The sequence below is a fragment of the Vicugna pacos genome, chromosome 35 (genome assembly GCF_048564905.1).
Source record: "Vicugna pacos chromosome 35, VicPac4, whole genome shotgun sequence".
Lineage (NCBI taxonomy): Eukaryota > Metazoa > Chordata > Mammalia > Artiodactyla > Camelidae > Vicugna > Vicugna pacos.
In genome coordinates, this window is record NC_133021.1 from 10,722,564 (window position 1) to 10,794,361 (window position 71,798).

The 71,798-nt window shown below is 46.5% G+C and overlaps 1 protein-coding gene, 1 long non-coding RNA gene and 1 pseudogene across 2 annotated transcripts; 1 reads left to right on the forward strand and 2 right to left on the reverse strand.

Annotated features, from left to right (window-relative positions):
* Positions 1–24,001: 24,001 nt before the first annotated feature.
* Positions 24,002–27,724, reverse strand: LOC102530748 (insulin-like growth factor 1 receptor). The gene is given in 3 exon segments (XM_072954960.1): positions 24,002–24,084; positions 24,087–24,554; positions 27,628–27,724. Coding segments are annotated over 3 exon segments (648 nt in total).
* Positions 27,725–41,264: 13,540 nt separating this feature from the next.
* On the forward strand, positions 41,265–59,999 carry LOC140691574 (uncharacterized). The gene is made up of 5 exons (XR_012067316.1): positions 41,265–41,295; positions 51,402–51,502; positions 57,033–57,085; positions 59,065–59,154; positions 59,575–59,999. It is a non-coding gene; the product is annotated as an uncharacterized lncRNA (long non-coding RNA).
* An 8,924-nt stretch (positions 60,000–68,923) lies between these two features.
* Positions 68,924–70,201, reverse strand: LOC102526058 (retinoic acid receptor gamma pseudogene; annotated as a pseudogene).
* Positions 70,202–71,798: the final 1,597 nt, after the last annotated feature.

Sequence of the window (71,798 nt, forward strand, 5' to 3'; positions counted from 1 at the left end):
GTGTGCTCAGCTCCTCTCCCCCTCCCATCTCCGGGGGGCCGCCCTCCGCAGGCCTCCATCTGCTCTGCTCTCTCCACTCAGTAACAGGGATCCCCATCAGAGCTCAGGGCAGGCACTGGCTGTTCTAGATTCCTCCTCTGGTCCAGAGTCAGTGTTTCTGACTTCAGTGTCTCCAATGGGAAGATCCGGAAATATCCCGAAATCACTGTGTTTGGACTGCAGCACGTTGTCCCCCTCCCAGAGTCAGTTCCTTTAGTGGCACCACCACTGTCCCTGTTCCCCCAGCCCAAGCTTTGGGTCATCCTGGATTTTCCTCCTTGCTTGATAGCTTTCTTGTCTATAAAGCTCTGCTTTATTACCAGTGCAAACTGTCCAGCACCAAACTTTTCTAAATTGGAACACTAACCAACTTCCTAAATGGTGATCATAAAATAGGTAATTCTCACAACCGCTTCCACTTCCTGTGTAAACAGAAGGGAAGGGGGCAAAAACAAAGGGCCTTCTCCGAGTTGACTCAAAATTGCACTAGGGACCCAGCATTAGGTTGGCTCTGATGAACACAAGGTCTCATCTGACCCTGACAATGGCAGGTCAATTCCTTATTTTACAGATGAGGGGAGTTCAAGGTAGAGGATGAGCAGAGTAACAGAACTGGGCCACGTCTGATTTTCTTGCTCCTTTCTACTACCCTCCAAGCTAAAATGACAGCAACAGATGGTCTGGTGGAACCTAAGACGGTCTTCAGCATCAGGCAAATTAAAAACACACACAAACTCTTGGAGAGAGAGAGAAAGAGAGAGAGAATGTGTGTGTGGCACTGGGGCATGTCTTGAATTATGGAGGATACCCCCGCCCAGACACAGCAATATTGGGGAACCTCATCTAGAGTCAGAGGCCACTCCCATGAGAGTGTCACATGCCTTTTCCCTACATCTTCGTGCCAGAGCTAAGTGGGGACCGGGATGCAGCTTTATCTGAAAGCGCAATTCTGAGTTTCATGCTTCCTTTATGCTAAAAGAAAAAGGACTCCCATGTAGGCATGGTTTGCATAAGTCCTTTTTGGAAATGGGCTATCAAAGCTTGGGCAACAGTTCAGCTATGTAGAACTCCAATCCATTAGCATCAAGCACATGTGGAAATGATTAATGTGCAACTGCTGTGTGTCATCTGGGCCATCAGCAACCATGAAAGCCACAGCAAATGCTGAAATAAATACAGGAAAATCCTTAAACTGTTTAAGCCAACTACACTTTTCCAGAAGGTGAAATTATCATTACTTTCCCCACTAAAATGGAGTAGAAGGATACACAGCTCCAAGGCACTAGTTGGGAGGAACTCTGACTCAGGGTACTACTCGGAGAAGGAGAGGAAGGGAGAAAGCTAAACGGAGCAACTTTGTGTGCAGACTTTCTAAGTGTTTAAAATATATGAGCTATTTCTGGACGATAAGTCCCCAAGTGGGCAAAATCTTCTCCACTTTGCAGGCAAGGGAGATGGTATCAAAGGAGCAAGTCACTTTTCCTTCTTGCCCGCTTCTGGCTCTCAAGAGTCTCAAACTGGCAACAGCACTCACGCTCCACAGCCCCGACGATCAACTTTCCAGAAAGGACCACAGAAAACTTAAAAAACTCAATAGTACTTATCCTTCTAAAACTAGAGACAAAACCCTTTCTCAATCTCTAGACCAATGAAAAACGTTCTGAGGAATGTAGCTAATCCAAACACATGGCCACCTTCTCTCCTTAACTCGCTCACTTAAATCAGGGGGAAAACAACTCAAAGTCAGCTTCTGAATGCAAAATAAGAGTATAAAAAAAGAATGAAAGAAATTCGCCGTTGATGGCGCCTAATAAAAGACAAAGGAATTTCTGTAAGATTGACTCTTCCCTTACAGAGATGTGTGGTGGTACTAAGTGGTCAATCAGCTATTCGACTGCATGTGGGAGCAGGGCTGTGGCTGCGCACCTCGAGGGACTGGACGTGTAGGGGACAGGAGGCCCCGGCCAAGGCGCCCTTTCAGCTGCCTGTCCCAGCGGGGAAGAGACGGATACAAGAGGGAAAGACACTTTCTCGGCATCCAACGCCCCTACGCCTGCTCCCATTCAAACAGTCCCTCCACTGCAGGACGGGTGGAAAACCCGTAGGGAATTTGTCCCACGTGCTTTAAGATTCAGAAGTCTCGCGGTTTCGCAGGGTTCTCGGGAGAGGGGACCCGCATGGAACGCGCGGGAGGTGGCGGGCTCCGCGGCGCTCCCGCCAATCCAGGCTCCCCAGCTGGCCTGCTGGGCCGGGGACCCCAAGTCCGCCGCGCACCGGAACCGGGGCTGGAGCCGGAGCTGGCAGTCCCCCAGAGGGGGCGACAGGGGCCCGCTTTACTCAGCCCTCCCCACCGTGCGGTTCCCATTTCCCAGACAAAGTCACCAAGGCTATGGGGGAGGCACGGGGCTCGCCAGGTCAGGCCGGGAAGGAGATGACCAAGACCTCTCTGGGGCTGCCCCTCCCGCGGGTGAGCGCCGGAGCCCCGCGGGTCTCGCCCCCGACATCCCAGGCCGCCCGCCATCTCGTTCCGTGGCGGCGACAGGTGCGCGGCTCGCGGCGCCCGGCCGCCAACTCCGGGGAAAGTTTCCCCGGCCCCGGCGCGCTGTTCACCATCTCGTTTTGCAGCGCGGGGGCCGTAGCTTTCGGACCTGCCCAGCCACTGAAACCCGAGACGCGGGGTGGGGCCCGCGCGGCTGCCGGCCAGGGATGCGGGCGGGCTCGGGGTCGGGATGGCCCCGGCTCCGCTTACCTGCTGCTCGGCGGGTGGCCCCCGCCTCCGTGCTCCGGTTCCCGCCGCCCGCGCCCCGCTGCCTGCTGCCCCGCCCTGCCCACTCCCCTCCTTCCCCTCCCCTCCTCCCTCCCTTCTCCTCTCCTCCCCCTCCCCAGGCCTGCTGCCCCGCCCTCTCCAGGGGTATCCCTACCCCCTTCCCCCGCCCCCTGGGGCCGCCGATTTGCGGTCGTCTCTAGAGACCCGGCTCCCTACACAGTTTGCAAAGCAAGCTCCTCGCCTTTAGGAGTACTTATTACTCCTCTTACTCGGGTTAGAGGAGAAGCTGTTCGCAGCCCCAGCGCTTGCCAAGTGCCCCGGGCCTGGACTTGGCACCCTCCTCTCTGAGCCCCTTCCCCCTTCCCCCTTCCTTCTGCTATTTCTAGTTGTATGAACAAGAATCGCTTGTTTCTTATCCCTTTTCGAAAATTTGCACAGTCGAAAACCAGCTCAAAAACAATGAATGGTACCCATAACGGAGGGCATCCCGGTGTCTTTTCTGCCTATTTCAAAGTCTTTTCAGTTGTTTTTATTTTCCTGACAACTGTAAAGTGCTTTTTCTAATATAACTGATACCTTTATTTATTAAATGATCAAGCTTGTACTCACTTAAAATAGCAAAATTCAATGAGAGGCAATTGTTTCTCTAGTATTTCTTCTTGGCATGTTTCAAGGTGTTTTTTATGGGGGAAGTGGGGAGCAGGGGTTGTTTTAAAATGCCATTGGCCTTGGAACCCAAAGGCTTGTGGTCAGTCAGCTGGCACCTTCTCTCTTAGGTTGGCAGCTCTGTAGTTTACCCTTCTGGACTGGCTCCCTCAAGCTGCATCCTCTGCCCCCAGGATGGATCTAGAACTCATTTGCCCCCCTTCTCCCTGCACCCCAGCAAACAGTGGCTCAGGGGAGCCTCCCAGCTACTCCCCAACATGCAGCCGCTCCTTAGGAGCAGCCCATCTGAGGAAGACTGGGACACCCTATGCAGAGGATGAAAAATGGCCCCAATGCTGCTTCCATTACACTTTGCTTCTGTGTGTGTTTACTGTGTCCCAGAACTGGAGGATTCCCTGAGAGCCACCCTGAGTCATCTCTGGGCAGCCTGAGATTTCATTTCCTACAGCGATGAAAACACAGAGGTCCTTGGGTGACAGCATTCAGGACACTTAACTCCTCCAAGCACTTTGTTTTCATTCAACACATACTTATTAGGCAGTGAACAAAATGGACAAAAATTTACTCTGACAGAGGTTACTTTCTGGGCAGGAGTGGGCAGGAGATAAAGAAAACATAATGGTATGTTAAATAAGAGCTAAGGAAAAAAACAGAAAGGTGATGGGGGTTTATAATCTTAAATGAAGTGTTAAATTGTAAGCTGTGTTGGACAACATTTGAGCAAAAACATGAAGAAAGTGAGGGAGTTAAACATGTGGGAAGGGAAAATGTCAATGGCTACAGCAAGTGCAAAGGCCCTGGGGCAGGAATAGATCTCTGTGTTGACCCCCAAGCCTTTGTAGAGCACCAGATTATTGGGGATGTTACTTAAGCTGTTGGCACATAAGGCTAAAGATTTATAAATCTCTGCTGTTACTTTTAAGTTTTTGTGTTGTTTTTTAAATTATGTAGTACCCAAATACATGTTCCAAGAAAGAATGGAAGAAATAAGGAAAGAAAGAAAGAATTACAGCCTGAAAAGTTCCTGTTTCTCATTTAACTCATGTTGCAAAGTGAGAATTTAGTCAAATACCTACTCTTTTATAGTTTCTGGGTTTTCCGTCTTGCTTGGTGGACTGAAACCACCCCAAAATTAGAAGTAAACTCTTCTATATTTCCTTTCAATATTTATATTGTTTTGGTCTTTAGACTTGAATTTTAAACCCAACTAGAACTTTTTTTATGTAGATGGCATAAGAACTAGATCTAGCTGTAGCCAATTGTTCCCACACCCTCAGATGGTCCATTCTTTCCTTCACTAATATGAAGTACTTCCCTAATCATATATTAACCATCCCATTTTATTAACCATTTTACTATTTCTACAATACCACACTATTTTAATTACCAAGCTTTATCACTAGTTTCAGCGTCTGGGAGGACAAGCCCTCCCTTATCAAATAGTGGAACCAGCTAATTAAGGAGACTGGGGTTTGACTGAGACTGCATCTCATTTTGAACATTAATTTGCAGGACAATAACATCTTCAAAGTTTTGAGTTCTCCCATCAAAGAATATAGCATACCTTGGTTTAGTTGGGTCTTTTACTTTTTTTTTTTTCCCCAAAGTTCTACAGGTCTTACAGATGGGTTTCATGCACGTCTTGCTAGGTTTATTCCGACATATTTCTGATATTTGTTGGCTACGTTGAATGGCTCTTTCTTTTCTCTAATTACATTTTCTAATCGGTTATTGATGGTATATAAGAAAACTACAAGCTTGGGTAAATACCAATCTCACATCCAGCCACATTTATGAAGACTGATAGCTTCTAAAGGCAATTATCACAGAACTAGGTAGACAATCAGATTGCAAGTAAGTTGTTGGATTTCTAAACCTTCCTCAGACCTGCTCAGCTACATGGCACTCAGTTCTAACACCAAAACTGCCCTTGAATCCAACAAAGAAAAAAGAAACTAAACTCCACCTGATGCCTGCCTGGGACACTGAACCAATGGTCATTCCTTTTCATTGGTCCCTGGTGTGGGCTGCAAGCTTATTTACAGAAGAGAACAGGTGGGAAGTGGCATTTGCCCCCAGTGGCCTTCCCTGGGGAAGGGAAGCTGGGGCCACCTTGTTTTGCAGGGGATGCAGAAGGCTTTGCATTGCACCTTATTTTGAGACAAAAGTAGACAAAACAAAAGTCCAAGTTTGAAAGCAATTAACCAGTTTCTCATATTTTCACTGTTGATGTTTTTTCCACCCTCCTCTGGGGAATAGCTTCCCTGGTTCATGTCTCTTATCTAGTTTTCTCCTGTAAGGAACATGATACGGGTAGTTTCTTGGCAGTGATCCCAATTCAGTATGGGTGGCGGGGGATACCGTTTTTTTTTTTTAATCAGGGGGCCAATTAAGAAGATGAAAGCACGAGGTCACGCCCTCTAATACACAGCACTCTGAATTTGGGGAAGCAGTGTGATGCTGGAGGGATTCTACTAGCTTCCCCTGGATTCATGGCTACACCCAGATAAGGAAAGAGAATTGTGTTTTTTTGTACCTCTTATTAGACAGCTTTTGTAAAAAGTATTTTTAATTAAAAAAGGTCAAGACGTTTCATAACATGACTCCTTCACTAGAAGAGCTAACCCTAAATTTTATCTCTTTGGTTACTCTGACACAATTAAAAAGGAGGGGTGGGGGAGGGGTGGTAGAGCCGGGTGGCATTGCCAAAGCATTCAGTGGTGCAGGTAGTTAGTCAAGCGCCCTGTTAAGCACAGGTGGTAGGCAGAATGCGGGATGGTGAGAGCACAGCCTGGGAAGCCAGCGCAGACACTGCTGGCCATGCGAGCCTCCCCCTCCCCCACCCCCAGGCTGCGGGAGGGCTGGGAACAGTAAGTTTCCTTCCAGGAAGCGGTACTGTGATCATCCCCATTTAGCAGCAAGGGGAAACGGAGGCACAAAGACGTTAACTTGTCAGAGGACCTACAGCTTACAGGCAGGTAAAAGCAGGTGCTTTCAGCCATCACTTTTAACTATAAGCTTCATCTGTGGTTTTGGTTTCTTTTTCCTTTTTTTTTTTTTTAACATATTTTGCAGACTCAGTTTCAAGAGCTACCAAATTTCATCAAGTCAAAGTCTAAACAAACAACTTGTAGGGTCACCCAACATCCTGACTTGTGGGAACTGTACAGGTGGTTTCAGCACCTTTTTAGCTCCCACCAAACCCCACCCCACTCCACCGCACCCCCGCCCGATCCCACAAACCCCTTCGTCCCAAGCAAACCGGGATAGTTGGTCGCCATACTCGTGGCTCACGTTTGACCGTACCGACCAACACAGTGACCCAGACCCAAGTGGCCAGGAAGACCCTAATAGTGCCCTGATCCTCTACTTGTCTGTTGCCACAGCCTCTGCATCCTGAGCTGGCTACTTCTGCTTTTAAGGGGCATCGTCTTACATCCTCCTCCCTACCCTAGAGTCTTCAGTATTTCAGGGGCCCCCAGAACACTGTAGGGTGGTCCCCATGGAAGCCAGAGGTGTTGGACCAGAGGGGAGGGACGCACGGTGCTCCAAGCACCCCGGGCCTGGCCTCTGACCTGCACAGGTGCACGGGCACGCTCCCCACTCCGGTTTCATGGATTCCCAGTCCAGCTGCGTGGTGGTGACCGATAAGATCTGCTTTCCTATTTACTGCTGCTTGAGCCTGACCGTGGAATGCGGACTTGTCTGATCCTGATCATAAACAGTTCCTTCATGGGGGAAAAAAGAGTGGCAACTGGTGGTGCCAATAATTCCAGATGGAGCTAACTTCCTGCTCTGCCCTGTTGAAAAACAACCAGAGGACAGAGAGTCTTTACTGCTTCTGCCCTGTCACTCACTTCAAATAACTTAAGTGGCATACACGTAGGTGCCCACATGTGGCTTGGGCTCAGATTTTGTCCTCAGCCCATCAGGGAGGAAACGGAGGCTAATGCCTGCTGTCTGAGTCCCTGTGGCATCCATTGGGGTGAAGCTACATAGCAAGGGAGGGGGAGTGGGGGACCCAGAGAGGATGGGGTCTCAAAAGGCTGAGGGAGTCCATCTACAATGACCTAAAGGAGCACAACCCTGACCCCAACACTCCTCCCCCCTCTACTTCCCCCTCCCCTCAAACTCTGCTGTTGGCCAATGTGGAAACTCTAAGCACCCCCTGAGAGCCACCAGTTAGAGACCTTGAACCCCAAAAGGTCACCTCAGAAGGAATGGTAGTCACCCACTCCTGCCTTTCACCAGCACATTCGGAATCGATCCCAGCCACCCCCAATCATTGTCACAGCTGGTCCCTGGAGGGTTTGACTTCTTTACAAAGCTCTTTATTTTTAGGTAGACACATTTGGCATATTTGAAGTTTTTTGAATTGTATTGGATGAAGGAAACAGAGAGCGACAAGGGTTCCTGTGTGTGTGGAAAGTTGAAAGTTACCTATCTTAATATTTTCAGACTATAATCTAATGCCAGTTAACTTTCTGAGAAAAAGAACATTCTTTTGAAAACCTTGTATCTCTCTTGTTCTCATTTCTGTTATTTTGGGTATTAGAAATTGGTTCAAATTACCCTTGAATTCCTAAGGAAACTGTACCCCTGATAAATGTGATACTTGTCACACATGAAATATGAATATTGAAGCACGGTGGGTGGCAAGTCTTAGACTCATACAGACCCCGGCCTCTGTCCTGTCAGCTTGTGGTGTACTGGCAAAGTCTGGATTGTTTGATGAAGTACCTGATAATCAGCTGCGATTTGGGAAGGCCCACTGGCTTCCAGAGTGCAGTGCGAGCTTCTTTTATTAAAAATGCTCTGAGCTGCCAGGGGCAGTCTTTTCATTTAATTGGATATGCTTCACATGTAAATCTCTCCAAGACAATTGGCACATAGACAGATGGTGGGGGAACAAGGGCTCTGACAAACTGCTTCAAGATCAAGGCGTTGGGGCTGGCACCAACAGTGACAGTGGGAGACGGAGAAAACCTGCCTCCCTCCAAAAGGCCTCTCTTGATTCCAAGAGAAGATTTCTCCAGCCCCTTTTCTGTAAGTTCCACTCGAGGGCCTGCCAAGTTTAAAGGATAAGATTTGACTCTGGAAAATGAGAGCTTCAAACCTTCATTTGCAGAATTGTTTTGACTAATTTAAAACAGATAAGAGATAATCTGAGTAAACTGATCTATGATTCTAAAGCAGAATGTGGTTTTTTTTTGTTTGTTTTTTTGTGGTTTTTTTTTTTTTTTTTGGTGTTGCTACATTTTTAGCTTTCCTACAGTCATCCCAGGAGGTACCTAGTTTCTCAGTAACTTTTCCTTGATCTCAGTATTTTCCAAAACCTTTTTTGTTTGTTTGCTTTGCTCAGCAACTATAGTCTTATTTATTCTATAGGATTTAGTCAAAGTCAGAGGACATCATTGGCTTCCCAGGAAATCCTGTCCCAAATTTTTCTATTCCTTGAGAAAGTTTTACTCTTTGTGAGTCAAATTTGTTAGACTCTAGACCCAGAGGTTCAGGAACTTCAAAGGGCCAGTCCTCTCTGGAACTGGCTTCTGCTGGAAGGCCTGAGGTCTGGTGAGGTGGGGTTTCAGACATTGATATTTAATCACAGCTCCTCCCCATCTCAGAATTTGATGACCTGAGAAATAACATCACAGAAATCAGATAGATGGGACTCAAAACCTCAGCTGGGTTCCAGGTAAAGCTGAGTTGGAGAATGCACCTCTATCTGCAGCTCACTGCTTACCCTGAAATGAGCCCCCCACCCGTCACAGGCCAATGTGACAGCAGATGACATCCCGTATGGGGCAGGAATTGCTGAGCCCTGAGCGTGGGCCACACTAAAGGAGAGATGAAAAAAAGAGGCCCCCAGTGTCCTGGTCCCTCCTCCTAGCCACATCATCCTTAAGGGCTTGTGATGGTGTATCTGTTTCATGTGTCAACTTGACTGGGCCACAGCCTCCCCAGATATCTGGTTCCATGTTCTTTCTGGCTGTGTCTTTGAGGGTGTTTCTGGCTTAGCATTTGAGTTGGTGGGCTCTGTAAAGCAGAGGTCCTCCCCAGTGTGGGTTGGCCTCCTAGTCCACTAAGGGCCTGAATAGAACAAAAAAGCAGAGGAAGGTTGAATTCTCTCCATCTAAAGGCATGAACTGGGATAGCAGTCCTCTCCTGCCCTCGACCTGGTGCTCCTGGTTCTCAGGCCTTCAGCCTCAGAGTGGAATTTAATCCACCAGTTTTCCTGGATCTCCAGCTTGCAGATGGTGGACCTCTTAGTCTCCATAAGGCAGTACCTTATAATAAATCTATTTCTGTATATATGCAGACACACACACACACACACACACACACACTCACACACTCACACTCTCTCTGTCTAGTGCAGGCCTCCCAATTGTTTCTGGAGAGAGAAATAGAGGCCTAAAGTACAGGGGAAATCTCAGGATGGACAAGTTAGGATGGGGCCTCTGACTCATTGCCACAGTGCCTGGGCAGGGGGCTTGGGGCTGAGAAGTGGTGCCATCAAGTGATCAAAGAGAATCAGGGGAGAGCGAGGGCCTAGCTGGAGCCCATCCCACACTGCACACAGAAACAGCAGGAAAGGATTCAGCATTTGTGGAGCACCTACCAGGTTTCGGGAGCAATGCACGCTGTACGTGACATGGTTTAATCCATACGTACAGCGGTCCCAGGAGATACGTAACTATAACGCCAGTGGAGGTGAACACTGACGCTGCTTCCTATGCCCCAGCAGCATTGCAAATCCTCCATTTTATTCACTCATTTAATCCTCACAACAACCCTCTTAGATGATCAGAATTAGTTCCCATTTTAGAGAGATGAGAAAACCAAGGCACTGAAGCTATGTAGCTTGTTCAATGTCACCCAGCTGCTAAGTGGCAGGGCTGAGATGCAACAGCAAAAGCCTGACCCCAAATGCTGAGGTCTTGACCCCTCTTGGCTGCCACTGGGACATGGCCTGAGCTTTGGAGAGCCCATCGCGTGGTGTGGGTGCCTTAGAAATGAGCAGCCACTACACTGAGAGGGTGACAGAGTCCCAGGATGTGGCCTCTCCCCAGGCCAACAGGAAACCTCTCCTAAACTAGTCCCAGAGGGAGTCTGCTCTCCTCCCCAAGCAAAATTCTACCTAATTGCCTTTGACTAGAAATCTTCATTGCCGTTAAATTATGTAATAGTGCACAGTGTAAGTGTCCCCAGTTCCAGGAAAAGCCCTTCCATCAGCACGCCTCATCCAGAGGCCCAGGATCTTGCCCCCGCCCAGAATGAGGCCTCCCCAACTAGGGCCAGCCTCTTCCCTGGGCTCACCTCACCCCATCTCACCCCTCTTTCCCTACTCCTCCTTTCCCCAACCACCCCCACCCTACCTGCTCTCTCCCCCTTTAAAGTATTCTGATCCTAGTTGTTCAGAGCCTTGCTACTCAAAGTGTGGTCTGAGGGTCAGAAGCATCAGTACCCCTGGGAGTCTTGTTAGGAAAGCACTCTCCAGCATTACCCCAGACCCACCCAGTCAGATTCTACACTTTAGCAAGATATACATGCATATTAGCATTTGAGAAACACTGGACCAAATCACATAGTTTTTTAAAGTTTAAAGTTTGAAATAATTATAGATTCACAAGAATTTGCAAGGATATGTATAGAATGGTCCCTGCATTTTTCACCCAGGCTTCTCCAATGTTAACATCTTCAATATTAAAGCTCAGGTATTGACATTGGTATAACTCAGCATGTGTGTGTGTGTGTGCATGTGTGTGCGTGCACCCATGCACAGCTCTATGCAGTTTTATCACATGTGTAGCTTTGAGTAACCACCACCGTCAAGATAAACTGTATCAACATCACAAGGCTCCCTTGAGCTACTCATTTGTAGCCACACCCACCCTTTTCCCCCATCTCTTAACTCCTGGCAACCGTTCATCTGTTTATGCTGATAGATATAAATTATAATTTATAAATATTGTATAAGTGGAATCAGCCAGTATGTATCCTTTTCAGATTAGCTTTTTTTCACTCAGCATAATTCCCTCAAGATTGATTCAAGTTGTGAATGCCAATAATTCCTTCATTTTTAAGCAATTTGTTAACAGCTTATTGAGGTATAATTCACATGCTATACAATTCACTCATTTAAAGTGTACAATTCAGTGGCTTTTAGTATGATCACAGAGTTATGCATTTATCACCACAATCAATTTTAGAATATTTTCACTACCCTAAAAAGAAACCACACTCCCCTTAGCTGTCACTCCCTAATCCCCATCCCCACTCCCCCAGTACACACATACACACACTCAAGCTCTAGACAACCACTATTCTACTTTCTGTCTTTGTAGACTTACCAATTCTGGACATTTCACATAAGTGGAGTCTTACACTATGTGGTCTTTTGTGACTGGCCTCTCTCACTGAGAATAATTTTTTCAAGGTCCATCCATGTTGTAACATGTATCAGCACTAAATTTCTTTTCATTGCCGATTAACATTCCATTGTATGGATAATACCACATTTTGTTTAACCATTCATCAGTTGATGGATGCTTGGGTGGTTTCCACTTTTTTCTTTTCACTGCTGAGTAGTAATCCATGATCCGGATGAACCACAGTTTATTAAACTATTCATCCACTGAAGGACACATTGAAGGACACATATCTATGGGCTAGTACCAAAAAAAAAAAAAGGAGAAGTTGTGTGAAGATAGATGTAGAAGTTTCCATGGGAAAATAAGTTTTCGTTTCTCTGGGATGAATGTCCAGGAGTGCAAGTGCTTGGAAGTCCACTTTGAGTTTTAAAAGAAACTGTCAAACTATTACCCAGAGTGGTGGCACCATTTTACATTCCCACCAGCAACGCACATGTGACCCAGTTTCTCTTCATCCTCATCGGCTTTTGGTGTTATCAGTATTTCTATTTTAGCCACTCTGATAGAAGTGGGGTGACATCTCGTTGTGGTTTTAATTTGCATTTCTGTGACACCTAATGACGTTGCTCTTATTTGCCATCCATCTGTGCTCTTCAGTGAAACGTTTCTTCGTGTCTTTTGCCCATTTTCTAATTGGGTTGTTTTTCACACAGAGTTTTGAGAGTTCTGTGTACATCCTACCCACAGTGCTTTTGTCAGGTATGTGACTTGCAACTCTTTTCTCCCTGTCTGCAGCTTGTCTTTTTATCCACTCAGCAGGGTCTTTTGCAGAGCAAAAGATTTTCCTTTTACTGAGGTCCAGCTGATCAGTTTTTACTTTGATGGATCACGTGCTTGGTGTCAAGTCTAAGAACTCTTCACCTAGCCATGAGTCCCAAGATTTTTGTCCCTTCTTTTCCTATGAGTTTTTTTTTCCTTTTTTTTTTTTTGTGGGATGGTGGGGGGAGGTAAATAGGTTTATTTATTTATTTATTTTTAAATGGAGGTACTGGGTATTGAACCTGGGACCTCGTGCATGCTAAGCAAGTGCTCTACCACTGAGCTATACCCCCCTCACTCTCAAAACTTTTTGTTTTACTTTTTGCATCTAAGTTCATGATCTACTTTGAATTAATTTTTGTATACAGTGCAGGCTATGGGATGCATCCTTTTTTGCCTGTGGGTGTCTGACTGTTTCAGCCCCATTTGTTGAAAGTCTGTCCCTCCTCCACTGAAATGCTTTTGCATCTTTGTTAACAAGCAACTGGGCACATTCATGTGGTGGATCTCTGGGCTCTCTACGCAGCATGCATTTTAACTGGACACGTGTGCACACACTTTCTCCAGCCCTTCTAGCTCAGCCATGGGTCCACCTCCCCTTCCCTTTTGGATCCCCCACAATGCCTCATGCAAGAGGACTCTGAAGATGCTCTCAGATTAGCAGGGTTGCAGGCCTCCACAAGAAAGGGGATGTGTGAAGTCCCCACGGGCCCGCAGTGGCCCCAGGAACCACAGGAGGTTCCCAAGGAGGTGTGAGGAATGGTTCAGGGGTAGAGACAGCCCGTCCTGAGGCCTGGCCTGGGCAAATCAGGGTTTCTTTGGTTTCAGGTTTTGGGCCTTTCTGGCAGCATCTGGTGAATTCTAGCTGGGAAGTGGTAAAGGTAAAAACCCTCCGGGCCCAGACCCAGGGGCTCAAAGCCCAGCTGGTTCTTTCTGTGGTTCTGAGCCCAGCATGCAGGCCCCTTGGTGACCCCGGGAGGGGAAAAAACCCACACTAGCAGCCCTGGGACATGGCCAGCCTTTGGTCCTTGGGTTGTGACTCCCCTGGCCCCTGGAAGCCCATCTGGCTCAGTGGTAAAGAAAACAGGCCTAAGGGCCACCCCTGGGAAGGGTGGGGAGTGGCTCTGCTGCCCTGAGGGCTGGGAACCCCTTCTGGCGGTGGGATGTCAGGCAGGTCACTTCCCCTCAGTGTTCTCGTTCATGACGAGGGGGGATAGGAGTGCTGATGTCACATGGTGGTCCTGAGAAGTGACAGGTGAGTGCGTGAAGCAAGTGTGTAAGTCTGTAAAAGCAGCTTTTTAAAAGCATAGTGCCTGTCACAGGGTAAGAGCTTAAGACAAGGTTCTTATTCTAAACAACATGCCTTCATTTTTAAGGAGATGGTCAGGAGAAAGCACGTCCTCAGACAAGACATGAGGAGGGGTCTCCTCTGTAGAGCCCACCTCTCCTCCCTGAAACCCGTGGCTCACTTGTAGCAGGCCCCACACGGTGTCACTGAGAGGCTGAGAGCGCAGCCGGCTGTTTATTCACACTTGACCATCAATTTCATGCCTCTGTTCAATGAAGCCAAAGGTGGGATCTTGGGTCTATTCTCAGAGGTTCCCAATCGACCTGAAAACGCAGCAGAACCACTTGAATCATGCATTTGCAGCCACTGTAGCATCAATTTTCTAGCCTGTCTCACAGATGCAGTCAAGGAAACTCTCCACTCTGGAGTTAGAACTTGTTTTTCTTTTTTTTTCAACCAGGAAAAAAGCTCAGAGAGCCCCAGACTCACTGCCAAGCTCCACCGCTGCACACAGCACACCAGAAAGGCCATATCTGGGCTTTCATGGCTTCCTGTGTGTTTGCAGCCAGTTCCTCAAAAAATAGGACTTTTTCTGCTGAATCCCTGATGGCCCTAAACCCTTGTTTTTGTAGTCTTGAGAATGGAGAAGAGCCAGGCTGCCTGGGTTCACCTCCCAGCTCCAACAGTTGCAACCTGTGGGTCAGGACAAGTCACCCAACTTTTCTGTGTCTCAGTTTTCTTATCTATAAGGTGGGAAGGTTGTGATGACTGGGGATTAATACAAGTAAAACCCTCAGAACATCGCAGGCCAGCTGCCAGTGCTCACAGGTATCATTCCTATAACTGGGAAGCTGTCCTAACACTCAGTTTTCTCTTGTGGGCAAGCGGAATCTGACTTTGAAGCTCCACATGGGAAATGGAATGATGTGGAGGATTATTTGGGAGGCTCAAGATTCACCAATAAAGCTGGAGAATCAGGGCAGAAACAGAAGCAGGCTAGGGGTTTCCAGGAAGGGGCAGCAGGATGGCAAACTAGGTGCTCTGAGGGGCCCTTTCCCTGCGGATAAACTAGATAAGACAGAACTTCTGTATGCTGCCGGTTACACAGTAGTAAAGGAAAGCTCGTATACATTGTACCATGCACATAAATGCACCACACATACCGAGGGCTGCAGCCTGGAGGAGTGAATGATTGGCAACCCCTCACCCCATATACGCACACACAAAAGGCAAGGGGGCAATTGCCATTATCAAAACTGTCATTGGCAAGAGGGATGGACCCAAGGGGGATGGATTCTTATTGTAAGCCAGACCTTTGAAAGGTGGTCCTGTGGCCTCTAGCACCTCTGACTCTCACAAAGCACATGCAATTTCTCTTAGGATTTAAAACCTCAGATTTTCCACAAACTAAGATGAACTAAACATTTATTTCCAAGCAAAGATCACCAAAAGACCCCAATATTAGGGGTTGCTCCAAATCAGAGGAAAGCCAAAGAAATAACAATGTTGATATGAATATAAAACACTAAGTCAGCTCTTCCCACTTCAGCCTGTCCTTCAGGTCCTGATTTGGAAGACAGTCCACTAAAAACATGCGTCTCTTCCTGTTCCTGGCCCAGCTAGGAGCACTGTAATGCACGTTCCGACACTGACCACCTGGAGCGCACACAGACCCCCGCAGGTTAAAGACAGCGTCTTCCCAAGGCTGCCCTCCCTTCAGACACGAGCTGCATTTCAGGGATCCCCAGGTCACCTGTGCTGTCAGCTCAGGAATTCTCATGGACCTCACAGTTCTGATAATTTGCTGGAATGACTCACAGAGCTCAGGAAAGCACTAAACTTACAATTTTTAAAAATAAAGGACATATATAGGGTTAGGTCTTGATGGGTCCCAAGTGCAGAGCTTTGATGCTCTGTCCCCAGGGGGTCAGGGCACATCACCCTTCTGGTGCATCAATGTGTTCATCAACCGGGAAACTGCAATGAACCTCTATATCCAGAAGGGTTTTTTTTTTTCCACATTTTGTACATTTTTATTTATTTTTATTTTTGGGAGGAGGTAATTAGGTTTTTATTTATTTATTTTTAATGGAGATACTAGGGACTGAACCCAGGACCTTGTGTGTGCTAAACATGCACTCTTCCACTGAACTATATCCTCCCCACCCTGCCCCCTGTATCCAATGTTATTTCAGATTGTAAAATGTGTATAGCTTGTCACCAGACTTTTAGATGTCAAACAGTGGGGAGGCCCAGAGCTCCCTCTTGATGAACGTCCCTGTCATTTCACTTCTGTGGCCATCAAAGATCTTTAGGGAGCACCACCCAGAGGGCTGTTCCCTTCCTGGTCTAAGTGGCCTGCCATCCCCTGCTGGTGTACACCCTGGTCTGTTTAGTTACAGCTGATATGTAGCATTTCTGAGTTTCATTTTGAAAGCTGACACAGCTTCAGAAGGCTGAGCCCTGGGTTGGTCATTTAACAGCTGGGGGAGCTTAGACACATCTGCATGTTTGCTCATCTACAAACCAGAGTAGTAAAAATCCATCCTTTGCAGAGTTGTTGGGATGATCTGGTGAGAGAGTGTGTGTGAAAGTCCGTCAGTGATGACAGAACACTTACTAAAGGTGGGTTCGTGGCTGGACCCTTGAGGGTAGTTATGGAAACAGCCCTGCTGGATTGTGGTCTTGGGAAATGGTGTGGTGAGGGGAGGGTCTACCACTTATGAGGACCCAGCATCCTCATCCTCAGAAAAAATCACCACTCCTCTGATGGAGGACAGGCACAGACTGTGCCCTGCTGCCTGGAAGCACAGCATCCACCCACCAGGAGTGTGGGGATCCCACTGGCCACCCACGTCCACCCCGTCAGGGCCCAGACACCCACACGAGCCTGGGCAATGTGCCTGCTGCTAGTCATTGGTCACCTAGTGAGGTCCCCTGAGTGCCAGGCACTCTGACAGTGGTAAGCAGAAACCCTGGGGCAACGCTAAGCTTGAGCATCCCCTCTTTTAGAAAGGTCTTTTGTTTTTAGTTCCAAATATTTGTGAGACTCAGAGGTCTTAAATGAGTGTGGCCTGTCGCTTGGTCTGCCCACACCTTACTCTGTTGCCCTTCGGCCAGAAGCCTGATTTTGTTACGAGAGTATAATTTCCCATGATCAAAGTTTAGTGAATGATCAGCTTGTCCTCCTGATGTGTCTAAGGTCGGATTCTAGAACATTTACAGTTTGTTTCCTTTGAACATGTATTCACATCTCCTGCCATAACCATTTCCCATGGCAAATGATGGCGATGCCAGATCGCAGAGTCCCTGGGGCGGGTCATGCTCATTGGCTGGAGGGTGACATTTTTCCCCACAGGTGATCGGTGTCCCCGGGTACCTTCTTGGCCCTCACTGGTGCCCTCTGAGTAGGCAGGCTGGCTATGAGGGACCAGCAAGGACATGAAAATATGAAGACTTTAAAGTCCTTTGCCCCAGAGTCCCCCAGATCAAACCTGCCTTGGCCTGACTTTTGTCAGTGGAAGGTCTAGGAAAAGTCTACAGATTAGTCACAAATGAAGTACAGATTTCTATATTTTTATGTATTCAAATTTTCTTCTAGCTGATTTAATGGAGAAACAGAATAGCTTCCCTGTTTACCAGCAATTTGCATGCAGAGAAGATTTAGCTGTCAGAAATAAAGTGAAGCCTTCACATACAACACCTCCCAGCGACATGTGTGCACACACACGCCACAGATAGGTCGGCTTCCCAGCCTTGGAAGCATGGTGAGGCTTCCAGAAGGGGCGGGGAGGGGCAAAATCAGAGACCAAAAATGCATACAGAATTCTTTTATTTAACTTAAACCATGTAGTACTTTAACTAGTAGAAAAAAGCAGAGTAAGAGAAGCTAAAGTTACCTTAGCTTCAGCCATTCAGAACAGACAAAGTTTCTTTTTTTCCATAATGTAAAGAATCCAGAGTATATCGCAATAACAGGAAAGAATTCTTACAACAGAATATACAAAAAACATTTTGAAAATTTTTTATGTAAACAGAGGATTTTTTTAGGAATAATTTATACACAGATAGTCATTTTATGCAACAAATTGTCCATGTTATTACCTTTTTTAACTTTTTTTTAAAAAAACTTTTTTTAAAACAAGAAAACTCAGAAAATACATTATTTGTGATGCATCCATTCCATCGTGCCTTCTGGTTTGATTTTTTTTTTTTTTTTTTTTTTTTTTTGGTCCCAGAGGTAGACAAACTCTGGCAAACCTCTCACCTCAACCTCACTGGCTTAGAAAACAGACAGGTGAAAAAAAAAAAACAAACAGACAGGTGTTTTTGCCACACATCTGTTCCACCTGTGACGGTGTCTCTGCAATGCCAGACAGCCAAATGAAAAGTTGCAAACAAAACCCAAATTGTTTCTGGACCTTTCTCCCATGTAATGCAAAACATCCAGATGTTTCCAATGATGGAGATTTTGTGGAGTTGTGTAGACCTGGCCAATAATCCATTGGGAGCCAGAAGGAATGGAGTCAAACTTACACAAAAAAAAAAAACTTGCATGTGTATAGTTTTTATTAAAAAGAATTTGTTTTGAATTGAAAAAAAATCGATCATTGGTGTTCTGCCTTAAATAAAAATAAATAGGGTCTCTTCCTGTTATAACAAAGTGTTAATTATATGAGGCATGTAAGCAAACGACCTGCGTGCACCAGAATGATCATCATTTGTGTGATAAGTCTGTAGGCTGTGATCACTGTGCAAACCATCAGCTGGGCAGTGGTGTCCCTCCATCCCAAGGCATTGCGGCTAACAGCACAACTGCCAACCCAGCCAAGCCAGATGCTGATGGCGCCATGGGCACCACGGGCTGCAACACCTCTGCTGTTTCCTTGGCCAATGAGGTTCTTTCAGTCTGTTAAAGTAGCTACAGGCCAAAGGGAAATGACCAGTAACCCAGAGGGTTCTGGAAGACCAAGATACTGAAGACACAGAACTACTTCTTAAATCACCATCATTCCTTTGTTATAAACTAGGGCACAAAGCATGGCGGGGAAGAGGGGGAGCCACGGCTTGGGTCAGGGAAAAATCCTTTTTTGGCATATTGTAAAGCTAGCTAGTAAGCGAGTGTCCTAAAAAAATGGATCACAAACACATTTGCACACACAGAGGAAAAAAAGTGTCTTTAAATTATTTTTGGCAATTATAAACTACAAACATCTTATAAAATTATTCTATGTTCTTACAAAAAATGCAATGAAACATTTAATTAGTGTTTGTAAACCAGATCTTCGTTAACTGAGTACTCGTAATCTACTGGACTTAAGAGCCCTGTTGAAAACGCTAATGAGCGACTAAAATGATGTTTACCAGAAAGATGAGGACACTCACAAACAGGGACACACAGATGCATGAGCAACCCGTTCTCGCATAAACGAAATACAACAAAGCCCTAAAGTCATGCCCCAGAACTGACACCCAACATCTGCGGTGCAGTTTGCGTTCTTGAACAATCTGACTGAACTCGGCAGTCACGGTTTCCACAGTAGGATATTAGGCTGATTGGTTGAAACCAAATGCCCACGGGTGACTGTTGAGCCTTGATGTGGTTTGATACCTTCAGAAGCCATCCAGTTCCAAACACAGCCTACACTTCTTCCAAGCCCTGAACCTTCTGCTCATGACTCCTCTCCGTGTCCTTCATGATCCCTGTTACAGGGGTTTCCCCCTGCCTTGTCATTCCACCATCAAGGGGTGTTCATCTGCTTTTCCTCTAAATGCTTTCCTCCAGCCAGTCATCTAAGCTGGAAGCCAAAAGTGAAACCCTCTGGCCTGTCCCAGGTCTGTATCTTCAGCATCTCTGGCAACAGAGGTTCAATCTAAACAGCATCGTCTCTTGTTCTCGTTTGTACCACTAGCTATGTCAGAGTGGAGTAAGGCAGTTTGATTTTCATCACTGGTTCTCAAAGAGTGGATCTCTGGTCCATATCTCCCAACGCCACTTAGCCCAGGAAATAAAAAGCCAACAAACAAAAGTAACATTAACAAAAGAAACAGGCTGGAAGGAGAGGTCACTGTCCAGCCACGAACACAGTCTTCTCTCTTCCAAGGAGGAAGCTCATTCCAGCTGTGTCAAACATCAGGACATCCCGAACAGGACACCTGGGGTGGTCTGGGTCTCACCCAGCGCAAGTGCCACAGCGTGTCCAGAAGGCAGCAGCGCCTGCTGCCCCGGGGCAGGGCTGTGTGTGGTATGTTTTGATGCTCATGTCAGTTCAGTGATGTGCCTCAGTGGTTCACATCACTTCAAGCAGAGGGAGCTGCTGTCAGAAGAGGGCTGCATGGAGAGCGCCGCACTCAGCTCAAGTAAATTGTGTGGAGCATACAGAGGAGGAAACCAAGAAGAGGTGGGGAAATCAGCACAAACGAGGCCAGGACTGTGGAGAGCTGATGCCTTGGTGGAGACATGGTGGGTGGTCTGGTCCAGTAAAATGACTGCACTGTCACGCAAGCAGAATTCTCTCTTTTATTGAAGTGTTTGTGAAGCACTTGTTGTGATGGGCACTACGCTGTTAGTGTTTTCTTTCTACTCAAAGAAACACCACCTACATAGAACAAAAATGAAGTGACACCAACAACTCAGACAGTTTCAACAAAACCCTTATAACCAGCTGAATGAACTGTAAAAATCCAGTTGTGGGAACCGGGAGGGATGTGCAAAAGCAAGGAGAGGCCACAATTCCTAGGGGTCACCTGCAGTGTGGCAGCGGGAAACCCTGATCAAACTCTTTCTCAGTGCCCTTACAGTCCCAGGGGACATGGGAAGCGAGAGGGGTGCTCTATCAGGAGGCAGGAAGCTCCTGAGCTTAACTGCAGTCCTGGGGCTATGGAGGAGCCCGCCACACTGGGGGAGGATCCCACCGCATTTCCCAGGAAAGATGCCAGTGCCTGTGAGAGCAGCAGCCAGTGGGAGAGGGACGGGGGCTCAGCCCGTCACTGGCCCCCCTCCAGCCCAGGGGTTTGGTTCATCTTTGTCTTCCCCTGGGGAGGAGGTGGGGGTGAGGTTGAGAGCACAGCCTGGAGGGGGAGGAGGGGTCCTTCTCCGTACATTCTACGTAGGACTGGCCGTCGGGTCAGCCTGGGGCTGAGTCACCCGGAGCCAAGCCCCACACCTGCAGGTGACCGCAGGGGCGATGGGCTCCCAGAGATGCTTCCCCACCTGGTGCCCGGGAAGCCTGCACACAAGGTTGGTGGTCGAAGAGGCCAGCAGCCTGGGCCCTCCCCGCCTCTTGGGAAACCAAGTCAGAGAAGGACAGAAGCGATGCAAGGTGAGACGTGGCAGAAGTGGGGATCTGTTGGGAATGAGTTGGGGCAGGGGGAGCTAGTGTCGGTCTGAGCCTGGAATACAGCCTGGCCTCTCCTGCACCACCTGGTGTGTGTGACTGTGGTGTGGACGAGGTCACCAGGATCAATGGCATACTGTCAGGAGCTGAGAGATGTGAGTTATTCTTCTTTATATATATACATATACAAAGTAAGAGTGGGGTAGGTAAATGTTTGGGAAAAAAACAAAAAACAAAAAACTGTCCTGTCTTACTACACACACACACACAACAATCCTTTTCTCAGTATTTAAATTCATAATGGGGCTTCTCTACAGTGACTGAAACTGGTATCACAAAATAAATTAAAAGAACACTCCTACATAAAATACCTTCTTAATTAATTTTTTCTTTTTCTTTTTTTTCTTTTTCCCAAGGGAACAACTATGGGACAGAGGCTAGAGAAAAGAGTGGGACTGAAACTACTGAGAAGCAAAAAACCACTACAAACTTTCTTTTTTATGTTTAATCTCCAGTCACAACTAGCAATCATCATACTGCAGCTTTGTTCTTACTCATAATTTAAACATTTCCATACCAGAAGCAACTCTTGTGCTGTCATCACTCTGTGAGAAGTGCTAAAAACTAAACAAAACAAGACCCCTGGGCCCAAGGACTGGGACTCCTGACCAAAGAAAGGCGTGCCAGCGCCGGGGCTCGCAGCCCCTGGGAGTGAGCTCGGGGCCCCTCGGCCATGGCGGCGCCTGCGCTGTCCCCACCTGGCAGCGGGCTGGCCGGCACCCCGAGGGTGCTCCCCCTGCACCCCACTCCCAGCCAGTGCCAGGGTCCCCGGGGAGTCTGCTTCTAAAGACAGGTAGGTGGGTCTGGAGGGTGGTAGCGGGAGGCAACAGAGGGGCCGCTGCACCCCTGGACTCAGCAGCGTTATCCATGGGATGGAAGGGTTAGACAGCCATTGAAAAAAATAGTAATCCAAATGCCTAGTGTATGCAGTTAAAACTGCTGTTGTACCCAAGAATTAAAAAATAGAGATATGTGTGTCACAACCAAAAACAAAGGCAAGGGAAAGAGGTAAGACTGTTCAACAATGGTGAATATAAACACTGAACAAGGATGTGTGAAAATTTTAACCTTTTTTTTTCTGACCTGAGTTTGTATCATGTCTTGTACTGTAACAGACTCAGATGCTGCGGGAGAGCAGGCTGAGGGGAGCCCGTGGGGCCCCCTCCCTGCCTCCTCCCCCACCAGCCTCGTGCCCACAGAGCCTACGGGGAGGACAGAACTGATGGGGCAGGGGCTGGGGAGGGGGCATGTCTTTATAAAAAGGCATCAAACAGTTCATGGCATATTATGTTATAGAAGTATCAATTACTGGGAAAAGAGGAAGAAAGTCACGCACTGTAGTACAAAGCATAAGAAGTTTCTAGTGAGCAGAGAGGGAAGAAGGGTAGACCTGAAGGTTTTCATAGATTAAATCCACAAAGATAAAGAACAAAAAAAAAGCAGCTGTTTTTTTCTGTACAGACGTATAGACGAATATCTGAACCTTAAAAAAGTTATAAAAGTGACATTAAAGACGATGTGTATGCAAATGTTTCATGGTCTAACATAGAACTGTAAGACCCATGAAGAAGTCCTAGTAACAGAGAAAATGTCAACAAAGCTTAGAATGCTTGAATCCATTTACTGCTTTTCTTTGGACTGTGGTTGTGGTGTTTGAATTTCTTTCCTTGCAAACCTGCATAAACAGTTGGGCTGAGTCCCTGGAAGCCTCTTCCCATCAGTGTCCTTGGGGGCCAGGAGAGGGAGCTGGGGCGAGGACAGGAGACTGGCACGCAGATGACCTTTACTCAAAGCCTGTCTTCCAGGCTCCCAGCAGGGCCTGTTTTCTCCAGATTTCCTGGGGGCTGGAAGGTGGGGGTACGCAAAGGGCCAGGGAAGCTGGTTCAGCTTCTCCCCCATCTTCACTGAGAGAAAGTCTCATTCTGTCCAGTTCCCCCAAATAACAACCTAGTCAAAAGCAATTAGAGCTGTGTGAACATGAGAGTTGGAAGGGACACTGGGGATGGCCAGAAAGAGGGCATCACCGGCGTGGCCCTTAGCTCACCCGGGGCCTCCCGCGGGGATGGTGGGGGAGGGAGTTTGGGGGTTGGGCAGAATTTGGCAGTGTTAACACGGTACCGACCTTGGATGATGGCCCTTTTTAAATTCCCTATGTCCCTAAAAAGTTAAAGATACAGTTACAAAATTCCGTCTCAACATGCTTTTTTATAAAGACCTATGGTGAACAGCAGGTGTGTTCAGGGGCCACGTGGGGCCACCCAATAGAAAAAGGTGTCCTGGCTGGGCTTGCGGCTAGTGTGTTTCCATCACGAAGCAGGAAGAGAGAGAAAGGAGAGAGACGGAGAGAAAGAGAGATGAGAGGGAGGAGGAGGAGAGACAGAGAGAGAGTGTGAGGAGACCCGATTCTCAGGGCGTCGGTTGCTATTAAGTGTTGTCCTTAAGGTCCTTAAAGGCCCGTGTCAGTTAAGGGTTTGGGCAGGGAAATAAAAAGCTGCTTGCATATTGAAAAAAGGAACATCCCAAATGTGTTCACTGCAGAGAAGCCGTCTCCCGTGGGCAGCAGTGGCGGTTCTGAAGATCCACTGAGGTACAGGAGGCTGCGGATAGATTGTTAGCGCTCTCCCCCCACCCGCCGCTGAGCCTGCGCGCATTACTCTTTGCCCGGGACTCGGCTCCAGGAGCAGCAGGTCGAAGACTGGGGCAGAGGCAGGGCCCGCTCGTTCTTGCGGCCCCGTTCATGTGCGCGTAAGGCTGTCTCTCGTCAAAGCTGGCTCGCAGGACCAGCACGCCGGGGCCGGGGCCAGGGCCATTCTCGGCCTTGTGTCCTGAGTGTCTGTCGGGCAGCAGCAGGGAGGACGAGGAGGCCGAGGGGTCCAGGGGGACGCTCTCCATGTTCTCCGGCTCCAGGTCCAGCTCCTCGGGTTCGGGCAGCCTGTTCTCCTCGCTGTAGTAGAAGGACACCTCCTGGAAGCCGGGCTCCATCTCGTCCTTGAAGCTGCTGCTGGTCTCCAGGAAGGAGGGCCTCATCTTGGGGTTGTACTGCCAGCACATGCGCATCAGCTCAAACCTGCGGGGAGACAGGCAGACAGGCCCACGCTGGAAGGGAGGACGCAGCCCAGCAGCCTCGGGGGCCACCACGGCTTCCCGACCCGCGCGGGGGTGCTGGTGCCGAAAACAGTCCTGCTGCCTCTCTGGGCCTCTGGCTGTCTTGACAGTGCAAGCAGCCCTCAGCTTCTCCTAACTTACATCCCATGGCTGCATTCACTTCACCCGGACCCAGGACCCTCCACGATACAGAACCCAAACTCCCACTGCCCGAGAAGACAAGGACACGAGCAGGTTCACAAAAGCAGGTTCACACAGACTGCTTATTACAGGAATTCGATTTGAAAGCATCTCTTGCAGCCACTGATTAAACATTATTTCCAGAGTTAGAATACAAGAAATCTCCGGTCTCTCACTAATAAGGTCAAGGAGTGATCACAGCTTTCCCCACAGTGATCTCTTTCTTAATCCCACCTATACTACTTCTCAGCTCCCCCTGGTGGCGAGGGACCACTGGCAGAGAACCGAGGGCTGGCAGGGGGAGGGTACAGCTACAAGACCGAAGGGGCGTGTGCTCCCCTGCCCCCCCCCCCCGGCACTGGGGCTCAAGCTGCTCGCTGTGTGCCCAGCGGTGGCAGAGCCGGCCTGGGAGCCAGCGAGGACCTGAGCCAGATGCCAACAAGCCAGCAGGGAAAGCCCCGTGCCAGGGTCCCTGCACAGTCCTGGGACAGGCAGGGAGGGCACCCGGGCTGCCGCTGCAGGGAAGTCCTCAGGGTCACGTGGCAACAGGGAGCAGCCCGGCCAGTGGGCCTGAGCCCCTGAGGGCAGGAACTACACACGGGTAGAGAAAGGCAGGACGGTGCCGCCCGACCCAGGAAGGCCCAGGCTCGACGGGCTGGGAAGGCCCATGGGAGGAGGGGTGCTGCAGGGGTCCAGCTGAGCAGACCTTGGGAGCATAAGGGAGGGTGGATGCACAGACGTCCAGGCCAGAGCAAGTTCTGAGTAGGTTTCCCTTCCCTTCCACTTCTATTCTCCAGAAAATTCCATCCTGTGTTTTGTTTTATAACTTCTGGCCAATGAAGTGCTTTTCAGTAAAAGTGGCCTAATGGAACTTCCCACCTCTAGGAAGCTCCAAGCACCCCAAACTGGCTTCCGGCCTCTGTCAGGCTGGCACTTGACAGACCAACCACCAGCCTAAGTCTGGCCCCAGGAAAAGTCCAAGGATAGAAAGCCCGTGGGGCCCAGGGAAGCTCCTCTACCAGGTACCTTGAGAGACGCGGGAGAAGGCACCAGGTCAGGTCAGATGGAAGAGGATGTGACCTAGAGGGAGGGTGGCAGTGGGAGAGAGGCCTGCCATCTGCTTTTGTAAATCATGTTTTATTGGAACAGAAACACCCACTTGTTCACATATGGTCTGGGACTGCCTTCAAACCACAACTACAAATTGAGTAGTTGACATTGGCCTATGAGCCTGAAATATTTACCGTGCGGCCCTTTACAGAAAAAGTTTGCCACCCTTGCTCAAGAGGAGAAAGAATTAGACAAAACATGAAAACTGACTAGGTTTTTCCCTTCCAAATAAACCACCTCCGCAAGGTCACGACCCCGCCTGCATGGCAGTTAATTAGTGCTCTCGGAAGTCTTACGGGGTAAACTGCTTTCCCCTTCATGAGTCTGGGAAGGTGTGGGGCACAGTATGTCCCATTTTGTAGATGAGGAAGCGGAAGGACCAAGAGATTAAATAATTTGTCCAAGGTCCCCAAACCAGTGAGAGTGGAGCAGGGATGGAGTTCTCTGTGAAAGCTGTGGTGACACTGAACGCCACATACCCCAGAAAGAGGAATCTTCTCTTAACCTAAACAAGAGAAGCCGGAGTCCTGCCAGCAGATCCTCCCTCTTCCTGCCGCCTGCCTGGCAGCTGCAGGGATGCAGGGGGCTCTGCGGGGATAAACCGGCAGCTCTTCCTTGGGTCAGAGGGCAAACAGGCCTCCTCCCATGCCCCACCTCCGTCACTTTCTAAGAAAAAGGATCCCCCAAAAATAAAAATTAAAAAGAGTCATAAATACACGAAATCCCTCTCCATGGCCTGGCTGCAATTTCCTCTCTAGCTGGCTTCTCCCTGAATAGAAACATGGTCAGAGCTGAGGACACGTTGTGCCCCTGGGTCCCAGCCCCTGTGGCCGAGGAGGTGCCACCAGCAGGGGAGGGACTGAGTGACCTGAGCACAAACAAGCCCCGTGACACCACTTGTAAACCATTCCAGAGTCACATCCCTTCCAGCACTGCCCATAAAAGGAAGTCTTTTTACTCTGTGAGATTCAAAGCCTTGCTTACACTATCTCCACAAGAAAACTTTCCAGTAGACTCTAGAAGGATTTATGAGCTGATAAAACTCCTCTTTAAAAACACATTTTTTTACAGCTTTGTGAGCTGGGGCTGTCCTTTCCTGAACCCACCCCCACTGCTGGAGGGTGGGCGTGCGTGCGCACAGCCCTTCACCTGGGACAGGGGCGAGACCAAAGGGTGGCCCCAGGAGGCCGGGTGATGGTCAGGGTGTGACGACCCAGGGACAGCCGTGCTTCCCTTCCTCATCCTGCTCACTGTCCCCACCCCACCCCTGGCCCTGCTGCGTGTAGGCTGGTTGCGACCCCAGGCCAGGATGCCTGCGGCAGCCTGGCACCCGAGTCAGCCCAGTCCACGTGATGGCTATCACAACAAAGAGAACTCGTTCCAGAAAGGACCTGCGGGGCTCGGACACCCAACCGCCAGGACGGTCTTATGACCGCTTCTCAGCCAGGAGCGGCAGGGGCACGGGGCCTGCAGGGTTGCTCACCCCAGGCTGCTGTTTCAGGGCAGAGATCAAAGGCGGGGCGCGTGGGCTGTGGGCAAGCCCACCACAGGCTGGCTGGGCAGGAGGGGCTGCTCCTGACTGTTGGGTCCTACTCACGTCCCCCTGAACCAGCACAGGGCTCCCAGCATGGGGGGGGGGGTCTCAGCAGCGACAGGGAAAGCCACGTCTGAAAAGTGGAAAACCACCCATCTCCATGTTTCAGACTCACTCATGAGTCAAGGACTCTCTGGGCTAAAAAGTTTAAACTCCTTTGTGAACGCCAGACACTGAGGACTTCCCTGGCAAGTGGGGCACTGGCCTGTGATGTTGTGGAAGCCGTACCCACAGAGAATACGGCTCTTGGCCGAAGGGTCGTGCTGGGCACACACCCCTGCTCTCACCTGAACCCCACAGCAGCAGGGTCCGGTCCTGCTCGTCCCCGGACGTGATGAGAGCTGGGACGGCTCCCCACAGCCCCGTCTCTGAGCCGGCAGCCATGAGCGCATGCTCAGAGGGGCTCAGGACATTTATGGCCTAAGTATGGAGACCTGAGCCCAGGAGAAGGGTGAGAACACACCTTGTTGTCAATTTAAAATACAGACCCACCGCGAACCACAAGCCGAATCTGTCTCCCCCGCTTGCTCAGTCAACTCACACTGACCCCAGGTGCTGGGACCTGCAGGCCTGGACACTGCACGGCAGGGACCGTGCAGCGTTTCCTCCAAAAGCCCCCACGTCTTGTGCCATCGAGGGGGTCGGGACTGTCAGCTGCTCTGGGGGGCCCGGCTCCATCTGCCCAGAGGCCCTGCTGAGGGCCTGCAGCGTCTTCCTGGTGCTGAGCTGAGGTCCACCAGCTGCCCCGCCTCACGTTACCCTCCGGGTGCTGTTCACACCCCTGGAGCCACACAACTGAAGTGGATTCTCTCCCACGTGGAGACCCAGCAGAGTTTTCAGGCAACTCCCAAGGGCTCGGGGCCCTGACTGTCTTCTCTGAGAGAAGCAAGAATCCATTCTTTCATTTTCTGTAATAAAAGAGCCGCTCTCCCAGAACACGTCTTCCTTAACTGAACTCATCCATAAATCCACAAGGACAACAGAGACACTCCCTATGAAACCAACTTGCCTCCTTTCATTTTGTTCTTTTCTTCGGAGGGAGAAAATTTGCCACGGGGGTTCTGGATAGCAAAGCAGAAATGCCTCCTGGATTACACATTTAATATCGCAGGGTAACCTCTCCGTGTGAATTTCCTCATCACTCTATGCTGGGAACGGGAAGTGCACTGCCTTTCCCAGGGCAGGGGGCTGCTTCCCAGGCATATTAAATTAATATTAAAACTCCAGTCACCTGGGGCGGATCAACTTCAGGAGTCCCTCAGAAATCTCCGAGGAGATTTCTCAGAGACAACTGTTCACCCAAGTCAAAGAGGAAGTGCAAAGCCTTGCCCCTCCTCTCTCCACCCCCAAACCACATGGACAAAGCTCACACCTGCTTTCTCGGACCATTTCTAAGCTTGCTAAGACACCGCCGACCCCAGCAGGCCTCTCTTCTGGCACCAGACACTTCACTGCAAATTCAACGGGCGTCCCTCCTCACACTCCATTGCTTATATTTTGCTCTGAGAGGAGATTTTTCTTATGATGGGCTGACAGAAAAGCAGCGGCCGCGCTATTCAAAGTGGAGAGTGGCTGGGTGGGTGCGGCAGCTGGCCCCCGAGACCCCGGGGGGCCCCACTTCCTGGTGCCCGGGCCCCATACAATCTCCTTTCACATCGAACAGGGTGAAACCCGGGGAGATGGTGGACTCCATGGAGTGTGACTCCTAGGCCATAAATGACACTTCTAGGCCTCTGCTCTGCTGGGGGATCATTTGCCCTTGGGCAGGGTAGTCAAACTCTGGGCCCCTGCATCACATCTGGCCTGCTCTCTGATTTGCTCAGGCCTATGAGCTAAGAATGATTTCTACATTTATAAACGGTTACAAGAAGTCAAAGAAGAATATTTGTGACAAAAATGATAATTACATGCAATTCAACTCTCAGTACCCACAAATAAAGTCTGGTTGGCGCACAGCCTCACTGGCTCCTGTGACATCTGGGACTGCTTGTGCAAGATGGTGGCAGAGGGGAGTAGCTGCAGGTGAGATCGAATAGGCCCCCAGTGCTAAAAATATTTACTCTCTGTCCTTCCACAGAAAAGGCTTGCTGAGCCATGCTCTAGAAGCCAGCTGTATGGCAAAGAGAGATTGAGACATTTGTGAGGGTGCAGTGGAGAGGTGGCCATCAGACACAGGGCCATCCAGACCGAGGCTGGGGCTGTGTGCTGGGCAGCTCCTCATGGCCAGCCCCAGGTCCCCAGCAGGCCCAGGAGAGGGCAGGCCCAGGTGAGGTCAGGCCCAGGAGAGAGCAGTACCAGATGAGGGCAGGCCCAGGGGAGGGCATGCCCAGGTAGGGGCAGGCCCAGGAGAGGAAAGGCCAGGTGAGGGCAGGCCCTGGTGAGGGCTGGAACATGAGAGGGCAGGCCCAGGAGGGGGAAGGCCCAGGAGAAGCCAGGCACAGGAGCAGGCAGGCCCAGAGAGGGCAGTCCTTGATGAGAACAGGAATATGAGAGGGCAGGACCAGGAGAAGTTAGGCCTAGGAGACGGCAGGACCAAGTGAGGGCAGGCCCAGGAGAGGGCAAACCCAGAATAGGGCAGGCCAGGCTGAGGGCAGACTCCTAACCTGCGCTCACCTGGGCTTGTCCTCTCCTAGCCCTGCCTTCACTTGGCCCTTTCCTCACCAGGACCAGCCCTTACCTGAGTCTTTTCTCACCTGTGCCTGAACTCACCTGGTCCTGCCCTCTCCTGGGCCTGCCCTCTCCTAGGCCTGCTCTCACCTGGGCATGTCCTCAACTGGGCCTGACCTCACCTGGGCCTACCCTCTCCTGGACCTGCCCTGTTCTGGGCCTGCCCTCACCTGGGCCTTTCCTCACCACTGCCTGCCGTCACCTGGGCACGCCCTCAACTGGGCCTGACCTCACCTGGGCCTGCCGTCTCCTGGGCCTCCTGCCACCTGGTCCTGACCTCTCCAGGGCCAGCTCTATCCTGGACATTCCCTCCTCTGTGCCTGACCTCCTCTGGGCCTGCACTCATCTGGGACTGCCCTCTCCTGAGCCTTCCTTCACCTTGTCATGACCTCGTGTGTGCATGCCCTCTCTTGGGCCACTCCTACCCTGGCCCTGCAATCACCTGGGCCTGCACTCTCCTGGGACTACCATCTACTGGGCCAGCCCTGTCCTGGACCTCCCCCAACCTAGTCCTGTCCTCTCCAAGGCAAGCCCTCTCCATGGCCTGCCCTCTCCTGGGCCTGCCCTCTCAGATCCTGCCCTCTACTGGTCCTACCCTCTGCTGAGCCTGCCTTCACCTGGACCTGACTTCATGTGGGCCTTTGTTCTCCTGGGTCAGCCCTGTCTTGGGCCACCCCTCACATGGTCCTGTCCTCACCAGGGCCAGCCCACTCCTGGGCTCTTGAACCAGCCCTCTCCTGTGAGTGCCCCCTCCTGGGCCTGCCCTCACTTGGTCCTGCCGTCTCCTAGGCCTAACTTCTCCTGGTCCTGCCCTCTCATATTCCTGTCCTCACCAAGGCCTGCCCTCACCTTGTCCTGCCCTCCAACTGGCCCTGCCTCTCCTGGGCCTGATAGGAGAGGGCATGCTCAGGTGAGAGCAGAAACAGCAGAAGGCAAGCCGTGGAGAGCGCAGGAACAGGAGAGCAAAGGACCATTGAGGGCAGGCCCAGGAGAGGGCAGGCCCAGGAGATGGCAGGCCAGGTGAGGTCAGGCCCAGGAGAGGGCAGGAGCAACTGAGGGCAAGAAGAGGAAATGGCAGGCCCAGGAGAGGGCAAGCCCAGTAGAGGGCAGGACCAGAATAAGGAAGGCCCATGAGAGGGCAGGACCAGGTGAGGGCAGGCTCAGGTGAAGTTAGGCACAATTGAGGGCAGGCTGAGGTGAGGGAAGGCCCAGGAGAAGCCAGGCACAGGAGAGGGCAGGCCCAGGTGAGGGCAGGCCTTGGTGAGGACAGGAATATGAGAGGGCAGGACCAGGAAAAGTTAGAACTAGGAGATGGCAGGACCAAGTGAGGGCAGTGACCCAGGTCCAGGGTGTGCCCTCAGCCCCACTGACTCAAGCCCAGCTTGTTACTTCAGACCCAGTGTCACAGGTCCAGGTTGTGCCTTCAGCACGATTGATTCAGGCCCAGTGTGTGGCTTCAGCTCCCTGACCCAGGCCCAGGGTGTGTATCAGGGCCAGTGACCCAGACCAAGTGTGTGTCATCATGGCCAGTGACCAATGCCAAGTGTGTGTCTTCAAGGACAGTGACCTTGGTCCAGGGTGTGCCTTCAGTGCCAGTGACCAAGGCCCGTGGTATCAGGGGCAGTGAACCAGAACAAGTGTGTCTTCAAGGCTAGTGACCAAGGCCAAATGTGTGTCAGAAGGGCCAGTGACACAGGCCCAGTGTTTCCATCAGCGCCAGTCACCCAGGCCCAGGGTGTGCCCTCGGCTCCAGTGGCCAAAGCCCACATGTGACTTCAGCCCAGACACACAAGTCCAGGTTGTATATTCAGAGCCAGTGACCCAGGCTGTGTTTCTTCAGGGTCACTGACCCAAGTCATGAGTGTGATTAAGCGCCAGGCACCCAGGCCCAGGGTGCATCTTCACGGCCCATGACCCAGGCCCAGATTGCGTCTTCAGCACCTTTGACCCAGGCCAATGATGTGCCTTCCGTGCCAGTGACTCAGGCCCACTGTGCGTTTTCAGTGCCAGTGACCCCGGCCAAGGTTGTTCCCTCAGTGCCAGTGACCCAGGCCCAGGGGGTGCCTTCAGGGCCAGTGACCCAGGCCAAGGGTGTGCATTCAGGGCCAACAACCCTGGACCTGGGAGTGTCTTCAGGGACAGTGACCCATGCCAAAAGTGTGTCTTCAGGGCCAGTAACCCAGGCTGAGTGTGTGCCTTCATCACCTGTGACCCAGGCCCAGGGTGTGCCATCAGCACCAGTGACCCAGGGCAAGGGTGCACTTTCAGGGCCAGTCTCCCAGGCTTAGGGTGCATCTTTTTGACTAGTGGCTAGGCCCAGGATGCGTCTTCAGTGTCCGTGACCCAAGCCAATGATCCATCTTCAGAGCCCATGACCCTGGTAGGTTCCATCTTCAGCATATGTGACCCAGGTGCAGGCTGTGACTTAAGCATTAGTGCCCCAGGCCCAGGGTGTGCCTTCAGGGCCAGTGACCCAGGCCCAGGGTGCGTCTTTTTGGCCAATGACGCAGGCCAAGGGTGTGTCTTCAGGGCCACTGACCCATGACAAGGGTGTATATTTTGAGCCATTTACCCAGGCCAAGATTGTGTCTTCAGGGCCAATGACACAGGCCCAGGTTGTGCCTTCAGTGCCAGGGACCGATTCCCAGTGTGTCCCTTTAGTGCCAGGGACCCAGGCCCAGGGTGTGCCTTTAGAGCCAGTGACCCAGGCCAGTAACTCAGTGTCAGAGACTCTGACTTATTATGAGCACATATCAGCTTAATATACCAGGCCACATACTTGGTAATGGCTACAGTAATTGTAAATATAGATTTGGGGATGAAATTACGAGCCTATTGGTCAGAGATACCAAATGGGTTTCAAGATCTCACATCAGTTTCAGGTGTTTGATGCCTGAATTGTGTTGAGAAGGATTTTCAGGATGGAGTTAGTGCTCTGCGATAAAGGGTGTGTGCTATGCTGTGATATGTAAAAGCAATGACACGGGGTGAGGGGTGGGTGTATAGCTCACTGGGAGTGTACTCGCATGCCTGGCGTGCATGGGGTGCTGGGTTCAATCCCCAACACCTCCATTAAGGGAAAAAACTGAAAAAAATAAAACCAATGATTGTCCTGTGCAGGCGAGAGGAGGGACTGACTTGCCAGCTCTGTTCTACTTCTGCGGTCTTACATGTGGTTCAAGGTAATTAGAGTTAGCGTTGGGGTCCTCCAGTCTCTTATGCCGGATTCTCACTGTGCATTTGCTCCATTCTCTTTCTAAAAACGAACCCCCGACCCTTTGCCCACTCCCACTATGTGCAGCAGGCAGGAGGTGCTGACTGCACAGCACCGGAGTTTACTGTCAGCAGAACAAGTAGCAGAAATTAACTAGTGGTTCTTATTTGCAAAGAACAGGGGTCTCTACTTAATGCAAGCAGAGAGAGAATTTAATTTGGAAGTCCAGAGAATGGACAGGAGGACTGGTGGAGGCTAAGGCAGGAACCAAGAAAGCTGGGCAGGGTCCAGGCAGTGCCATACAGATGGTCTGCCTGGGATGCAGGTACCATCAGCACCGGACACTTGCTGCCTACTGCTTCTCCTACCCCTGGACACTCACCTCCTGCCCCTAGACTGTCAACTCCACCACACCACCCACCATGAATAACATCTGAGCCGTCTTCTTGTCACTCCCTCAAAATTCAAATTTCCAAGCCGGAGCCTGAGAGTAGTGATACCCAGATCAAAGAGCTACACTCCTCTCCTACCTTTAAAACTCCAGGCAACCAGGAGGGTGATGAGGCTGTTAGTAATGGCCCCTGGCTCCCGCAGCTTGGCTGAGATTTTACTCTCAGTGACAAAGGGTGCGGAAGCGTGGTACCCAGGGGCAGTCAGCCCCCAGAGCCTCGGCTGTCCTCCCTCACAAAGCCCGGGGCACCACGGAGAGCGGACCCAAGGGCAAGGAGAAAGGCCGAAGGGGCGGAAGCGGCGCCCCCGCTGCACCCCACCCCCACCCCGGCAGCCTAGCCGCAGGCAGCAGGGTCGCGGGTGGGGAGGGGCGCTGTGAGGCGCTCTCCGTGTGGGGAAGCGCCTCCTCCTCGCGCCCGCTCAGCCTGCGCCGCCTCGGGAAGCCGCCCTGCACCCTGCCGCCATGGTGGGTCTGCAGAGGTGACTCGGTCTCCGCGCGGACGGGCACCTAGGCAGGACTGTCCACAGCCCCGGGCGAGGCGGGGTCGCTGCTGCCAGGCCGGGCGCGGCGCGCACGCGGGGAGGCCCCGCCCGCCCCAGCGCGTCGGGGTGGGGGTGGGGGGAGCGGAGCCCGGGAATTCCCTCCGCCTGCAGCGGCCAGTCCGCGGCCGGGTGTTGCTGTCCTCGCTGCAGCCGGGCGCCCGGGGCGAGGAGGTGGGGACGGGAGGGGCCCACTGGCCTCGCCTCCACCCGCCGCCCCCTCCACGCAGCCCGCGGGCGGAGGTGGCTGACCATTTGGTTCGGTTATGTCCACTTGTGTTTAAGAAAATTTCGTTTTAATGTATGGTTTTCTTCTTGATAATTGCTTCCAGCTTTTGCTTTATTGGTCATGGGGCCGCGTTGTTTTAAGAAGCTCTTGGAAAATCAAGTCCGATGGAGGGACTGCTTTAAGTTTTGTTTTGTAATGAATGAGACCCCACATAGTTCGGATCTGGTTGAATTATTTTCTGTTTAATTTAATTGAAACAGACACGGAATACCACACATTCTAACCATTTATAGCTATTAAAGAAATGACAGATTGAGTCTCCACAGGAATCAAACTTTTTGTTCATGCCATTTATTATGTATATATGTTCCCGCTGGTATGTGTGTTCACATGGATGATTTCACATATACATGCATATTATGGTAGTACATTCATGCATTTCAACTGCAGGATTGCAGTGCCAAAGTTATCTTGATAATTGTAAGTGTGTTTAAACCATCCTGTTAAATTTCTAAAGTTAAATTACATGCTAAGGAAAATATTACTAAATATGTACTTGTGACTATGCGTTTCAGGCAAACAAAGTATGTGGGAAATCTAATGTGATAACTACCACAATGCTTGGCACACAGTGGACATGAAACATTTTGAATGGACGGATAATGAAGGAGAGTCTTGTATTAGAAGCCAAGGATCTTGTATTCATCACATGATTTTTATACATTGTTCTGTAAGAAAGTAGTATTTCAGGAGGCCGTATATATGTTTTGTTTCAATAATATATGAGATCCCTGCTGTAGCTGACCCTTTAAGAAAAGGAAATTTTATTATATTTTAATTTTTGGACATAGCTAAACTTAGTGGAGATTTTGAATGTTGGTTGATAATTCATTGGGTCCTAATTTTGGAAAAAAAATACCTTTGGTCTGAATCCAAGTACAGGACAGTTCATATCCAGGTTTCCAGGATAAAATGTAAAAGGGCTCTTAGAATATGCACTCTGCTGTAACCACCATAATGTTATAATAGCTTTAATTTTGCAGTATGTTTTTGCTGACTTCATAAACCACAAAATTGACTCCTTTCTGTTCAACCAAAAGTGAAATTACAGCTTTGATTTCTCTTCTGGAATAGGTGGAATTTGTCTATGGCTGAAGTATAGTATTACTATATGGTTTACATTTTTTTTTTTACTCAGTAAATTCTCAAGCTGAGAAATCAGTGTCTATGCAAATAAATCTCCATCATGGTATGTAATTAAAAAAAATTCTAAAAGAATAGCAATGAATTAGTGTCAATGATATTAACAATACACGGTGTAAGACTTGTTTATGCAAAGTTCAGATTTTCAGCTTTTTAGGCAGTAAATACTTTATTAAAGTAATTTTCTCTGTAAGTATATTTAGCTTTTAATAGAGTGAGTCTATTTAGTGTAGACATCATGTATTACTTCCTATTAGCATTATATTTAAAAAAAGCCTAATACCAAAAATTTTTAAAGAGCAATACTAAGGTCTAGTGTCTAGGAATGCAAACTTAAGTGATAAAACTGTATTTTTTAAAAACGTGCAAGTGGGGGGTGGGTATAACTCAGTGGTAGAGTGATTTCTGGTTTGGTTGGCCTAAGGAAGGGCTTTGCCATCTTTTTGGTACCTCAACTTCACACTGCACTGAGCTTTGAAGGAATGAGAATTCTGATGTGGCTCCCAAGACCCAGTGTTGAGACAGAACAATGTGGATAAAGGCCTCGAGAGAGCATCCTAGAAGACTGCATTCCTGGAAGGCATAGCTCTTCTTGGACGCTGATTGAGTGTGTGAGATGAAATTAAACCCACATTGACATCCATTAGCTCCTCTCACATCTGCATATCATTTCTCCTTAAGAAACAGATTATATACAAATGGGGAATGAATTGGAGGCAGAGGAAAGGGGAGGGAAATAATAATGTAATGCCAGGCTTTGTGCTTTGTACTGAAAAGGCTTATTGGCAGCATGTCCTGGGGCTGCCCTCACAGAGCTTACTGTCTAGTAAGAGCACAATGACCTGAGACCCCACCGGGAGGTATCAAGGGCTCTGAGTCTTCAGAGGAACTGGGGATCACCCATCAGAGGGCTGGGCCAGGAATGTGCAGTGAAAGGGGCACTGGACATGCAGTCATGAATTTATTCCCTTGGTCCTTTGACCAGTCTTTGATCTGTGTTTACAAATCCCATGCTGGGTGCTGGAGGCACAGAGATGAGTGAAGTTCAGTTCTTCCCCTCAGGAAGCTCAGGGAGTGCGTGTAGAGTAACGTGCACATTGTAGTGTTACCGGCACTGAGATAAATCTGATGGGCATGGGCAGGTTGGACTGGCTGGTCCATGAGGCACTTTGGGGAACTTCAGAGAATGACATCTCTTCTGGACAGATGCCACCCACAGGCATGTGGCTTGGCAGACAGATGTGTCATGAAAAGTAGGAGGAGTCTCAGTCTTCTGGCTGAGTCTGTCCCCGGCTATAGTGTTAACTTATCCTGGGAACCATGGAGATGCCCAAGTTCTCTTGTGCAGTGTGCAACCTGCACAACTGTACACAGCACCCCAGTGGAAGTGGGCTAGAAGCACACAGCCCATGTCCTGACTTTGATGCTCTGTAACCCTAAGCAGCCCCTGTGACCTCTCAGAATCTCATGGTCTATATGTGCAGGATGGAAACCATAATATATACCTACCTTGATTGTTGTGTGTGTGTTAATGTCTGTGCTGGTGCCCTGGTCCCTGGAAGACTCTACAAAGATGTTAAATATTGTTATTCAGTAGAGATCTGCCTATCGATTAATTGACCAGAGAAATTTTTTTCAAATCTGCTAGTAGGTCAACCTTGCGTTCACCAGCCTCTTCTCATCTTACTTCTCTGTTTTTCTCTCTCATTCCCTCCCCACAAGTCTGTCTTTCCCTCACATTCGCACCCACTTTCCACCATCAGCCCTGCCAGTTCACAGATTTACTGTCTTTGCCAAGAGACCCTTTTCTTTGTTTTCAAGGTTTTAGTCAATGGGCAAGTTTTCCATGGAGTCATAGAACTGGATACAATTTAACAGTGTCCTTTAGGCCATACCTTACATAGTTTTTGCAGAAAAAAAAATTTTAAGAAAACATAAAAAATAAATAGTTAAGAAGGGTTGGTTCCCAATAGCTTGATTGGAAAACTTTATCGGGTGAAATGAACTGAGCTGAGGATTTGCATTAATTAAATTGACCATAAACCCAGCGTAATGTTTTCTTTCACCTTTCTCCTGGCATGATGGCGCCTGAATATTTTGGAACTCAGTACATACCCCCTGGCAGGGATGGTTGAAAGATCAGCAATAATCAATGTAATCAAAGAAGATTAAACTCCATATTAATTAACAGGAATCTAAGATCCACACTCTTGTGGGGTAGAGTGGCTCAAGCCTGCAGTGCATTCACAGAAGTGGAGGTAATTAAACAGTGGACCCTTTTGGAAGGAAAAGCTTTCATTATTGTTGAGTTAAATTCTGTGTCCATAAGTGCAATTCTTTAAGCAATGGAATGTCAAACCAAGTGTGGTAGGAAATTAGGACCAGGTGACATGCAGCTCCTGACCTGTGTCCCCAGGGTGCTTCTGGCCCCATGGGAACTTGGGGTAGTGTTAAGAGAGGGGGCTTACTCCTGGGCTCATATGCCAGCCCTATCACTCACTAGCTGTGTGATCCCAGGAAAGTGACTTGACCTTACTAAGTGTCTGTTTCTTCATTTGTAAGATGGCAATAATAAATGTACGTATCTCAGGGGGATTTTGTGGTGATTTGATGAGTTTGAAGTTGTGAAGATAGAAAGATGGAAAGCAAAGTGGAGGAAATGCTGGACAGTTTCTCAATCAAATGCTCCTTACTGCGCCCCCATCTTTGCAGACAGGGGCGCATTTAAACCTTGGCAAATCTGGGTCTTTGTGATTCCATGTAAATTTTAGTTCTGTGAAAAATATCCTGGGTAATTTGATAGGCATTGCATTAAATCTGTAGATTGCATGGGTAGTATGTCCATTTTAACAATATGAATTCTTCCAATTCAATAACATGGGATATCTTTCCATTTTTTAAGTCATTTTTAATTTCCTTAATCAATGTTTTGTCATTCTCCACATACAAGTCTTTCACTTCCTTTGTAAGATTTATTCCTAAGTATTTTATTTTGGATGCAATTTTAAAAGGGATTGTTTCTTTACTTTCCTTTTCTGATATTTCATGGTTGGTGTAAACAAATGCCACTGACTTATATATGTTAATCTTATATCCTGCTACCTTGCCAAGTTCTTTTATTAGCTCTAGTAGTTTTTGTCTGGAGCCTTTAGGGTTTTCTATATATAGTATCATGTCATCCACCTGTAATGACAATTTTACCTCTTTTCTCCTGATTTGGATCCCTTTTATTTCTTTTTCTTGTCTAATTGCTATGGGTAGGACTTCCAATACTATATGGAATGGAAGTGGTGAGAGTGGGCATCCTTGTCGTGTTCCAGATTTTAGTGGGAAGGCTTTTAAGCTTTTCACCATTGAGTATTATGCTGGCTGTAGATTTGTCACAAATAGCTTTTATTATGTTGAGGTATGTTCCCTCTATACTCACTTTGGTTAGAGTTTTTATCATAAATGGGTGTTGAATTTTATCAAATGCTTTTTCTTCATCTGTTGAGATGATCATGTGATTTTTGCCCTTTCTCTTGTTGATGTGGTGTATCACGATTGATTTGTGTATGTTGGGCCATCCATGTGTCTCTGGGATGAACCTAGCTTGATAAGCCAATGTATGAGGTGCAAATTATTAAGCCCACCTTCACAGATGAGCATGCTAAGGAAATTGGAAAGGAGTAAATTCTGAAACTGCTTAGATGTCCTAGCAAGTGGGGATTTGATGGCTCTCATTTGCTGGAAGGACGAACTTTGTGGCCTCTACTAGTCTGTTCATTCATTGCCTCGGTCACTCACCTGCAGTACTCGGAGCCTCCTGACACAGGTGAGGAGCTGGAGACTCAGAGAGGTCAAGGGTAAGAGTTTGTGCCAAAGCTGTACTTGCCCCCCAGAGGCACCTGGCTCCACACTGCCTGGGGGTGTCCACAGGAAGAAGGAGGCTAAATGGAAGATGGCAGTCACCCACTTTCTATGTCATTCATCCTCATGATAAAATGAGGCAAGGTCCTTGCCTGGGATGCACCTGTGGTCTGGTTGTGAGGACAGAATTCCCAGAGAATGGAAGAACACATGTGACCTCCTGTCACTTCTGTATCAACCGCAGTGTCCCCCACCCAAATGACTCATGCGTTGGGTGGTAAAGAATAGGACACTCCACTGTGAGGCCAGTTTGTATGGGTGCAGGAGGGGCAGGGATGCTCAAGTTGTGCAGGGATCCACCTTGTCCATCTCATGGGTCTGTAGCTCTATGATGGAAAACCCTGGTCCAGAAGATGGCAAGTACCACAAAAACACTCAGCATTTCCAGATGATTTCATTATGGCCTTCAGAATGGTTGGAGCTTCACTTTACTTGAAAAGCATGTGTGTGATCACCTGGCTATTAATAGCCCAATTCTGGAAACTTCAGTCCAGAGTGGTCCCAAGGGAGGGCTTATAGCTCCTTTCCCAACATCACCCCTCTCCAACAGACCCAGTAAGACATCTGCCTTTGAATTCTCATCCTAGAACAGAGACAGTTTAGCACCATCAGATAGTCTTGCAACAAAGTCATGATTTAAGAGAAATAATTCTGTAACATCCCCATGCCAGATAATTCTTTCCCAGCTTCTCTGGGTGATTTCCTTCCTGGGGAGCAGTATGATCAGTTTGCACTGGCTTACCAAACAGCTGATGGTGTGGTGCACCATTGCCCCTAGTCGTGTGGATTTAGAGCGCCATTGCCTTCCGTAATCATTTATCCCTGAATCTCTTGGAGATCACCTCTGCTCACCGGGGCCCGGGACACTCAAGAGGACAGAAACCCGAATGCCAGCTGATGTCTGAACAGGAAAGGGCAAGTGGGGTGCTTCTGCCTGCTCACCTCCCCTCCAGGCTGACTGCTTACTTTATCAGAAGATCTACCTGTTTAATCAGATATGAAGCTGCTCCCTAGGCCTGACTAGTTTCAAAAGAAGGAAAGCTTGTGAAATTCAAACTCAGCGTGCTGGTGTAATGCTGACACACTAACGTGGGTGGGTTCCCAGCTGAGGTGAGATGTGTTTACTCAAACTGGTGAACATTTAGCTTCTAGAATAAAAGTACAAACAGATAGAGACTCTGCATTTTCCAACCTCCTTTCCCGGCCCCTCAAGATACCAGCACAGTGCTACCCTGTTTTTGTTTTTGCTCACACTTAGATCCACAGAAGCCTGTGGAGTGATGTGGGAAAAGAAAACTTAAGAGGTTTGAGCAAGTTAAATCCAGAGTCACATCTCAGCTCCTCCAAGTCTAGCTGAGTGACCGTGGAGACGTTACCTAATGTTGCTGGCCTCAGTATCATCCCCTCTCATCTAAGACAGTGACAATTTGATCAATATGCATAGAACATGGATAACCTCAGCAATTAAGACCTCCTGGGATGAGCGTACAAAGAATTCAGATCCTGTAGGGGAAGGGGTGTGCCGTCCCAGAACACGATAGCCAATCAATATGATCATTATAATCGGAACGACTATTTCGAATGTAATATTCAGTATTTTGCATGTTGTGGTGCTGATGACTAGATAGGAAAATCATAGAATGTTTAAGGAAGGTTGTGATGGGCAACGTTCCTTTCGGTCTTGGTTCAGTCTGGACAACCTGAGGGAAAGCCTCTTACGCATGCGGATCCAGGTCTTTGGAGGTTTGCACCTTCACCCCCAAGTCCTCCTTGCGTCTCTCACACCCCTGTCATGTGTGACATATTCTGTGAGATCAAGGAGTCCCCAAGATGAAGGAATGAGCTCACATTTTGAGCTCCTAAACAATGACTGTACCTTTGTTAATTTTTAATTGAAGTGTAGTCAATTTACTATGCTGTGTTAGTCTCTGGTGTACAGCATAGTGATTCAGTTATACATACAGACTTCTTTTCATATGATTTCATTATAGGTTATTAGAAGATACTGAGTATAGCTCTCTGTTCTGTACAGTAGGACCTTGTTGTCTGTCTATTTTATATACAGGAGTTAAAACCTGCAAATCCTGAATGCCTAATCTATCCCTCCCCACCTCTTCCCCCTCTGGTAACCATAAGTTTGCTTTCTGTGTCTGTGAGTGTTTCCGTTTTGTAAATAAGTTAATTGACTGTGCCTCTGAAATCAGACTCCCCATCTTTGAATTCCTGCTGGTCGGAAAATATGCTCTCTTTCCTCTTTTCCTTAAAAATCTCAACCACCCATGATTCTGTAAGGTCCTAGACTCATGTTAATTCAATTAACCTTCATAGCAATGTTATGGCTGAGGAAACCGAAGCCTTGCAGGTATGTGGGGACTTGGGATGACTCCCAGATTTGTATTTTTCTGATGTCTCATAGAAATAAGGATGATATTTTTATAAATTTATTTTATAAACAACTAGGGATGACAGTATTAAGGAGCAGAGGGAAAACTGTGCTTGCTGTTGTGAGAATTCAATGAGCTGCCGTGCCGGGGCCCACGCCTGGTGTCAAGTCAGTTCCTAGCAGACGTTCACTTTGGGGCTCCTGTCTGCACCCCAGCTGGGCCCTCCTTGGAGAGCCATGGATGCCATCCCTCAGGATAACTCTCCCACTCTCCTGACTCCACACATAGAAATCTGACTATTTCATTGTAGGAAGGTGTTTTGTAGATATGATGTAGCCACCCCACTCTCTCCCTGTCAATGTGGGTGACTCTTTGGGGGTCTAGAAAAGGAGTCAGGACTGGGCAGCCTGCCAAGCCTCAGAGGATGTCTGATGGTCAGACTCATGGAAGTGAGGCCAGGGGTGCTTAGGGGACACATGCCAAGTGTGTGTCTGCAGCCCCATCTGTCTGCAGGATCAGAGCAGCCGGAGCAGCTGCACGTTCACCTCAGGGACCCCTGTCCTGCCGGCACTTGCTGGCTGACACTGAGCTGAACACCCACAGCTTAGTAGCCTCTCGGTCCCTCCTGCAGGCCCTTCATGGACGGGTCAGAGAACTGCACGTGCACCAAGGAGGGGCCAAGCAGGTTAACATGAGGCTGTCCTCCTAGGTATGGAACACCACAGGGACAAGAGGCTTTGGCTCTGCTTCTCCTGAGCAGTGAGAACTCTGACCCAGGGCAGCTCAGACACAGGCCCTGCTGCTTGTGAGGGAGGCCAGGTCAGCCCCCAGCGTCTGCCTGATGCCACTCCAGCTCTGTCACTTCAGCCAGTTTCAGTAGTAGTCACTTGTATCAATTAGCCCTGTTAGGACTGACTTTGTAAAGCTGCCAAGCATGGGCCGGCATCTCCACACAGCAATGGGACAGAAAGGCAGGGTTGGGCTCACATGTTCTGAAATGCCTGCATAGCCAAGACGTTGGGAGAGTTGAGACAGGGTGTATCCGTCAGGCTCCTCTGCATCCAGGTCCTGGGATGGATCCAGAGCCACCAGAAGTCGCTTATTCAGAGGGGAAGTGTGCTCACCTTCAGGGAGGCAAGTCAGAGTTCTGGGCTTGCAAGACTGTGGCCTCATCAGATCTGAGGCGCAGGTAAAGCTATCAGGGGTCAGAGGGCAAAGGACAGGCATGGATGGCAAAGCAGAGGGTAGGATGAGCTAAGGCAGGTGGGTCAGAATTTAGGCTGGTTTGAGATTTGCAAATGTTAGCCACTCTATATAAAAATAGATTTAAAAAACAAATTTCTTCTGTATAGCGCAGAGAGCTGCATTCAATATCTTAATAATCCTTAATGAAAAAGAATATGAAAGTGAATATATGTATGTAAATGCATGACTGGGACATTGTGCTGTATACCAGAAATTGATACTTCGTGGCTGATCATACTTCAATTAAAAAAAAATTAGTCTGGGAACTGGGGATGTTCCAGATACTTCCCTCTCTGAAGCAGCCACTCGTGTAGGGTGTGGAGGCTCGTGTGCCCAAGTAGCCAGAGTGGGCAGCAGGGCCCTTCCTTGGCTTCGGCTCTCAGTGGCTGGCAGCTGAGTTTCTTCTTTGGAGGACGACTGCATCTGGGCTCCCGGAAGCTCTTTGCTGTCAGTAGGGAGATGGAAGAGCCTGAGGAATCCATGCACCTCTCCCCAGGGCACCCTGAACCAGTGACTGTCTGGTGACATATGGAAGTCCAGCCCTCTTGCCTCAGGTCAGGACAGTTCTGAGCTGTATTTTACCCTCTGGAGCCCCCCTGCAGGATCCAAGTGAAGCCACCCTCGTGGGACTCTGTCTAAAATCTCATCCTCCCCTAACTTCCACCCTCCCCTGTCTGGCTGACCCCCTGTCCGGCCAACCCCATGTCCTTACAGATCTCCCCTGGGAAGACGTCTGAATGAATCACTTACACAGGAACCTGCATCTCAGGGCCTCTTTCTATGGAAGCCACCTGACTCATGTTCTGGGCGGTCCCTCCCCTCACAGCAGGTTCTGAGCTCCCTCTGTATGCCTTATGCAGTTCACCACCTCCGTGCTCAGATCCCACCCCCTCTCAGCACGCACCTCTAGCAGGGGACCCAGCAGAGCAGCACACAAACTGCAGTGGGTCCACAGGAAATGGTGCAGATAATTGGGAGATCAAGGTCAGTGTGGGCTGTGACCATTCGAGGGGAGCTTCCTGGATGATATGGGCTTACACTTAGTTTTGAAGGGAAGGAGTTAGCAAGGCCGAGGGAGGACATAAGCAGGGGGACCCATGAGCCAAGATGCAGGGGCCACGGTCAGCACTAGGGGACTAGAGACCAGAGACAAGGAAGGCTCAGCTGCCTGGGCCAAGAACCTGGATACAAACCAGAGACCTCTTTCCTACTCCACCCAGAGAGCAAAGGTGTACATTTCTCTTCCCTACCTAGCATGGCTCCACAGGCATGGGCACAGTGGGGATGTCCAAGGTGGAGAACGGGCCAGCTGACAGCACCGGAACTGCACACAGGTCCCTGAGGATGTGGTGGGATGCGTGTCCCCTCAGCATGCCCAGCATGAAGGCAACCTGTCCTTCACAGTTTTATTACCACATCTTCCCTGCCCACTCCACAAGCCCATGCTCAGCCTAGTTACGAGAAAGGCTCTGGAGTGAATGAAAGAGCAAGAGTGGAGGGAAGAGAACCACCTTACAGCTGAGTGTGACCTCAGTCTGGGTTTCCCCTGAGACAAGGATGTAGGTGGTTTATTGGGGGGATGACCCCAGGAAACTCAAGTACAAGAGAGGGGGACATGGGACACAAGGAGGGAAAGCAAGTAATTGGAGCATTGGGCACAGGATCCTGCTGTGGGCAGCTGGGCTCTACCCCCTGGGGCCCTTGGAGATACAATTACTGTGACCAGCCATCTCAGGCTGCCAGCCTGACCCTGTGTTAGCACTGGAAGTCCAGCACCCTGGGAATCCCCTCAGCCCCTTGCAGATCAGGGTGGTCTCTGGTATCATGAGAACGTGCACCTGAGGATGGAGAGATTGGAATATTTGTCAACATAAGTCCCTCATCGGTTGAACATTGTCTCTGGGGATCTGCACCTCCAGGCTGCCCTGGCCTTACATTTCAGTCTTTAATCCATTTTAAATTATATTTGTGAGTGGTGGAAGGTAGGTGTCCGATTTCATTTTTCTGCATGTGGTTTTCCAATTTAACCAACATCATTTGTTGAAGACATTAGCCTTTCCCCTTTCAAAATAACATTAAAACCAATAAAAAATACTTAAGAATAAACTTAACTAAGAAAGTGAAAAAATTGTACTTTAAAAACTATAAGACTTCTGGAAAAAATTGAAGAAGTGAAAACAAATGGAAAGATATACTGGGCCAGAAGTATGGTTAATGGACCAGAAGAATTAATGCTAAAATGTCCATACTACCCAAAGCCACTTAGAAGGTCAATGCAATTTCTATCAATATTCCAACAGCATTTTTCACAGATAGAAATCCGTCTTAAAATTTTTTGATGTGACCACAAAAGACCCAGACACCAGAGCAATCCTGAGAAGGAATAAATTGGGAGTCATCACACTTCATGCTTTAAAACTATATCACAGTGCTATAGTCATGAGACACCACGATACTGGTATTAAAATACATACATAGTCTAAAAAAGGAACAGAATAGAGAGCCTAGTAGTAAATCCAAGCATATAAGGTCAACAAATATTTGAGATGGGAGTAAAACGTGTTCAATGGGCAAAGGATTGTCTCTGACAAATGGTGCTGGGACAGCTGGACACTACTTTTAATTTTTGGCAGAACCTCCATACTGCTCTTCATAGTGGCTGTGGTAATTTACATTTTTACCAAAAATTCACAGGGATTTTCTTTTCTCCACATCCTTGCCAATTCTTGTACTCACTTATCTTTTTTGACTGTAGCCATTGTAACAGGTGAGAGATAGTCTCATGGTTTTGATTTGCACTTCCCTGATGATTAATGACGTTGAACACCATTTCATGTTGGACATTTGTATGTCTTCTTAGGAAAAAAATGCCTATTCAGATCCTCTATTCATTTTTAACTAGATTTTTTTGGCTGCTAAGTTGTATGATTTATTTATGTACTTGAGTAACTACCACTTACCAAAAGATGGTGATGCTAATAGTTGCTCCTATTCCATATGATGCCTTTTTTGTTTTTTCAATTTTTTTTCTATGCAGAAGTTTTTTAGGTTAACTTAGTCCCATTTATTTCTTTTTGCTTTTGCTTTTGTTGCCTGTCCTGTGGAGTCATATCCAAATAATCATTATTCCCAAGACCAAGGTTGAGAAGCTTTTCCTCTATGATTTTTTTTAGGAGTTCTATGGTTTCAAGTCATACAGTTGGCTCTTTAATCTATTGTGAGTTAATTTTTGTGAGTAGTGTAAGATGGGGTCCAGTTTAAGTCTCTTACATTCATTCTGCTGTACCAATTTACATTTCCACCCAAAAAGTGTGCAAGTTACCTTTTCTTCATACTCTTGAAAATACAATTTTTTTATTTTTTATAATAGCCATTCTAACAGGTGTGAGGTGATGTTTCCTTGTGGTTTTGGTTTGCAGTTCCCTGATGATTACTGATGTTGAGTATTTTTTCATGTACCTGTTGGGCATTTGTATGTCCTTTTTGAGAAAAGAAAGTCTACTCAAGTCCTTTAGCCCATTTTTAATTTTTTATTTGTTAGTATTTCATGAGTTATGTATATATTTTATCAAAAATGGTTTTGTGAATAAAAAAAGGTTTGCATATATGTTTTCTTGTTCTGCAGCTGCTTTTAAGTTTGCTGATTACTTATTTTGCTATGCAGTGTTTTTTACTTTTTGTTTGTTTGTTTGTTTGCTGTAGTTCCACTTGTTTATTTTTGCTTTTGTTTCTTGCATCTTTGGTGTCGTATCCAAAAAATATTTGCCAAAACCATCCCAAGGAGCTTTTTCTTTCTATTTTCTTCAAGTACTTTTACCATTTTAAGTCTTATATTTAAGCCTTCAGTCCACTCAGAGTTAATTTTTGTGAGTGCTACAGGAATGGGGTCCAGTTGTATTCATCTGTATGTCATTATCCAGTTTTTCCAGTGCAATTTATTGAAAAGACTGTATGTTCCCCATTACTTCTTCTTGGCTCCCTTGTGAAATATTTGTTGACTGCATATGAATGGATTTATTTCTGAGCTCTTGATTGTTTCATTGGACTTGGTCTCTATTTTTTGCAGTACGTACCATTTTGATTACTATAGCTTTGTAACAAAGTTTGAAATTAGGGAGTGTGATGTCTCTAGATTTGTTCTTCTTTGACCAGATTGATTTGGCTATTGGGGATGTTTTGTGGTTCCATACAAGTTTTAGGATTGCTTTCTCTTTCTCTGTGTAAAAGTCATTGGAATTTTGATAGGGATCACATTGAATCTATAGACAGCCTTGAGTGGTATAGACATTTTTTACAATATTTTTGCTTCTAATTCATAACCATGAAAACTGTTACCATTTGTTTGTGTTTTTTCACTTTCCTCACCAATGTTTTGTCATTTTAGGTGTATGGATATTTTATCCACTTGGTTTAATTTATTCTTAAATGTTTTATTTATTTCTGATGCCATTTTAAATATTACTGCTTTTTAAGTTTCTTTTTCAGATTGTTTGTTGTTGGTATATAGAAACACACTGCTCTTCACTTGTTGATTTTTGTATCTTGTAACCTGACTGAATTTGTCTATTGTGATAGGTTTTTAGTGGTATCATAAGGATTTTCTACATGTAAGATCATGTTAAATGTAAACAGAAATAGTTTTACTTCATCCTTTTCAATTTGTATTTCTTTTATATATTTTTCCTGCCTAATGGCTCTGGCTAGGACTTCCAGTATTAGGTGAAAAAGAAGTGGTGAGAGTTCACAGACTTACTTTGTTTATATTTTTGGCAGAACACTTTTCAGACTTTCACCATTGAGTATGTTTGCTGTGAATTTGTTTGGTATGACCCTTATTATGTTGATGTACTTTTCTTTCTATAGCAATTTGTTGAGTGTTTTTATCATGGAAGAGTGTTCAATTTTTTTCACATGCTTTTTCTGCATCTATTGAGATCACCGTATGAGTTTTGCATTTCATTCTATTAATGTGATGTATGACATGTTTGATTTACATAGGTAGAATTATCCTTGCATTCCAGGGATAAAGTCCACTTGATCATGGTATATAATCTTTTCAGACTATACTGTTGAATTTGGTTTGCTAATATTTCATTGAGAAATTTATCAGTAATACTTGCCAGGTGTTTTTTTTTTTTTTTTCATGTAGTGTTCTTATTTAGCTTTGGTATCAGGGTAGTGCTGGACTCATCAAATGAGTTTGAAAATGTTCCTCCTCTTCATGTTTTTGAAAAGTTTGAGATGAATTTGTATTCTATTTAAATGTTTATTTTAAGCCTTTATTTTTGGTAGGTTTTTTATTACTGATACAATCTATTCACTCATCAGTGGTCTGTTCAGATTTTCTATTTCTTCATGATTAACTTTTGTTTTCCTGTTTCTAGGAATTTACTTTTTTCTAGGCTATCCAGTTTGTTGGTTATGTTTGTACATAGTCACCTCTTATAATCTGTTGTATTTCTGTTGCATCAGTTGCAATGTTTCCTCTCATTTCCAATTCATTTGCATATTCCCTTTTACCCTTTGTTAGTATAGTTCAGTTAGCTGATTTTGTTTACCATTTCAAAAACAACCTCTAGCATTGATGTTTTCTAATTTTTATAGTCTTTTATTTATTTCTGCTCTCACATTTGTTATTTTATTCCTTTGCTACTTGTTAACTTAGTGGGATTTTTTTTTCCTAGTCTCTTGAGAAGTAAAATTCTTTATTTGTGGTCTTTCTTTTTTCTAATCGTAGTCATTTATTGTAATAAACTCTCATAGCTCTTTTTGTGGCATCTTACATCTTAGAAGTTTTAGTAAATTGTGTTTCCATTTTCTGTTTCAAGATTTTTTTTTTAATTTCAAGGACATTATTGTAAAGCTGTTTTAAGTTCCCTCCATTTTTATTGAGATATAATTGATATAAAGTGCTGTTTAAGATTAAAATGCACATTATAATATTTTGATTTTGATATATTGTGAAATGATTATCACATAAGATTAGTTAACATACATCATCTTATACAGATGCAAAAAATGAAACAAAATATATTTTCCTGTAATGAGAGCTCTTAAGGTTTACTTGCTTAACAGCTTTCAAATATATTATACAGCAGTGTTAACTGTATTCATCATGTTGTACATAACATTCTCAATACTTATTTATCCCATAACCGGATGTTGGTACCTTTGCACTTCCTGCATCAAATTCTCCCTTTTCCCACCGCCCACCTCTACTAATCAAAACTCTGATCTTTTTCTATGAGCTTGTTTTTGGTTTTTTCACATATAAATCAGGTCATACAGTATTTGTCTTGCTCTGTCTGACTTCTCTCACTTGACATGATGCCTTCAAGGTCCATCTATATTATCCCCAATGGCAGAATTTCCTTCTTTTTATGGCTGAGTAATATTTCATTGTCTAAATATACCACAGCTTTTATATGCACTCATCTGTCCATAGACGCTTAGGTTGTTTCCATGTCTTGACTATTGTAAATAATGCTGCTGTGAACATGGGTGCAGATGTCTCTTCAACATAGTATTTTTGATTCATTCAGATGCATTTCCCATAGGCAGAAATGCTGGGTCATATGGTAGTCCTATTAAATGTTGAGGAACCTCTCTAGTGTTTTCCATTGAGGCCAAACCAATTTATAAGCCAACCAAAATTGCACAAAGTCTCCCTTTTTCTCCACATCTTGGCTAACATTTGATGGTAAACCTCTTGTCTTTTTGATGAATTCCATTCTAATAGTCCTGAGGTGGTATCTCATTGTGGCTTTAATTTTAATTTTTCTAATGTTTAGTGATGTTGAGCACATTTTTATGTATTTGCTGGAAATTCATGTATTTTCTCTGGAAAAATGTCTTTTCAGGACTTTTCCACAGCTTTTAATTGACTTATTTTGTGTTTGTGTGCTTTTTAGTTGTGTGGTATGTATTTTGAATATCAACCCTTTATTAGCTATAAGGTTTGCAGATATTTTTTCCCACTATGTAGGCTGTCTTTTCATTTTGTTGATTGTGTGTCTTGCAGTGTAAGAGATTTTTATTTTAGTTTGGTATATTTCCATTTGTTAATTGTTCCACCTGTTAAATTGTTTATGCTTAAGGTATCATCAAAAATAATTTTAAGACCTCTGTTAAAAAGATTTTTACTGTTTTCTTTTAGGAATTTTATGACTTCCAGTCTTACATTTACCTTTATTTCATTTCTATTTAATTTCTGTGAGTGGTGTTAGATGGGGGTCTAGTTTTATTCTTTTGCATGTGAATATACAATTTTCCAACCACTGTTCATTGACAAGACTGTCTTTGCTCCACTGAGTATCCTGACCTCCTTATCAAATATTGGGTTACTTTATATGCAAGGGTTTGTGTCTGGACTCTCAGTTCTATTCCATTGGTGTATATGCCTGTTTTTATGGCAGTACCATGCCATTTAGATTATTATAGCTTTATAATATAGTTTGATATCATGGGGTGTGATACCTCATGGGGTGTGATACCTCCAGCATTGCATATACAAGGTCTTTTGTGGTCCCTTACACATTTTTGTACTTTTTTTCTATTTTTAAAAAATGCCACTGGATTTTGACAGGAATTGAAGTAAATCAATAGATGGCTTTGGGTAGTATGGACATTTTAATAATATTAATTCTTCCAATCCATGGACAAGGGATAACTTTACATTTATGTCTGTCTTTCAGTTTCTTTCATTAGTGTATTATAGTGATCTTGTATCCCCTTGGATAAATTTATTCCTTATTATTTTATTGTTTTTGATGCTGTTAGAAATAGAATTGTTTTCTTTCTTTTTCAGATAATTTTCAGTATATAGAAATATGACTGACTTTTGCACTTTAAATTTTTATTCTACAGCTTTACTGATTATGTTGATTAGTTCTAACACGTTTTTGGTGAAGTTTTTAGGACTTTCTATATATAAAATCATGTTATCTTACAATAGAGACATTTGTACTTCTTATTTTCCGGTTTTGATGCCTTTCGTGTCTCTTCCTTGCCTGACTGCTCTGGCTAGGACTTCTATGCGGAGTGAGTGGTGGGGGTGAGCTGCCGTGTCTTGTTCCTGACATTAGGGGGAAGGTTTCAGACTTTCACTACTGAATATGTTTTGAGGCATGGCCTTGAGTTACATTCATTTTACACCTAAGTTTTTCATTGCCTTTTCTGTGTCTATTGATTATGTTTTTTTCTTTTGTTCTATATGAGCAGCAGCATGTAAAGCCATATTACTTCTGAATCTGGGAGAGGGGAAATGGTCCCTGTTCCTCTTAGAGCACAGTGCCAGGTGACACTCAGGGGATTCATGACAGGTGAGTCTGGGTATTGTGGAACACTGTAAAATGTCATGGCTCCTTTCTTCTTGTTCAGTTGTGTCTTCTTAGTGCTTGAACTTTGTGTGAGTGAAAACCCAGAGCTGTTTTGTGGCCCAGAAACTGAGTACTCTCCTTCCCAGTATTTGTGCTGTTGAAAGTCTCCACCTTATGCCGAAATGAGAGCAGTTGTCTTTGTCTCGCTTAGTCCTTGGGCACAGGGGAAAGATACCTCACTCATGGCCGGTTGGTGTCTGACGTGCATTAATCATCTGGTGAACACAGTGGAGGGAGATTGAGGAAGCAGAGGCCCACTGTCTAGTTGTGCTGGCACATGTGTCAGAATGAGGTCAGCTGAACAAAGTGCAGGGTGAAGGAGGCACAGAGGACAACAGCAGCACTTCTGTGAGTGTGGAGCACAAAGGTTTGACCCAAATTCAATGTCTTATAGTTTGATTAGTAACTGCGTCCTCTGAAAATGGCTGGCGGTTTTAAATAAAACACGCCTCTTCCCTCTTGTACGGATCCATCCAGTTTTCATTTTGTAAGTGAACTTTATTCACATTTAAACACTGGAAGACGATGTATAAATTATATTTTTTCCTTAAATGTGGCTGTATGTTGATGAGAGAAACTGCAGTAGATAGAGCAGCATGTAGGAAATTTTTGAAGGACTGAAATACCTGAACCTTATTGGAAGATTCTCTTACTGTCAGACCAGTGGGAGTGAGTGCGACCCTGGGGAAGCAATGCTGTATGAAAAGCAAAGCCGAGAGGTAGAAAGAAGAAGGAAAGAAATGGGAGACCTCAGGTCACAGGAGGGTCAGAGTAGGGCCACCTTTCAGTGGAGAAGTCCCTGGAGCCATTGGCTTGTGATGCTGACTTTGTCCACACGTCTGGTAATGGACATCTGAGGTGTGTAGTTAGTAAGGAATCTGCGCCTGCTAACCCCAAGATCTGCACGAAGCCTGCTCAGTCATGTACAGCACTGGGCATTGTTTCAAGGGTCTCGGAGATTGTAGTGAGCAACAGACATTCACAGTTCATTCATTGATTTCTATACAGAACACTTTAAACATGAGCTCAGTTTAAAAATCAATACTCCTAACCACTTAGTAAAATGTTTCACATGAGAGGTGTTCTGTTCCATGTAGGGGTACAATTTGTCATTAGTCACAGTTAATAAGTCATAAATAACAGATATCTCTTGCCTTGTGATGAGTCTAGTTTTATCTAAAAGTCTTGGAGAGAAGAGGTGAGTTATACCTTCTCAAATTCAAATTTTATAATCAGCAGTTCTCTTGATTTGTCCTTTGATCCCGTGGTTTCTGAGATTGTGTTATTTCATTTCCTCATATTTGTAGGATTTTCTAACTTTGTGCTTTAATTGATTTCTACTTTCATTTCATTATGCAACAAAAGATTCTTGGTAGGATGTCAATCTTCTTCAATTTGTATGTCCCTCTTGTGACCTAACATGTGGTCTATCCTGGAGAATGTTCTGTCATTATTCTGCAGAGGGATGAAAAGTTCTGTGTATGTCTGTTAGGTCCATTTGTCTAAAGTGTTGTTCAGGTCCACTGATTGTTTATTGATTTGTGTATCAATGTTCTATCCAGTGTTGAAAATCAGGTATAGAAATGCCAACTATTGTATAGCATTCAGTTTCTCCTTTCAGATCTGTCAGTGTTTGCTTTACATACTTAGATGATCTGATATTAGATGTGTATAAATAGTTACAGTTGTTATAACTTCCTAGGGAATTGCATGGTTATTATTACATAATACATTTTTTGTCCCTAGTGACCATTTCTGGCTAAAAGTCACCTTTGTCTGAGAGAAGTATAGTAGCCACTCCTGCTTTGTTTTGGTCGCCATTTTCATGGACTATCTTTTCCCATCACTTTACTTCCAGCCTATGTGTGTCCTTAAAAATCTAAGATGAATTCTTGTAGACAGCATGTGGTTGGATCTTGGCTTTTTAATCCATTCGACCACTATGTACATTTTTATTAGGGAGTTTAGCCCATTTACAGCTAAAATAGTGTTTGCTCAGGAATGACTTACTGTTGTCATTTTTGAACTGATTTCTGTTTGTCTTGCAGGTTTCTTTTTCTTTTCATGTATTTCTTTGTGTTCCATTGTTTTTGATACTGATGTGTTTTTATTTCTTTTCTCTTTTTTTGTGTCTCTACTACAGGTATATTCTTAGTGGTTACCAAGGGGCTTGTATGAAATACCTGTTAGTTATAACAGCCTATTGTAAGTTGATAGCAACTTAATTTCACTTGCACATAAGAAATCTCTATCTCTCCATCCATATTATGTGCTACTGATGTCACAGTTTACATCTACTTCTATTATGTATCTAGCAATCTAATTCAGTTATAGTTATTTTAAATCTCTCATCCTCTAAGTTTTATAGTAGTATTAGTAGCAATTTACTACCATCATTATAGTAATAGAGTATTCTGTTTTTCTGTATATATTTGCCTTTACCATTAAGTTTCAGATTGTCTTCTGCTCTTGTGTTGCTGTTTAGTATCCTTTTCTTCCGACTTGAAGATTTCCCTCACACATTTCTTTTAAGAAACATCTTGCTAAATTCCTTTAGCTTGTGGTTGTCTGAGAAATTCTTTCTCTCTCTCTCTCTCTTTTTTTTTTTTTTTTTTTTTTTTTGTGGACAGGTGTGATCCATGTAGTATTCTTGGTTGGCAGTCTTTCTTTACCTTGCAGTATTTTGGCTTATGTTATCCCAGTCTTTTCTGGCTCCAAAGTTTCTCCTGAAAATATCAACTGGTAGTTTTATGGGAATTGCTTCGTATGTATAGAACAAGGTGACTTTCTCTTGCTGCTTTCAACAGTCTTTCTTTGTCTCAAACTTCTGACAATTTGATTATAACGTGTCTTGGTATGGTTCACTTTGAATTCTTACTTGATGTCCTTTGGCATTTCTGGACCTGGATGTCTGTTTTATTCTGCAGGTTTGGGAAAAAATTCAGACATTATTTATTTCTATATTTTTTCTGGTTCTTTATCTCCTCTTGGCCCTCCAGTATTGTGCATTTGGACTACTTGATATTGTTACATAATTTCTTTAAACTATTTTCACGTGTTTTATTCCTTTTTACCCCTTTTTTTCATGCATTCCTCTTCTGACCTCAGTAAGAATCTGTATGAACACTATTTTGAATTTTATGTTGTGTGTATCACTTATCTCTGTGTCATTATAGTCACTGTCTAGGAGTGTATCTTGTTTTCATTTTGTTCTGTTTTTGCTTGGAGTATATTCATTGTTTCTTTATTTTTCTTGAATCCTTGTTTGTTTCTTTGCCTTATACCAAATAGCCTCCTCTCCCAATCTTCAGGGTCTTTCCTTATGTCAGAAATGTTTGGCACAATCAGCCCAGCCAGAGCTTCTGGGTGCCTCTCAAACCTTGTTCTTGCTCACAGTGCCTTTTTTTCAGGTGCTCCCAGGAGACTGAGGTCCTGTCAGTGCCCCAGGAGAGGCAAGTTAGAAGCTGACCCTCAGGCAGCAACTGGAAAAGCTGGGGAACTACATATGTAGCTTAACACTTTCAGTAGAGAAGCTAGGAGCTTGTCTCTGTTGCTACAGGAAGCTAGGGGAGGCAGGGGGAGTTGTGATAAAGCCTGCAGGGCCATGAGGAACTGCCATTTTGTTCTCTGTAGACTCCAGGAGACTAATGAGTGCTGTCAAAAACAATCCAATAAATGTTAGATCCACTGGAAAAATATAAGTTCTGTGTAGGAAAGGAAAGTGTCTGCTCTTCCTAATACTGTGTTATTTTTATTCACACAGCTTAATGCTTAGAGTATTACACTTATTTAGTATATCTTTAATCCATTTACTTATTTATGCAAGAAATAGTCACTGATTTTCCAGCACTGTTTTGTGTCTTGGAGATTGAATAAAGAAAGAACTGAGTACAAGAATTGTGATCAGGAAGGCTCCAGTGTAGTGAGGGACAAACTAGATGTAAACACCTTCAGACAGCTGCCATGGCTTTGACCAGACATGAATGGGGGCTGATTGAGGTCTGAGGTATGTGGAAGCTTGTCTGGATACTTGAGTAAAGACGTCATTGTTGACAGACTCACTGAGACCAGATGGCTGGTGTTTTCTAGCACCACATCTCTGAAGAATTTTCTCTGGGATGGATCCACAGGGCCTGTAACTCTTGATGGAAATCCACACTACTTCCTCCAGGTCACTGCTTTGTAAAAGTTCACAGACATTCATTTCTGATGGGGCTTCCCTGACCAGTTCCATGTGCAGAGTTGGCATGATGGTGCTGGGCAAGGGGACTTTGTGTACAGTCGGCTCAGATCCTGTTCGCTGTTTCTGTGCTGACTTTTTTTATACACTCCATATACAATCAGGGATATATAGACACTGAAAGACAACAAATGTTTATTGAAAAAATTATCACATGAGATATGGTGTGAAATACCATGGACATGCTCAAAGTCATGACTCTTTATTGGTTATTATAAATTTGGGGAACATGTAACAAAACTGTCCTTTTCACCATTTTTAAGGACATAAGGCAGACAGTGTCACTGAACTGCTGATTCTTAACCATGACGATGGACAGATCAGCCTGCTAGAAACCTCAAGTTTCTCACCTGTGAAATGGCTCAACAATTCTTTAGAATTTTTGAGTTCCAGTGAATTGATATGTAAAGTGCCTTCTATATAGCAAATGCTCAATAAATTGAAGTTATAGATCGGTTATTATTAAAATGGCAGACAGCCTTCCAGCAATGCTCAGAATCCTGCAGAACTAAACAGGCTTCACAGTGAATTCAGGATCTGCAGGTGTAACCTCTCTCATCTCTGTACAACTCAGATGTTCACTAAAAGGCATAGGACATACAATTCAGAAGCACAAGCCAGAGGCCCATGAGACTTACGTGCTGGACGGTGGTCCCAGCCTAACCCCTCTCCTTTTTTCTCTGTGGCCTCCAAACGTCAGTTATTGTCTGCTTTGTATCTTCATTCTGTCTGTCTGTGAAAAGGTAATAGAAGCCTTGTGACTTAATCTAATTGGAGTTGGTCTCTCTAGTTCTTAAATAATTCCCACAGGTCCCCAAATTGTATTTTGTATACTATTATCATTTTTTGCATTCTTTTTCACTGAAATATAGTTGGTTTACAATGTTGTGTCAATTTGTAGTATACAGCATACTGTTTAAGTCATACATATACAAACCTATCTTTGTTTCCATATTCTTTTTCATTATACGTTGCTGCAAGACACTGAATATAGTTCCCTGTGCTGTATAGAAGACACATGTTATTTATTTATTTTATATATAATAGTTAGTATCTGCAAATTTCAAACTCCCAATTTATCCCTTCCCACTCCCTTCCCTCCCTAGGAACCATAAGTTTGTTTTAAATGCCTGTGAGTCTGTTTCTGTTTTGCAGATAATTTCATTTGTGTCTTTTTTTTTTTAGATCTCACATATAAGTGATATCATGTGGTATTTTTCTTTCTATTTCTAGCTTACTTCACTTAGAATGATGATCTCCAAGTTTATCCATGGTTGCTGCAAATGGTATTATTTTATTCTTTTTATGGCTGAGTAGTACTCCATTGTGTAAATTTACCTAGACTTTTTTATCCAGTTATCTATTGATGGACATTTAGGTTGTTTCTATGTCTTGGCTATTGTAAACAGTGCTGCTATAAACACTGCGGTGCATGTGTCTTCTTGAATTATATTTTTCTCCACATATATGCCCAGGTGTAGGATTGCTGAGTCACATAGTAAGTTTTAGTTTTTTAAGGAACATACATACTGCCCTCCAAAGTGGCTGCACCAATTTACATTCCCACCAACAGCATAGGAGGGTTCCCTTTTCTCCACAACTTCTGCAGCATCTATCATTTGTGGACTTTTTAATCATGGCCACTCTGACTGGTGAAATGTGAAACCTCATAGTAATTTTGATTTGCATTTCCCTAATAGTGATATTGAGCATCTTTTCATATGCCTGTTGGCCATCTGTATGTCTTCATTGGAGAAATGTCTGTTTAGAAGAAGAAACATCTGTTTTCTGCCCATTTTTCGACTGAGGAGTTTGGTTTTTTTTTCCCTTATTTTAAGCTGTATGAACTTTTTGCATATTTTGGAAATTAGTCCTTTGTTGGTCATATCATTTGAAAATATTTTCTCCCATTCTGTATGTTGTCTTTTCATTTTGTTTATGGTTTTCTTTGCTCTGCAAAAGCTTTTAAGCTTAATTAGGTCTCATTTGCTTATTTTTACTTTTATTTCCATTACTTTAGGAGCTGGTTTTGAAGAAAAAGCTACTGCAAGTTATGTCAAAGAGTGTTCTGCCTTTCTTTTCCTCTAGGAGTTTTACAGTATCTGGTCTTACATCTGGGTCTTTAATCCATTTTGAGTTTATTTTTGAATATGGTGTTAGAGAATGTTCTAATTTCATTCTTTTATATGTAGCTGTCCAGTTTTCCCAGGAACACTTATTGAAGAGACTATCTTTCCTCCATTGTATATTCTTACCTCCTTTATCATAGATTAACTAACCGTAAGTGCATGGATTTATTTCTGGATTTTCCATCCTGTTCCATTGATCTATGTGTCTGTTTTTGTGCCAGTACCATACTGTTTTGGCTGTTGTAGCTTTGTAGTATAGTCTGAAGTCAGGGAGCTTGATTCCTCCAGCTTGGTTCTTCTTTCTGAAGATTGTTTTGGCTATTTTGGTCTTTTGTGTTTCCATACAAATTTAAAAAAAATTTGTTCCAGTTCTGTGAAAAATACCATTGGTAATTTGATATGGATTGAATTGAATCTGTAATTACCATGGGTAGCATGGCCATTTTGACCATATTGATTTTTCCAATCCAAGAACACTGTATATCTTTCGATCTGTTTGTGTTGTATCCAGTTTCTTTCATTAGCATCTCATAGTTTCCAGAGTGCAGGTCTTTTGCCTCCCTAGGTAGGATTATTCTTAAGTATTTTATTCTTTATGATGTGATGGTAAACTGGATTGTTCCCTTAATTTATTTTCCTGGTGTTTTGTTATTACTGTATAGAAGTGCAACTGATTTATGTGTATTTATTTTGTATTCTGCAACTTTACCAAATTCATTGATGAGCTCTGGTAGTTTTTTGGTGGCATCTTTACAATTTACTATGTACAGTATTACATGCAAACAGTGACAGTTTTACTTCTTCCTTTCCAACTTGGATTTTCTTTAATTCTTTTCCCTCTGTCATTGCTATGGCTAGGACTTCCAAAGCTATTATGAGTAAAGGTAGTGAGAGTGGGCTTCCTTGTCTTGTTCCTCATCTTAGAGGAAATGCTTTCAGCTTTTCACCATTGAGTCATTGAGTCTGATGTTAGCTGTGGGTTTGTCATATATGGCCTTTATGATGTTGATGTATGTTCCCTCTATGACCATTTTATGGAGAATTTTAAATCATAAATGAATGTTGAATTTTGTGAAAGGCTTTTTCTGCACCTAATTTAGATGATCATATGGCTTTTGTTCTTCCATTTTTTCCAGATTTCAGAAACTTAATCATGGGGCTGGTCTCCTTGCAAGAAAGGCAGGACTCCAGATCCACACCCAACTCACCAAAGTCCAGACTGATGAGTATGTTGAGTCTTAAATGTTATATCAACACTCATTGCCCAACTATATGTCTTATTCCCATGTCTGTCCCTCAAGGCCCAGGCCTTTCACTTCCCTTCCCACATCATGGTGGTGGCTGTGGGAGGACATCATCTTATTGTTCACTCATCCAGCAGGGGGCAGGTCTGGGCCAAGTAGTCCTCAGACTCCTTGGGGGACTCAAGTTATTTGGCATTTATTTGTGCAGGTGAGTCACCCACTTCCTGCTCCACAGTCCAGACCACTCTGTCCTGGACCCCGGAGGGCATTTAGAGCACAGATGGAAGCTCAGAGGGGCCCAGGATGCCTTCTTTCACCTAGAATGTCCGCTGTGCTGGTTCCTGGACTCCTGAGTGAAAATAGAAGTTCTGAGGAAGCTCATGCCCTGTTCTATCTTTCCAGGAAAATAAGAACAGTCCCTCATCCCCGAGTAGACTTAGAAGAAGTTCTGTGAAGTTAGTGGACCCAGAACACCCACCCTGAGCTCCAGACCTTCGCAGGCAGATGGGGATTTGATGGGGATGCAGATTTTCCTTGAGGCTCCGCCAGTCAAGAGCATCCTTCTGGGAAGCACAACCCACATAGTCAGGTTCCTGCCTCTCAAAGGGCCTTGGAGTATTTCACAGCCTTGTCCTACAGAACGTCCCTGAGCAGTACAGTGGGAGCCCAGGAGCACCTGTGTGTCTGCATTTTGTATGTTGGGAAACCCTCCATAATGATCTCCAGTGTATCAGTCTTTAGCGTAGAGCACATCTACTCATTGTTACGTAGACACAACCACAGCGATCATGTATATTAATAAATGTCACAAAACTGACTAAAGACAATGGTAGTGGTGATGATGATGATTTACTGCTACTACCATTGAAGATAATAGTAAACTGAGAAAGATGGCAGATTAGCATACAGACTCCTCTAAGCAAATTTCAAGGTACCTGTATCAGACTTACCAGGGTATGTTAGAGTCAGAATCCTAGGTTTGCACAAAGAAATCTGTTCTGAGAGGAGAAAACAAGCAGAAGGGGGTAAAATACCAAACAGGAGGAGGGTAGGGTGAATTGGAAACTCATATGCAAACCAGGGGAGGAGAGTCCTCAGGGACAGAGAAAAAGTGTCCTTGTCTGTGGTAAATGGACCCTGTCCTGCCTCCACAGAACAACCCCCTGGTCTCAGAAGATGGGCCAGCTGGCTGATGGGACTGGGCTCCATACAGGGAAGGCAGGAACTACGTCCACACACCATGAGCTGGAGCTCCACCTGTGTTACACGCCGATCCCCAGTGCTGTCTTAGCATCACTGCCTGGCCTGCCCATCTGCCCTTGTGTGACCCATGAATATTCATTGTTCTGTTTATCTACCCAACAAGTCCCTGTGCAGAGTCAGGAGCTCACCAGCACTGCATGTGGTCTCCTGTGGGCCTCTGCAGCCGAGCACCTACCCCAGAAGGGTACAGAAGTTGCTAAGGAATTGCATTTAGCTCACTGACCCTACTACCCTCTCCTTGATTTTTCCTTTATTTTCCTGATCCTCTTTCTCTACTTCCATGCCGTCTTCACAAGCCACTTATCCAGATCGTGGTGATGCAGGTTGGTGCACGACCCAGTATTTCTTGCTCCTGACCTCAACTCTGTTATTGTTCCATCTTTTTCTCTCCTTGGCTTGGTGTATTTTTGAAAATTCTTGGCTTAACTGGCCCGAGAAACTCCCCCTCTCCTGTTTGTCCTTATCGTCAACTCCTAACCCGGAGACTGTGGGAGAGACTAAGACACAAGTCAACATACCCTCAAAGACCTTGCCGTGCAGTGGGGATGTGAGCTGCGTGGCTGAGCATTACTGCAAGGTCAGGGGAGTTCTGCATCACAGGAGAAGGATAGGTAAAGGGCCCCAGGAACACAAAACTGAACCTTGTTAATTCCCACTAGAACACATTTGGTCATGAATAAATTAAAAAATGAGTTGTTTATTTATAGCACAAAATACATGTGCATGAAAATTGGTCTGTTGTAATCTGATGTCACTACTGGTCCTTCCAGGAGAGAAGAATGAACAGAGAGACTATGGCAGAGCAATGGAAAGGGTGATCATGTGAATGAGATTCCAGGTTTTGCTTCAGTCAATTGTTAGGCTAAGTGATTAAGTCTTTGAGGTCTGTATAATATCCATGTGTGTGTAAAATACTTGTTCATATTATCTTCCAGCCAAATAATCAGTATGCAAGAGAGGCAGGACCTCAAATTCTTAACTCTGTGATCCAAGCACTCATCCAGATTCCAGGGACATACCTGCCTTGGGAGAATCACCTGACTGAGCAGGACAAGCTACAAGGCTCCTGTCTCCCCTGCCTTCAGGTCAGCATGAAAGGCCGACTGCACAGCTTCCTCAGCCCATACCCAGTAACCCCACTGTGATCTTGTCCCCTCAAGTCCCTGGACTCTACAGGAGCTGCACAGAAAGAGGAAGCTGAGGGGACAAGCCAGTCTCCCCTGGGCCCACAGAGCTGGCTTCAGCTATCCACTCAGTCCTCTCTGTGTGCTGGTCCCTCTCACAACCTGGCATGGAGTTTTAGGTGTAGAGACCCTCCTCATTGGGAGGCAGCCCCAGGCATCACCAGAGACCAGGGAAAACAAAAGATGGATCAGAGAATCACGCAAAGGAGTAGGATCACACCCATGGGGACTTTTTATGGTTCAGTCCGCTTGGTAGGAAAGGATCAATGATGTTTCTTGCCTTGGTTTTCATTAGAACTTCTCTTCCCTGGTTGTTGGTAGAGCAGGGAGCGCTTCTAACTTTCCTCGTGGTTAGACTGTTTCTCTGAGGTTTGCCTACTTTGAAGAAGTCTGTGGAAAACAAATATATTTACGTGTATGTATGACTGAAACCTTATGCTGTATGCCAGAAACTGACACACTGTAACTGACTATATACTTCAATTAAAAAAAAAGAAGAAGAAGAAGTCTATGAATTCTGTGTATGAAGCTACGGTGGCAGGATCAGTGAGATCTCTCCACATTCCATTAAAAAATCCAAAAGGGAAGCATATGACCTCCCAAGGCCAGTGGATTCAAAGTGTACAACCAGCTCCATATCTATGTAAGAGTCCATCCCCGGGTCCCAACTCTATCTGAATGTCAGGAAGGAGTTGCATGGAAAAGAGGCCAGTGTGCTAGGTCCTGGTGGTGGTTATAGATGGAAACCATCAAGGGGGAGTCACACCCAGAAAGGATAAGCACCCCCTGAGTGGGAAGTAGAAGAGGTCTCGCATTTGTGGTCAGAGCATTAGCTATGAGACAGTCAAAAGGAGAGAACTTGGAAAGGGCTGTGGGGCAGGGATCAGTCTGAGGCCAGGACCAGTGATGAGGGTCTGGGAGGCCCCTAGTCAGGAGCTGGTCTTTGGAGGCTTGTGTCAAAAGCATAGGATGCAGCCAAAGAAGTTTGTGGAACTCAAGGAATCAGAAGTCAGATCAGGAGGAAAGAGACTATGATGTACAGAGGAGCTGTACTTCCCCAGGCCAGCAGCAAAGGTGCTGTCTAAGTTAGAATCCAGGTAACCGCCCAAATGTCACACCACCTGCTCCTCACCTATGAAGACAGCAGATACATGGGTGGGTGAGGCTGGGTTTAAAGTCCAGGTGGGCAGCACTAACGTATCAGGTGTTCAGGCAGCTTAACACGTGCTTTTGAAAGAGCCAGTGATGATCTTGCTTCTCTTTCTGGATCTGTCTGTAATCAGTGGTACTTCCAGGTATGGTTGACCTTGAACTCATCTTTCACACGTCCACCCACCCTTCCATAAATTATGCTTCACATTACATCTTGGGCCAGCAACCATACTTAAAGTGTAACCACTCACAAAGTCCTCAGAGATTCACAGAGTGAAACAAGAAGTCACACCTGGTCATTCCCCCTCATGATTCCACCCCTGCACTGACTACCACCATCACATTAGACACACACAGGCCTGTTCACCTGCCTTAATTTGTACATGTGGGATGGAGGTGACTTTCAGCACATGGAAACCAGACATTTGATTGTAAGTATACCAGGTATTCCAAACTTCATATCAGACATTGACCTAATTAGGCACTTAAAAATTCCAGTAAGGAAGTGAAGCAGGGGCCAAGAAGTGCCCCCTCTCTTATTTCTGATTTTTTTTCATCCTCCATACATTTTTTTTAACCCTAGATAAAAATGTTAAGGTACAGTGCAGTACAGTGTAGTGATGCCAATACTCAATGCATCCTCTCCATTGTCATGGGATTGAGACCCCACCAGTGGGTGGGTCTCATCCAAGGACGGGCTGGGAACTTGTCCTTCGTAACATGAGTCTCTCCTGAGTTCCAGGGCGGCCCTGTTTGCAGGAACATGCTGGGTGTTCCACCATCTGAAGCAGGTTGAGTCAGCACAGGGCAGTCCCGAGGGGGCCCAGCTGGTTCTCAGGCACAAACACAGATCCCCATGTGACACTTACATCTGGAGCACCATCTACAGCCCATTAGCCTAGACCCTTTGGCTTGGTATTTAAACAATAAAGATTATTCCCATTACATCCTCCCCTCAGTAAACTTGTGTGCCTGTCCAAATGCCTTCTGTCATTTGGTGAGCCTCCTACCCTTCTAACAAGTAGGAAATAGAATCATGTCTTCCAGCTTGCCTACCCCAAGTTTTCTTAATTTCCCAGAAGGGCCTGCTTTCTCCTGGCACAGACCCACCGACTCCCCCATCTTCATTAGGAGACCTCAGGCCTCCACTATCAGTTCAGGCAGAATTTCCCCACAACAGACACTCCTCAGATGACCTGGAGTCCCCAGAAGATGAGCTGCTCTCACTAATATGGTGAGAAACCTGTGGGCTCCCTCCTGACTAAACCTCCCACCCAGCCTTCTTCCCCAGAAGTCCTTGTCATGAATAAGGGGTCTCTGAACACAGCTTCCTGGAAGGGTCATATTGAAGGAAATCCTAAAAAGAAAACTAGATTAAATTACTGCATGATCTCTCACTACACCTGTTTACAATCCAACGTTTGGAAACTCCAGGGAGTCCGCACAAAGTGTAATCTCTAGATTCAGCCTTTTATTCTGAGAGAATAGGACTAAACCCATTAGCAGGTTTCTAGGGTGTGGCTCTTTGTAAACCATGCATCGAGCCAACTATCCTGGTAAATGTGATAATTCAGAATTGAGTGATAAATAAAACTCGCCCACATCCATCAGCCAGGGGAACTTTTACATGTTCTTAACTATTATCAAGCTAGACACAATCTTCCATTTTTCATGGCTCTTTTTAAAATTTCAGCTTTTAAAAACTAATTTTATTTACTTGTTTATTATTTTTGTTTGTTTTTGCTTGGGTGGAGGTAATTATGTTTATTTGTTTACTTATTTATTTTAGTGGAGGTACTGGGGATTGAACCCAGGGCCTCATGCATGCTAAGCATGCACTCTGTCATTGAGCTAAACATCCCCCTACATGTCAGCTTTTTTTGAGGTATAATTCACATGTAAAATTGTAAGATATTGAAATACATCTTGGTGATTTGATATATGTTTACAATGTGAAAGTATTCCCTCATCTAGTTAATTAATATCCATCACTTCTCTTTCTTTCCTTCTTTCCTCCCTTCCTTCTTTTTCTTTCTCTCCCTTTCTTTCTCTCTCTTTCTTTCTCTCTCTCTTTCTCTCTCTTTTCCTTTCTTCCTTTCTTCCTGTGAGAATATTTAGGTTTTACCCTCTTATCTGTTTCAATTATACAAAACAAATCAACCATAATCACCATGTGTTTCATTAGATCCTCAGACTGTATTCATCTTATATCTCAACATTTTCCCCTCTTACCAACCTCTCCCTATTCCTCCTACCCCAAAGCTCTGGGAACCAATTTTTTACCCTCTTTCTATATGAGTTTGCTTTTTCATGGATGCAATATCTGAGGCAGTTCGAAAAATTTCCCCCAATTACAGTTTCCTTCTCAGATTCATCACTCCATTTCGTTGTTTTTCCATGTCACAGAAAAATACTTCCAACCAGCAACAGATCAGGTTAGCAGGCCGTGCCCAATAGGAGGTACAGTGTGGCTCCATTTACTTTGGGAATCGACTGCGGGACTAAACATTCTCACAACTTAGGACAACATAACTTGACATCACACAAAATTGATCTACTTGTTTTTAGAAGGCTGACACTAGACTAATGCCTACAACTGAGATGTAAAACCAGACACGGAGGGCGGTTACATGGTTCCAGGAACATAGGGGATGTATTTGAAGGTAATGTGGGCTTCTTTAGAGCCTGCAGCCTTTCTTCTGTTTCCTCAAAGACCAGCCTCCAACCGTGCCCCCAAGGGCCAAACAGCCACAGCCGCCCATTACCATGGCAACACACAGTCCAAGGTGGCCTGTGCTGGAGAGGAAGCTCTAGTCACAAGATGTATTTTAAAGTACAGAAATAAATGGAACCATAATGCCAGGGCTATAGGTTTATTTTGCCTTTTTTTCTTTTCTCTGCTAGTTTGTTTTGAGACTTAATGAGAAAAATTACATAGAATCAATTGTTAATACATCAGGCAGACTTGTTTAATCTTCTCATTGCTTGATCATTATGACAAGCTGTAAGTGGAAACCCTGCACTCTGTGAAGTACATTTGATGGAACACTTAATAGTCACTCATCACAGGAGAAAACAGTTTGAGCCAGCAAGACCTGATGGGCAAGATCAAAAAGAGTCAGAGGTTGCAGCCAAGAACAGCTTTGTTTGAGGCTCTCAGGGATTCACCACCAGTAAGCTTTTTATTCTGGTCTCAGCAGTGAGAGTACAGTTCATCCTCCAGATGTCTAGCTGTTGTTCAAGGAGTAGGGGTTAATCTAAGCATGTCACTCACTCATTTGATGGGTGGAGATCACAAATCTGAAGAGAGATTGTGGGTGGGAGCAGGGGCTGTTTTGTTGCAGTAGAAAAGAGAATGCATCAATGATTCAACTTAAAGTTTAATGAGGAAAAGATCTGAAAGTGTCCAGAGGAAAATTATAAAGTAACAAACTTTGGTTCCATTGTTTGTCCTGACATTGAGTCATCACATGAAATGTTCCAGCCCTGATGTTAATTCCTGTTACCTTAAAAATATATGTCTCTAGCTACCTTCTGTTAAAAATAAGAAAATAGGCCCCAAATGGGTTTGTTAGTGTTAAGCCCCATGTCACCAAGCTGAGACTGAATTTACATACAGTTTTGGCTCTCACGGAAGTGGAATCTTAAAACATTCAGTCAGGAATCTCCAGATCAGGACTAGTTAGGTTGTCTGCCTGAGAGGCCCTCTCATCCCCTGAAGGAAGTTCACCTTTTGATTACCAGCCCACTGGTGGTCTAGTGTAACCCCTTTGTTCCTGCTCCCTTCTGCCTACAAAGTCTCTTGTCTTCTGCTCTGGGAGCTCCTTTATATCTGCTGGACTGGTTGAGGCCAGATTCATGAATCACTGGGTAAAGCCACTAAGTTCTCTGAATTTTACTCAGCTGAATTTTGTTCATATAACACTTCCAAATAATTTGTCAAGGTGTAGAGCACCAAGTTGCCTAAGTATGTGCAATTAAAGATGTGACAAAAGCTGCATGTTGGGCGTAAGTTGATCTGCTGAAGGACTTTGACATGAATGATGGCTTAGCACAGGTCCTGGGGAGAAATGGAATCCAAACTTTGGCCTCCTGGGGGATGATGAAAAGAACACAGGAAGCGGACTAAAAGCAACACTGTGTTAACCACAGAGACCTGGTTGGATTCCCAGAACAGAGACCCGGTTGGAATAAAGAGGCTTTCATTTGGGGTTTGTTAGGACTGCAGCCTGGGAGACACAGATCCTTAAATTGTGTTCTGTCAGACTGCAAAATGGGGCAAGTTTACAAAGGCAAAAACCTGCCAGGTTACATACATTACTTGTTAAGAATTAGGATTGGAGCAGACAGGAAGTAAGAGGCTTGTTAAGCAAGGATTAGCTGGGTTTGGAATGATGACATAGTTGCAAAGGAGGAAGACTTTGAAACTTCAAGCTTGTAGCTGGCAGCTGCTAGCAGATATGGTTCTAAAAGTTGGCGGTGGTATCCTTCAGTTGGACACAATTCAAAAAATTCAATTCCTCAGTGATGCAGGAATGTATGTGAAACCAACTTCATTTTGGATGCCTAAACCATAGTTAACACCATTTTGATTTTTAAATGATCATAAGCATATCTTCAACCAAAAATGAGTTCAGGAACCTCCCTTTTCACAAACAGCTAGACTCCCTAATCTTGGTCAGGTCCCTCCACTAGTGGATGACTGACTTTTCACATTGGAGACAAAACGCAGCATTGGAGAGTCCAACACTGACAACATCTGGAAGAGGGCAGGGGGAGGGGAAACTAGACAGGGCCAAGGATGCAGGCCTGGACGGAGAAGAGTAAAGATGGAGTGAGGCTGTTTGTCATAGGGATTTGTCCCATAAGGTAAAGGAAAATCCATGTACATGCCCAGTCTCGTTATCAGGATGCCCTTTGTAAAGAGCCCCTAACGTCACCCTGATGATATAAAAGTAATGATAAATAACAAATAACTAGAGTAATACTGTATGCCTATCATGTCCCAGGCACTGTGGAATTTTACATGCAATTTTGTTTTTGTTTTGAGTTTCCATCACTTTATTTTGCAAAAATAGGAAACTCAGCAATATGCAATACAGTGGGGTGGAGGAGAGATGTAAACAGAGGGGAGGGGACAGCACCCTGACCTCCCCCCACCACCAGAGAAAAAGGGGAGCCAGTGGGAATCTTATTTGGCAACTAAATACAAACTGGGGATTGGAGGAAGAAGGGAGGGGTCATAGGGGCCCTGGGCTCCCCCTCCCAAGACCCTTGGAGGAAAGGATCCATTCCAGGGTATAAACAAAAGCTAATAAATAAACAGAGGCTTCCTCTAGGTCAGGGCGGGATCAGGTAAGCAGTGCCCACCCCCCCCTCCCTGGGTCAAGCTGCTCTGGAGGTCAAGTGGGGAAGGCACTAGGGGGAGAGGGATCCCTTGGCCCCTCTGTAGTGTAAGAGGGTCCCTGCCCCATGGCTGAGATGGGGGCAGGGGGAGCCAAGGCACATGACAGGGCTGGGGGCAGGACCTGTAATGCAGGGTGAAGGGTAAATTCTGGGCCCAAGCAAAGAGGTGCAGAATGGACCTACATCTGTCCCTTTCACACTCTGAGCTCCCCCAAAGAAATGCAGGGCCCAGCTGGCCCCACCCTGACCTGGCATGAGAATGGGGTACAGTGGGCTGTGTGCAACCGGCTGGTGCCTTACACAGCATGAGACACCAAGGGCAGGGGCAAGAGGGTGGGCTCAGCCCTCCCTCTATGCTCCACTTTTGGTCTCTAGTGTTCCTGTTTGCTCCCAGAGGCCTAAGCACCGGGCAGAGGATGGGGCTGTGGAAGGGCAGGGTCTTCCTCCTGCCCTGGGGAGCCTGGGACCCCGATGTCTGGGAGCAGTGCTGAGATTTTAGAGTCCAAACCCAGGCTCACCCCTCTGTCCTCTGTCCTGGAAGGAACAGGGCAACCCCCAAGATTGGAGAGGGAGCCAGTTAGAACAGGAAGGCGATGAACACAGAGACACCCATGGAAATTCTGGCAAAAACAAGGAGCTCATTGGAAGGGGTGGGGACAGGGCAGAGCAGGTCCTCCTCATCACTGGTGGTGTCTGGGAGATGGTCAGTCTGCTGCCTGGAGCCCCAACCTCCACAGCAGGGGAGGTCAGGGGCCCTGGTCAGGATGGGGGCTATGGCCCCCTTTGCCCTGGCCCCCGGGAACTTCATCCTCGTGGAGGCCTTGGGGTGGGGGCCAGTCTGCGAGTTGTTCTCAAACATTTTGGGGTTCTCCAGCATCTCTCAGATCTGGGGAGGCATCAGGCCCGGAATCTTCATCTTCAGGGTAATGGCCCTCTCTGCTCCCTTGGTGCTGATGACCTGGAGGTCGGTGATCTTCATGCACATCCGCAGGCTGGCTGGGCCACCACCACCGGGCATAGAGCCTCAGGGCTTCCAGCAGCGGTTCCTGCAGCTTGTCCACTTTTTCAGGTGTTTCCAGTCCATGCAGTCCCCGCAGATAAGGCAGATGGCGCTGAGCAGCCCTGTCTCCGTGTCATCCATCTCCAGTGGCAGAAGCTGCCCTGCAAAGGCAAAGACGCGGTCTGGGAGGGACCAGAAGCCGGCTTTGTGCATCTGGGTCCGGTTCAGTGTCAGCCCGTCCGAGAAGGTCATGGTGTCCTGCTCTGGGGTGTACACTGTGCAGATCTGCAGCATCGGGAAGTCCAGGTGGGCAGCCTTGAGCAGAGTGATCTGGTCAGCAATGCTGAGTCCCATAAAGCCTGGCAGCCACTTGGCAAACCCCACAATCTGGATGATGCCCTTGGTGGCCAGCTCACTGAACTTGTCCCAGAGTCTCAGATCCAGCTGCACCCGGCGGTCTGCACTGGAGTTGGTGGTTTGTTTGCCCAGCTGGCAGAGCAAGGGGAAGGTGATGAGCTCTTCTAACTGGGGGCTCTGCTCAGAGCTATCAGGTGACCCTTTTTCCTTCACCTCTTTCTTCTTCTTGTTCCGATCATTCCGCACAGCTTCCTTGGACATGCTGACTTCAAAGCGCTTCTGTAGCCGGCAGTACCGGCAACGATTCCGGGTCACCTTGTTAATGACACCGTTTTTGTCGCGGTGACATGCGTACACCGTGTTCTTCTGGATGCTGCGGCAGAAGAAGCCCCCGCAGCCTTCACAAGAGCTGACCCCGTCGTGGTAGCCGAAGGACTTCTCATCGCACACGAAGCACGGCTTGTGGACCCGAGGAGGTGGAGGGGGCGGGGACGAGCTGGGCGCCAGCTCCTCGGAGCTCGTGCTCTGTGTCTCCACCGATTGCAGACTGGCGGGTTGCGGCCAGGCGACAGACTGGCGTCCAGCGAAACAGCAAGCCGGCCCCGGGTCCTGCCGCCCCGTACAGCCTTCGCAGACCCGGGGCAAACGTCTCCATGCAGGCATACATCGCGACCCGGCTTGGAGGGAAGCTGGGTGCTGGGAAAACCGAGGACCCGCAGCCGATTCCCCCTCCTCCCCTGGCGGCGTCCCACTCCTGGAGGGGGGAGGGGAAGGGCTAGCAGAGGGCGCCGGGTTGCATGGGGGGTAAGGGGTGGGCTGGGAAGAGAGGGATCCCCAGCAGGGGAAAGGGATCGGGCGGGGCGCAGAGCCGGGGCTGCCGCTCCACCCGCGGCCCGGCTGTCTCTGCACGCCTCCATGCAATGTTTACATTAAACTTCAGGTCAATATTATCATATCCCATTTTACAAATAAGAGTCCTGAGGTTTAGGTGGGGTAAGGACCATGCCATAACCACAGCTCCCAGGAGGCAGGGCTGAGATTCACACCCAGGTCTCTTTCATTCTAAGCTGCCTCACAGGTGCAACATGAGGTCAACCAATGCTCAGGTCTTTTTACAAAATAGAAACTATCTAAATGTAGGTATTTATATGGAATTTTCTGAAGCAATGGGAGAAGCTGAGAATTTGATGAATCAAGGAGGCAGTCATATTAGGTTATATATGGCCTTGCTACACAAGTAACTTAGCTGGGTTGAGGCTGTGACCTCCTCTGCCAGGAACCTGGCATGACCTCTGCCATCCGGGACCCCTCTCCTGTCCTCTCCACTCCCAGTCTCTTCTGATGTGTCCCCTTCAGTGCACACTTCCAGGTGCCATGTCCTCTGCCCCTTCTGGACGCTGCTTCTCTTTCCTTACCTCACTTTCCTCTTGTGTTGCCTTCGCTGGCTTTGGTTCTCACTCAAGACCCAGTTTTCACATTGTCTCTCCATCTGCTTTGAAGGCTCTGCCTTCTCCTAGGCTACAGGCTGCTCTTGGGTTCCTGGACCTCAAGGGAGCCTCACTCCACCCCAGTCCTCTGGTCACATTGTGCACAACTTCTGTGGTCACATCTTCACTCAGCTACCCACTCTGACTACATGGTGGTGCTGGCCAGGTCCCTGCTCATCACTGTGGCCCTGAGACCAGGACTGGCCACATAACTCACTGCCCCAGGCTTTCCAGTGTCAGGAAGTGCTTAGTTTTTCCTGATTTGAGGCCAAGGAAAAGCAGTGGCTGCTATGTGTAGAAAGTCCCAATGAGACACGAGAACAGGTAGAGTCAAGGCTGAAGTGACAGAAGGCTGGCTGTGAGGTGACAGTTACCAGGGCCACATGGCCAGCCCCTCTGTCCAAGGACAGGTCAACACCCTTGGCTGAAGCAGATGCAAAGGAACCAGGATCCTGGATTCCAATCAAGGCAGGGGATGATTCAGATCGTCAGTTCCCTGTACCAGATGGGCACCTGGGAACCTGGGACAGCTGAGGGGAGACAAGGGACAGGCTGGTGGGAGCCCAGAGGCCTCAGCCCCTCGGAGGAGAACATGGACAGCAGCGGTGCTGGCCATCGCCACCCCCATTGAGGGAAGATGAAGGGAAGCTGTGGTCTGAGACTCTTTCCTGAGACTCTCCTTCATGGTGAAAAGCAGAACTGACCATTTCTAGATTCTGGTCAGTAGCAGCCCTGGGTTCCAACCAGGCCAAGGTGGAGACAGAGAAAGAGGTCACC